At 36.0% G+C, this 63,516-nt stretch overlaps 2 protein-coding genes across 2 annotated transcripts; one reads left to right on the forward strand and one right to left on the reverse strand.

The window, feature by feature from the left end:
* Positions 1-20,757: 20,757 nt before the first annotated feature.
* Positions 20,758-27,968, reverse strand: MS3_00001565 (uncharacterized protein; the record flags this gene model as incomplete). The annotated part of the gene is made up of 4 exons (XM_035730015.1): positions 20,758-21,356; positions 22,891-22,957; positions 24,586-24,681; positions 27,840-27,968. The coding sequence occupies 4 exons, from the start codon at positions 27,966-27,968 to the stop codon at positions 20,758-20,760; spliced, it is 891 nt and encodes a 296-aa protein (XP_035589299.1).
* Positions 27,969-41,679: 13,711 nt separating this feature from the next.
* On the forward strand, positions 41,680-60,461 carry MS3_00010036 (uncharacterized protein; the record flags this gene model as incomplete). Its single annotated transcript, XM_051218373.1, has 5 exons — positions 41,680-41,748; positions 44,383-44,476; positions 48,955-49,109; positions 54,543-55,552; positions 60,356-60,461. 5 exons carry the CDS (start codon positions 41,680-41,682, stop codon positions 60,459-60,461), a joined length of 1,434 nt encoding a protein of 477 aa, XP_051073034.1.
* Between the last annotated feature and the right edge of the window lie 3,055 nt (positions 60,462-63,516).

The following is a 63,516-nucleotide window of genomic DNA, read 5'->3' on the forward strand; positions in this document are numbered from 1 at the left end:
GGTAAAAAGGCTTTAATTGTCTCGTGTTTGCATTAGATTTTCAGATAGTACACACCTGATGGAGTTAGTCAATACACTCATGTAGTATTTCTTCATAAATAGAGAAGTGATGACTTAACCCTCCACAAAGAAAAGTATGCTAATCCATTGAAAGAGCCCACACAAAATGTGATACATAGAAGATAAAACAGGTAAAAATGGAGGAATTTCTAGCAAACTTCCAGAAAAGTGATAGCGACGCGTTTATATTTCTGAAAAGTACTAAAAATAAAAAAGGTGACCTCTTCTGGGGGAATAACGAAGAATTTTAACCCAATTAATTCGAGTAAAACCTATGTTTTTTGATGCTACAAAAGCATCAAAGATACGTTGATTCGAAACGATTCTAAGGGTCAGGATCCTTTTTAAAAAGCGAGCAATCCTGTAGCGGTAAATAAATCCCCAAAATAAATAGCACTAAGTTTTCGACTTTGGATGCTGACCATATGTTTTAGTGGACTCATCTAGCTGAAGTCGCTCGGTCAGGCATCCGCACCAGATCACATGTGGGAACGCCGTGCTCAACATCCACCGCAATCGCTAGCCAGATTAGATCAGACAATGCCGATATATTGGTCATCGCCAAATATACTCTTCCGATCTCCTCGACTCTGTCTTTTGATTTCTCTGGGTGGGAACGAAATACATTAGAAGGTGTTACTGGTAGAAGCGTTGTCAAACACTGAATACCTGTGACATCTTCATTGGTGAGACCATCGTGATCTGGTACACCTAATTGCAACTGTGAGTCTGTTCCTTTTTGGGATTTTTATATATCATTCCCTTATTTTTTTATTTTTTTTAAACATTGTAATTTTTTTTCGTATTTTCTTCTTGGATATATATATATTTTCCCCTCGTTCATTATCATACTTCATCATGACTGAACAGACACCTAAAGTACTCAAGCTTAAGACTTTGTCCCCGCCTTCGTTTCAACTGATGCCTTTCTGGCCCGACAAAACGAAAAACGAATTCGATCACATGATGGACTTAGGAATCATACGACCGTCAAGTAGCCCATATGCATCTCCGTTGCACATGGTCCCTAAAAAGGACAGCAACGATTGGCGTCCAACTGGTGACTATCGGCGATTGAACGCGAAAACCATTCCCGATCGTTACCCGTCGCCTCACATTCACGATTTGACAGCTACCTTGAAAGGTACAACTGTCTTTTCGAAAATCGACTTGGTTAAAGCGTATAACCAAATCCCTATGGCTACTGACGACATACCGAAAACAGCTATCATAACTCCTTTCGGACTCTATGAATTTTTGCGAATGCCTTTCGGTCTAAGAAATGCTGCTCCAACATTCCAAAGATTCATAGACGACGTTTTTCGAGGTCTCAACTTCGTACACGCGTATGTTGACTACTGTCTAATCGCAAGTCCGGACAGAGAAACACATCTCAAGCATCTGGATCTTGTTTTCGAACGACTACAAAAACATGGCATAACTATAAACGTTCAGAAATGCCAATTCGGAACCGACTCGTTAGACTTTCTGGGACACACTATCGATGCTCAAGGCATTCGACCTCTTAGGACCAAAGTGGCGGCCATTCTGGATTACCCAGAACCGACCACCGTCAAGCAATTACGCACGTTCAACGGCCTGGTAAGTTTCTATAGACGTTTCATACCGAAATGCGCATTACTCATGAAACCTCTAACCGACCAACTTCGTGGAAATGCGAAATCCATTAATTTGGACGACACCGCACGAAAAGCATTCTCCACAGTTAAGGAACTGATTGCTAAAGCAACAATGCTCGCACATCAGGACACCCGAGCACCCATTAGCATCGCAGTAGACGCATCCGACTCGGCAATCGGAGGAGTCTTATAACAATGGGTTAACAACTCCTGGCAACCCTTGGCATTTTTCTCTAGAAGGTTGCTAGACACCGAATCGAGGTACAGCACATTCGGTAGGGAACTCCTAGCTATGTATTGTGCTGTACGGCATTTCCAACACTACATCGAAGGTCGTGAATTCACTCTTTTCACGGACCATAAACCGCTCACTTTCTCGTTAAGCTCTCCTTCTGACAAGTACTCTCCCCGTGAGTCTCGACAACTGGACTACATTTCGCAGTTTACTTCAGACATTCAACACATCTCTGGAGCAAACAATGTAGTTGCAGACGCTTTATCTCGTATAACTTCCTTGAACAGTTTCCAAGGAATCGACCTTCTTAAACTCACCGAGCTTCAAAAAGAAGACAGTGATCTTCAGCACGAGTTATCGTCCACAACACTTAAACTACGCATCAAACAGATGGGAACAGGTAAGGAAACCTTACTTTGTGACACATCTACAGGTAGGGATCGCCCAATCGTGCCGAAACATTATCGACGCAATGTCTTCAATACATTGCACAAACTTTCTCATCCAGGTGTTCGTGCAACCATCAAGCTTATAGCAGAACGGTTTTGCTGGCCTGGCATGAATAAAGACGTGAGGAGTGGGCACGCTCCTGTGTAAGCTGCCAAAAATCTAAGGTTATCAGACACAATAAATCCCCCTTAGGCTCGTTTAAAACTCCCGATGCTCGTTTCGACCATGTTCATCTGGATTTGGTAGGACCTTTACCAGATTCAAATGGATACTCTTATCTCTTAACCTGCGTAGACCGTTTCATTCGATGGCCAGAAGCAGTACCTATTAAGGACATCACTGCTGAAACAGTGGCCCGCACATTCGTCGAACGATGGGTAGCAAACTTCGGCTGCCCTTCAACCATCACTACAGACCGCGGACGTCAGTTTGAATCTGATCTTTTCCGTCGTCTGACCACACTTTTAGGAATCACTCGATTCCGAACGACCGCCTACCATCCACAAGCAAACGGGTTGGTAGAACGTTTTCACCGACAACTAAAAGCTTCACTATCAGCTGCAAACGTTTCACAGTGGACCGACGCTCTTCCACTTGTCTTACTAGGTATCCGCAATGCAGTGAAAGCTGACATTGGATACACTGCGGCTCAACTCGTTTATGGAACGACACTTCGACTTCCAGGAGAATTCGTGGATCCTTCGTCCTTTTCAATGAACATGGATCTAACCTCCTGCACGAACAGGCTTACAAACGCAATGCGTTCAGTTAAACCTGCTTCCACTCGACCTCAATCAACTGATGTTTTCGTTCAACCTGACTTACGATATAGTACACACGTTTTCGTTCGTCGAGACTCGCATCGACGACCATTCGAATCAGCATACGAAGGACCCTTCAAAGTTCTTCAACGCGAACCGAAGTACTATATAATCGATAAGAACGGAACAAACGATAGCATCAGCATCGATCGCCTCAAAGCAGCGTATTTAGAAGGAAATCCTATCTACGTCGATTTTCCTTCGTTACAATCGAACGACACGACTCCACTCATAATTTCTCAACCGACAACCAACACTAGCGATGATACTCCGAATGTATCTGAAAATAAATCTAAAACGACGCGTTCTGGAAGAAGAGTAAGATTTCCAGAACATTTAAACGACTACTGCACGTAAAGCAGTACTCGACATTTTATATTATCCCGATCTTTCTTTTTACGATATATAATTTTTTTTAAAAAAAAAATAATTTTAATATGCTTATATATTTATATTTTTTTACTTAAAAAAAACAAAACAAAAAAAACATTTTTAACGCTATTATGTGTGCTTGAGTATATTTTCCATTTTTCGCCGACATTGTGTTTTTACGCACATGCGAGTGTATTTCGACATGCACTTACACTTTCTTTTTTCTTTTCCAGGACGGCTGGAAAAGAACGATGCAGTTTACGAGGAATCGAAATTTTTCGTTGTAACTTTTTCTTTTTTTACTATGTTGTACCTCGGTCCCATATAGTAAGGAAAGACGACCAGACGCTGCTACACTTAGTAAGCTATCAGAAGAGTGTTTACCAACGACAAACTCGTTGGGTTTAAACTTCTGGCTGGCCACGTCTTAGGGTCGTCACTGCCCCACTAGGGGGGGGAGTGATCTGTAGCGGTAAATAAATCCCCAAAATAAATAGCACTAAGTTTTCGACTTTGGATGCTGACCATATGTTTTAGTGGACTCATCTAGCTGAAGTCGCTCGGTCATGCATCCGCACCAGATCATGTGTGGTAACGCTGCGCTCAACATCCACCGCAATCGCTAGCCAGATTAGATCAGACAATGCCGATATATTGGTCATCGCCAAATATACTCTTCCGATCTCCTCGACTCTGTCTTTTGATTTCTCTGGGTGGGAACGAAATACATTAGAAGGTGTTACTGGTAGAAGCGTTGTCAAACACTGAATACCTGTGACATCATCAACACCAAGCATTGTAAGAGTAATCAGGTGTTAAATCCAGAATTCTTGGATTTCCAGTGTACTTGTGTTGTTAAATTTTCACCTGTTAATACCATTAGAGTTCAAATAGATCAGAAGGTAACGTCGGTAAGATTATAATTTATGGAAGAACTTAAAGCGACGCCAAAGTGACCTGGATAGTTTCTACCTACTTACTAGGTCTAAGTGAGGGTTACAAAGCCGTTTAAAGAATAAGGATTATTATTCACAGTTGATGGTTAGAGTTAGGAATTAGATTTACGGTTTTTTTTCCTAAAGAACCGACATCAGCTAAAATACCAAATGGATGGGCGAATTTTGCACCAAAATCCGAAACCTGTTGCCCTAAATTTGGTCGCTTCGTCCTTTAAATTATAGCCTCGCCAAAATTTAAGTGGAAATAAGACTTATTACGGACGAATGATAAAACCCAATTACATAAGTGGGGAAATATTGCAACATGTCAAGAATCAATATTATATTTATTTAAAACCATGTGCCAATCTAAGTTAGTCAACCATTGAAAACCTGAGAGCACTGTGGAATGCTGAGATACCCCGTACTAGGGTTCGACAACTGTTCAGTGCTTCTAGGTTCTCAGTGGTGGTCTAACTTAGATCGGTTTGAAGATGGCACAGGTATTCAGTGTTTGACAACGCTTCTACCAGTAACACCTTCTAATATAACTCGTACCAACCAAGAGGAATCAAAAGACAATCGAGGGGATCGGAAGAGTGTATCTGGCGATAACCAATATATCGGCATTGTCTGATCTAATCTGGCTAACGATTGCGGCAGATGTTGAGCACGGCGTTCCCACACGTGATCTGGTGCGGATGCATGACCGAGCGACTTCAGCTAGGTGAGTCCACTATAACTAATCTGGTCAGCATCCAATGTCGAAAACTTACAGAGCTATTTATTTTGGGGATTTATTTACCGCTACAGGTTCACGATTTTAATGAATTCTAATCATCTCTGCAACCCCATGCTAAAAATAACATACCCAAAGTAATAGAAAAAATTCCTTCAGTTTTCTTTAAAAACGGATGACCAAACATAAAATAATATTTATACAAGAAATCCAACTAATTATCGATTGTCCTAAAGTAAACGTGGAGCAAGACTCAAGTATTAATGACAGAGGACATGGGAAATTCGTTCACATGGTCACAACCAAAGTACAGTATTCTAGTGTGAAGACCGCTAAGGGATAATGTTAAATAAAATGAATATGAAACATTTGTTAATAGACTCGATGACGCAACAGGGTTTGTTACGTTTCAGAATTTGTCAGCAATACAGATAAAATAATTGCAAGTAAACCAAAAACGCAACAAACGTGTGAAAATACTGACAACAATAAAAGAAACGATGCATATATAGGAAAAATGAGTGAATGGTCAAAATGAAAAACACACATGGAAAGATTTTCTCACATATTCTCACAGAGACCCGACAAAATAGATTGTGAAGGTGATTAATGTTTCCACCGTGATTATTAAGGCCATTTGTGACACACAAAATTAAACAATTTTTGTAGATGCTTTAGTGGTTTAAAGAACAGGATACTAGTAAGATTAACCAGAAGGAGTATTGTGAATGTCAGTGATCAAAAGAAATGAAAAGCGGGCGTTGTTGGAAACTAGTCCGTAGTTATCAGGTTTTAGACTAAAAAATTGGAAGCAACTTTGGAATGCTGTCGACTATTTACACAAAAAGGGAATTAGATAAAACTCAGAAAAACATCAAGTACAGCAAGTAACAAATTTAAAAAAACAACTAAATTGTGATGATTTCCTGACAAGTATAAGGTAATACGTTTTCCACGTTGAGTAGTTATGGTGCAGATAGTACATTATCTCATCAAAATACTACCTCAAAAATACTAGAACTTAAAGCATCGATGGTGCATTGGTAAATAGTTAGAAAAATCTTCATACTATTTGGTACCAATTTTCTAGGCCCAGTGGTGGATCCGGTCGAGATCATTAATCATGCTGTTTTTTTAAATAAAATCCACAGTTTTAGTGCACTGCCATCACAGTTATTTTTTACCATCTGCAATCAGCTGTTAAACGTCATAACGTACAATTATGTACAGAACATTTGTATAGATACTATGAGCATATTTTCACCAATAACAAACCAAAACTGTTGTAAAGTTTATCTACTATAATAATAATAATAATAATAATAATAATAATAATTCCACATATCATCATTCTGTCAGAACGCAGAACCTGACCAAATATAAAGAACTACCTTACAGTTCATTTGTGGTTTTATACAACTGAATATCATTTAAAGGAATCTCATAATGTTGCTATTAAAAACTATGGCAATCATTTGAGAAGATATTGTATTGTAAAAATAATTCAGGTTACGAGTGTAACCGAATTTAGTATCAAATGTTTAATTTCAACTTCAAGATCAATGTATTTCATAGTAGAAATAATGGTTGGTCTAATGCAAGAAGGAGTTCAATATATAATCTAGCTCATTGAAGTGAAAACAAGGAAGATTTATTAAAGGGATATTTTCTATTAAACAAAAGTGTATAATCTATTTTACTACTTTATCTTATACGCGAGAGACCGAAGGCCTTGGTTTTGAGTCTCGTGTGCGGGATCATAGATGTGTACCTCTGAGGAGTCCCATGTTAGGGTGAAACGGCCGTCCAGTACTTTCGGGTTTTCAATGGTGGTCAGTTTAGATCGACTCATGAATCCAACTATTATTATATAAGTCCTTTTAGCAGGAATCAGTCAGAATCTCTCATTTGACAGTTCGTACCATATTTATTCGGATATTCATATTTGTCGAACATGAAATGGTAGTGTCCTGAATCTATGTGCCCTATCCCATTATAGTTTAATATGGATAATTAGAGGACAAAACAATAAATGGGAAATTAGGTGATGAAACCTGTTGAAAGTTGGATAAGAATCACACAGAAATAAAATGTATATCATCAACACTTATAAAAGTCACTATACCTGAAATTTCTAGGCACTTACTTTGTTTATGTTAAAAACTTTAATCAAAACCTTTTCACTCATTCACAAATTCGTGATCACTTAACTCATAGATCAAAGCCATAAATTTACTTGCTTCTATAGTCTTTATTTCAGGCAATTGTCATTCTGTTCAACAGTAAGTCTCAAGGTAAATTGTCGTTTACAATACTTGATAGATTTTATCTCTTGTCAGTCGATGAGAATTTCCAATCAAGAACAAGACAATTTAATTATATTTCTTAACTTGGACATTGAACAATGTCAGTATCAAGTCAGAAAATCCATCACAAGTCAATCAGGTCACTGATAATAAGAAACCTTTTTTCTTTTTAGAATAATATGGAATTTATCAGAATGAGATTTGTGAAGTGTAGAGATTCTAATTGTCAAATTCATGAGTCGATCTAAGCTAGATCATCATTCAAAACCTGGGACCATTGGATGGCTGTTTCATTCCCGTATGGGACTCTTCAGAAGCGTGCATTCACGATCCCTCACACTGGATTCAAACCCTGAACCTTTGGTCTCGCACGCGAACGCTTAACTTCTAGACCACTGAACCGGTATCCGACGATGTTAATGTCCAACTTCAATTAATCTATGAATGATTAAGCAATCAATTATTCATTGCCTGAGGTGCACGACCAATCCTTGCGAAATTCGGTCTGTTAATCTCAAAGCTATACGTCTATTGAATCTTTCATGAGGTCCAGCAACACTACTGAAGACCTTCTCTGGTACTGAGACCAGTGTAATGCCTCTGTGGTTCTCATACTTGTTGTGATCTCCTTTCTTTGGTAGATTGATGAGATATCTTTCTTTTCAGTCCGTCGGCACTTATTCTTCCTCCCAAATCTTCCTGAATGCAATGTGAAGCATGTTTGCAGTTACTTCTATGTTTGACTTCAAAGCTTCAGCTGGTGTATTGCCGAATCCTGCTGCTTTCCCACTCTTAGTTTGTCTGATGGACAGCCTGATTTCTTCGATCGTTGATGGAGTGACATCTATAGGAAGGTCTGTGTGTGCTGATTCGATGTCTGGTGGATGAAATGGAGGTGGCCTATTCAAGAGTTCCTCAATGTATTCTACCCATCTGTCCCACTGTTCTTGAGTCTCGGTGATTGTCTTGCCTTCTCTGTCCTTAACTGGTCTCTTCGGTTTACTATAATTCCCTGCCAGTTTTTTCATAGTCATGAGGTCTATAAAAAATGTTAGTTACAATTAAGGATATTACCAATAAACTATTTTCTCTGTAACTGTCCCTTTGTTGAAACATCAGTTCCTGTAAGATAGCACAAAAAATATATTAATGCTTTCCTACCGTTTCTATAATATTAAACCAAGTTTTCTACTTGAACTTGTAACCACATTATAACTTCATGAATAGAATTCAATCACCATCATTCAGTGTAAGTAAATTGTTTTAATATACTCAACCTTTTTAAATGAAATGTTTGCCTATTGAACCAGATTGTCAGGTGAAACGTTGAATTTACTTCAAATTCTTTCGCTAAGATTTTACAAATACAACATTCTTCCTCTTTAATTGTTGGGGATGTTAGATCCCCAAAACTCATATTTTGTAATTTTATCTTTGTGGAGCTTGTATGCAGATGTATGCTTGGGCATTTCTTACCACCCACGCACATAGTCGATCGACGAACTTATCGATTAAATGTTTAAATACTTCCATGGCAATATCGATTATATATATTTTGTATAAATACACCTAATTTGTGTGCTTGATGGACCTGGTATCTTCTGGTTGTCTGTAGAATACACTTTCTACATCTTACCAAGACTTCTGGATCGAGTTATCTTAGTCCAGAACAACGGACCAGTATAGTCTATCGAGTTTCTGAATCCTTGATTCTTCGTTTCGTTCCGAGTAAGACGAATCAGTAGTAGCATTCAAGTTTAACGAACATAACATTAATGTTTCACATCAACTGGACGCCCAATTACTGTGAAACTATTCAATCAAATTTAGACGAAAGTTTTTATTTAACTATGGATACCTACGAAAAACATTTTTTATTTTCCCACTACAAAACATGATACGCGTTTCATGTATGAGATTTGATTCATTGAATAAACTGTATATTACAGTTTCAACAGGACTTGATACACATGGCATTGATCACCACGCAATGATCAATCAATTGTGTATTTTACGGTTACATTCACATGAATCAAATGAATAAATTATGCTTGATTAATCATTTCAGACATAATTCATACACGTGAAAAGATAAGTATTTGATATACTGTCAAAGAAATCATTCAACCATTACCAATTCATTTGTACCAGTCTAGTAAATTACGTATTACGTAATATTCCTAATTGTAAATTCTACTAAGACTAATAAGACTTATCTTATGACTTAAGGTTATATCAAGGCAATCCGCACAGGATGCATATAGGCCAACATGAAACGGATCAATGGCTGTTCTAAATAACAATGAGAAGATATATGTAAAACAATACCAAGTGAATTTCAGAATTATCTTTATTTATGGTTGCTGAACTCTGACCTTTGTTTGTCTCAAATATAGATTGATATTTATCAGCAAACGTTATTAGTATAAAAACAGCAATTACGATTTATCACTCTATTAGAAAGAACGAACACTTATTTATATAAGAAAGATAAGCACGTGTTGATTCACAATATCGTTAATCAAATATAAAGTTATAATCTATTATTTATGGATAAATGTGAATTGTAATTCTTATAAGATCAGAATGGGGTTTATGGAGATTGTAATAATTTCAATGGTTGATTTCATGATTTGATGTAAGCTAGACCACAATTGAAAACTTGAAAACACTGGACAGCCGTTTCGTCCTAGTATTGATGGATTGAAGTTAGACATCAACACCGTTCGATGACGGCTAAATGGTGTAGAGGTTGAGAGTACGTGCAGGGGACCGAAGTTTATGGGTTCGAGTCCCGAATGCGGGGTCATGAATGCGAACTGCTGACGAGTCTCATACTAGGACGAAACGACTATCCAGTTCTTCCAGGTTTTCAGTGGTGATCTAAGATTTTTCATGATCTCAATCAAAAGGTCAAATAGTATGGTTTCCAGACTGAGATATTTGCAATAGTTCTGTATGGTTGATACCAATAAATAATAAGATGTGAACTTATAGCTGAACATATACCATTATTTAACACTTACAACTGATAGAAATACAGTAGTTAACTAGTGATTTAATCAAATGTTTCAGCAAAGAGACAAAAAGTCAGTCAGTCAGTGAGTCAAATACAACGTAGGACCAGGCACATATATGCATCGGTTCAAGTTGCCATACCTCATTAACACGAGAAGAAAAAAAGAGAGACAAACAGAGGTAATGTAAGTTTCATAAATGAAACATCTGTCAATTTGTCCATTCAACTTCTTACTGAGCGTGGGAAAACAATGAATTATATGTTGGAAACAAAAAGATAACGGAACCAGGTGATAAATATGTAGATATTAGAATTCATTGAGAATTTGTATAAAAATTGTATAATCTCTTGAAGTTTCTTCTTTCATACAATCAAAAATGTCAACGGATAAACATGATAAGCATATTTAGTCCCATTTCTTATTTGCAATGCTACTGTTTATAATAAATGATCATGTTGTATTGACACTGTTTTTTACAAAATATAGTTAGCTAAACGTTTTGTTTTAAGATTATACAAACTCACTATTTACTGTTCAGAGTGCCTCCCTTCCAGACAAACAAGTTGATGAAGCCTAATAGACTCTTCTGGAGAAAAACAGCCCACATCGAAGCATGGTATAACTAACAAGGCTAGAATACCTGTTTTTTCCAGTTGGTTGGAGTTTGCCCCGTAGGAAGCAACCCCGTACATTACATACACTGCTTTTGTGAATTTTTTTGTTGATTTTCGATCCACGAGTAATTGTGCTGTGATTCTTCGTAGATTTCTTAATCAGTTTGTGGGTATCGGTCGAGTGAGTGAGTAGCCCAATCTCTACCACCCAGGTTACCGCTCACATTAGTTCATTGGACCAAGTCACACTACCCAAGAGGCACGATGAGGACGTGTGAGTCGAGTTTTGCCTTCCACTAATCAGAGTATCTAGTGAAAATTAATTGATCGATATAGATTCAAAACCAAATACAGGATTTTAATAGACCACCATAAAAAACCTGGGAACACTGGACACCCTTGTCGTCCTAGTACTGGACTACTCAACAGTACGCATCCACGATCTCACTCGCGACATTTGAACCCAGTACCTTCGGTCTCATGCGAGGTTGTTTAACCCACATAGAAAACAAAATTGTAAATCGTGATGAAAAAACTATTGGTCAAATATATATGTGAGAAGAATAAAAGTGTAAGATTGAAAAAAAAACATGAATCATAGGTGTCTTCGAAGCATCGCTCGTATTTTCTGCGACCACCGAGTAAGTAATTCAGTTGTTAGGAAACCGGTACTAGGTGAGGATGGTAAATCAATTGATGAAGTAGTGAAACTTCATCAGTTGAGATGGCTTGGACATGTGTTATGTATACTCAACCACCGAATGCCCTGACGTGTGATGTTTTATGGTGTAGGAGGAGGTTGGAAGAAAGCTAGAGGCGGCCAGACCAAAACATGGCACAAATCCATGAAGTCACTGACAAGTAGACTGAGCCATGTTAGTAGATGCAGACTACCTGGTTGGGATCCGCGAGATGATAGCAACCGATGGTTAGAGACCTTGAATGACATGACTCAAAATCGTTTGCAATGACGCAGGTGCATCCACTATTTGTGTTCTCCCAAAATCTAATCTGAATTCTTCATGTCTCTTCTTTTTCTCTCCAAATTTATTTCACTGTATTATACTCTTTGAATAACATCTTCAAACCTTAATGTTTCCGATTACCGCTTATACTTTAATTACCTCTACCACTATGGGATTTGAACCGAAAATTGTATCTGTGTGCTAATGTGATATGTCAACTCGAACTGATGCACATAGGTTCGTACATACGAAGTTCTATATTGTTGTTGACTGATTGATTATTCTATGTATTCATCAGAATAAATATGATAGAATGAAATACGAACAGTATATTATATGGGTTTGTTTGGTTAGCGTTTTTTTTTAGTGGGTTAGTTTTCCACGGAATGGTGTCACTAACCCCATACCCGACCCTCCTCCTTTATCTGTGATCAGGACCGGCAGTAACCCCAGCGGGGGAGGCTCCAGGCGGAGTTAGTATGATCCAAGTAAATCACAATTCAGAATGATTCATTCCGATAGTCAATTGATTCATCAAATCACTTACCCCCAATAATCTTGAAAGGTGTGAAAACATGAATGATCGTTAAAAAAAAAACTTTATTTATTATAAGCAAAAATGGATAGTGGCTAGCAGTGGAATCCAGGACGCGCGTTTCGTCCTGTTTGGGACTCGTCAGCTGGATTTACCTGCATCCATCTTTGCTTATAATGCTTGTAAATTAAGGCAATATCGAGGCATACGCACAGTATGCACATATGCCAATAAGAGACTGATCAATTTCAGTCCAAAAACATCAATGGGAAGATTCAAGTAAAACAATAGAAAGTGAATAAAACTTTATTTATTGTTTTAAAGATTCATTAAAATGATTATTATATGAATCAGTTAAAGATTGGATCATCCATTATGTTGATCCATTTATGAGTTTACTTTCTTATTTTTATTAAATAAACAATTTAATCTTTGATCCATTTTTTAAAATCTTTTTTCTCTTTTGTTTTCTTTCTCTCTTTTTCTTTTCTTTTTATAGAAAATAAATGAAGTGTGTAAGTGTGATAAATGAAAGAGAGAGAGAGAAAAAAGTTTTCATATCTAATTATGTTTTGTTTATTTTGTGACTACATCAAGACAATCCACACACGATACACAGATGCCAACATAAGACTGATCCATTATAATCCTAAATAACAATAGGATGTTACATTGTAAAAACAACATCGAATGAATTCATCATAGTCATCATAGTTTTGTATAGTAAGTAGATGTGTGTACACATGTGAATAAATGATTGGTTATATTAAAATAAATAGAATTGCACAGCAGGAATTTTAATCTATCGGTACCTGTTCATTGCAGTCTTAAAATCTCAATGGGAAGATACAAGCCAAACAATACCAAGTGAACTGTTCATTTTAATTTATTATTTATTTAAGGTGTATGTATAAGATTGGATAAGATAGATATGAGGTGAATAATGGAATCTAGGATATGGGTTTTATTCTATTTGTGTATGTATGTCTATTAAATTGTAAGTGATTTGTCATGATTAATTGATTCAAAGAACTTGACAATCTCGTGAATTACTAGTATAGAACTAATATTAAATTATCATAGACAATTAGATAGAAATCTTAGTCTTGCTTATTTTACAATAGTCTATAAGGTTTTATGAATTGTTCATTATTTATTAACCTGAAAACTGATTATAAGACACAGTGCTTATTTACTGTACTTTTACTTACGCATGTTACTCCTCGTGAAGGAGAATAGACCGCTCACCAGCATTCTCCATCCAATTCTGTCCCAAGCAATCCTTTATAGCTCTTTCCAGTTGTTATTCATCCTTTTCATAACTGGCTCCATTCTCCGACGTGATGTGTTTTATGGCCTTTCTTTTCTCCACTTCCCTTCAGGATTCCGAGTTAGCGCTTGCCTCATGATGCAGTTTGATGATTTGCGTAGTGTATGTCCTATCCATTTCTATCGTCTTTTCCTAATTTCCTCCTCAGATGGAAGTTGGTTTGTTCTCTCCCACAGAAGGCTATTGCTGATGGTATCCGGCCAATGGATGTTGAGTGTCTTGCGTAGACAACCATTTATAAATAATTATACCTTCTTTATGATGGTTGTGGTAGTTCTTCAAGTTTCAGCTCCGTACAGTAGAACTGCCTTGACGTTCGTATTGAAGATTCTAACTTTGATATTGGTTGAAAGTTGTTTTGAGTTCCACATGTTCTTCAATTGTAGGAATGCGACCCTTGCTTTGCCGATCCTCGCCTTTACGTCTGCATCGGATCCTCCTTGTTCATCGATGATGCTTCCCAGGTATGTGAAGGATTCCACATCTTCCAGAGTTTCGCCATCAAGAGTGATTGGATTGCTGTTCTCCGTTTTGAATTTGAGGACCTTGGTTTTCCCCTTGTGTATGTTGAGACCTACTGATGCAGAGACTGTTGCTAAATTGGCTGTCTTTATATCCATTCGTTTGTGTGTATGCTATAGTATAAGACACAGTGATTAAATTAAAATCTTATCCAAATTAACAGTTGAATTTCATAATTAAACTACGTGGATGATCAATTCATTTGGTATTTTAAGTAAAGATAGATAGTGGCTAGCAGTAGAATCAAGGACGTGAGTTTCATCCTATTTGGGATGCAACAGCTGGACGTACATGTATCTCGGAGTTGATGTTCATTCTGGGACTCGAACCCAGTACCGTTGGCTCCAAACGTCATCGCATTCTCCACTTAGCTACTGAGCGCTACCTGTGAAAATGGAGTGAAGTTTAAATTCACTTGGTTTTATTTTACTTGTATCTCTCCATTGTTAGTTGCAACCGAGGAGTACGGAATGGGACGAAAAGCGTGTTAAATTGGATTTCACTGTTAGCCACTATCCACCTTTGCTTAAAAAGCTTATGATTTAAGGCAATATCGAGGCAATCCGCATAGGAAGCACATATGCCATTGATATTTAGGACTGCAAATCGTTAGTCTCTTAATGGCATATGCAAATCCAGTGTGGAGTGCCTCGATATTGCTTTAAGTCACAAGTATTATAAGCAAAAATGGATGGTGGATAGCAGCGGAATTCAGGACGAGTGGTTCGTCCATCTAACGAGTCACAAGTAGAATTAAATGAGCGTCCCGGATTCCACTACTAGCCACCATCCATCATCAATTGGACGATAATCTAAAAGTCAGTGTTTTCAATCATACTTTAATTTAAACATTTGTTAAACTTGAACAATCACCTCTCTATACCGAATTTTTCCGCTAGACAACACTTTCTCAGATAGCTTAATGATCAAAGAGTTATGTTTACCGGAAATCAAAAGTTTAGGATCCATTTCTCATGGCTGCTTATTTTGCACAGAACTACTAACCGTACAATTAAATGTTTTTTAAATGTTTGTACATCGGACTAGCGAAAACCTGTATTATTATTCTTCAGTCATGCTAATAAAGCACTTATGATTGTTTTCTGTCAGCTTATCCAAAAAAAGAAACGATACTTCTAGTTGTTGTAGAGATGATGTGTTGCAAGTTACATTGAAATCTTTCTTCATCATTCATAAACTCATATTTGGTCTAACAGATAACACTGTCGACGAAGCTATGAGGGTCAGCACGCCGCAGACTCAACATATTGACGGACAATATGGCACAGACTGCAGAACAGAAGAACTGGCATGGCGAGCAGAATCACCGCAAGAATGATTGCTTTAAATGGAGGACAAATGTTGTGTGTGCTACTGATGTCAACAAATATAAATAGTATGGATCATGATTCGGAAGTGAAATACCTGGCGGCAGAAGGTTAAGAAGATTGAGGAAAAGAGAATGAGAACAGAGAATGATTGGTGTGGAAATGATGGAACAATGAAGTCTGAGACAATTGATTGACATTTTGCAAATGAAGAATTTATTGTATGATTTCCACATTTTACTAAAACATTCTGTAATGTTGTATTGAACATGCATTCAATTGTTCCCACTTGTGTTTTCGTTCACTACACTTTATTTATTAATTGTCCATTAGTTTATGTCTTATGTATTGTTAATGAAATGGGATGTAAGTAGGGTCGGGGTAAATAGTGTGATATGGAATCATGCTGTTCAACTTCAAGACAAAATTTGATCATTTAAAAAGAGTTACGTTAGCAACAACATAATAATGCAATCATTTGTTCGACATAAAGCTAAGAAACATAATACAAAGTTTAATGTGTCATCTCGTGAATTTGCAACTCTACCAATTAAGACATGTGTCATTTATTTCAAGGGTTTTGCCACTAAACAGGTTGTTTAATGTATGAAATGTGTAATGATACTTATGAATAAAAAAGCAAATACAGTTCTACTAGACTTTACAAAGAGTAACCATATATGATTCTACGAAACAAACCTTGCAATTAACTAGCTTTGCAAGGAACCAGTGAAAACACAATAGCTTTATGTTAATTGTCAACTAAGGATTAAAGTTAACTCCACCTGGAGCACCTCTTGGGCTACTGCCGGTCCCAAGCCCTGATAAAGGAGGAGGGTTGAGCATGGGGTTATCAACCCCATCCTGTAGAAAACTAACTCGCTAAAAAACGCTAACTAGGTGTGGATTAAAGTTAAGTAAACCAGTTCTGGAATAAAATGTTTGAGTTCGACATCTAGTTCTTATATGTGACTGAGGAGGAATGTGTATAGTAATAGAGTTTCAGAAGAGGTGCTAAGAATAACTATGTCTTAAAACTACCATTCTCTTGATAATAGGTATACATATGCTATCACAATTGTCAGTTTACTGGGGGTAAAATCTATACAAATTTTCTAGGGCTTATGAAAATTTCACTTTATGGCTTAAAATCATATGGTAATATCAATAACAATTAAGTAGCATTAGGCATTTAATTTAGGATTGTTCGTCAATCAATGTAAAGAAGTTCAAAATATCCAACTACTGTCCTCCGTCTATTGGATCATGAATTACTGAAGGCGTTCAGTCTCAGGTTTCAAATAACACCCTTCTATCTATAAATTATTATACTCATTACTTGAAGTTTTTTTATAACCCCTACTATATTATGCAATACTAATTCATTCTCATTGACTCAACACTTGAATAAGTGTGTCTATCTTTGATAAATTTGTAAAATCCCTTCTATTTTATTATGGAATATTACATGTAAAAATTACTTATAAATACCATTGTACAGCTTCAGAAAACGATAGCGTCGATGAATAGTCTTTATTCCAATCACGTTAACTATTTTGGTAGATATCAGAATTAATGCAAATAGTATTAAGCGACGTCAGAATACTGCTATCCTGAAAAATTCAGCGCCACATACCGAGAGAGAGAGAGAGAGAAGGTAACTAGGCTTCAGGATAAATTCTAATCATTTGAATAATCATTCTCCTATTATTCATGTTTACATAAACACTTTCAAAGAATTTGTTTATCTCGTAATCTAACATATTTAGCCAGTAGGTCCTGGGTTCGAATCTCGAGAGGGGGGAGGTCGTGGATGCGCACTGCTGAGGAGTCCCACAATAGGACGAAACGGCCGTCCAGTGCTTCCAGGTTTTCCATGGTGGTCTAGCTTCAACTAGCTCATGATCTTAACCATTGAAATATTTAGCTACTGTTAAACATGAAGCCGTCATTAGTGTAGTTATATAATAATGAATATTTACTAACATCTTTATCTACCTATTGAATTGTAGTGAAGTGTTACAGAATGTGTAGTGTACATAGTATGACCCAGTAAATGTATAAGAATCTATAAATGAACACACTTAAGAAATATACCAATTTACATTTGTCAATTATTATCCCAATGACTCATTACCACAATCAGAAAATTGGTTATATAAAATGTATTATTACATAGTGTAACATGTATCGAACCAGTTGACAAAGGTTGACCGATGTTCTGAATTATGTTAACATCATATTGTCTCATGTTATATTTGTAATCACGTTCAGCGATGATCTTATTGAAACAATGTTTCATTTTGATCAGCATCAGTATAAAGATAATTCAGATAAGACAGATTAAATATTGATAATCATTACTTTTAAAGAGAATGAGTTTGTAGATATTGTTCATTTTGAAGCTAGTTTTCATTATAAATCACTCAGTCAGTCAGCTACAACGTATGCATCGGTCCAAGTTGTCATACCTCATTAACACAACAAGAATAACATCGGATTCATTAAAGTAGTTAATTCAACAGTGGTAAGATATAAAAGAAAGATTGTATATAAGGATATAGTACAGAAAGAAAGAATTAGTTGGTAGAAAGATAAGAAATAATTTTAATCATATAGTTTAAAGGAACACAGGAAGTGTATACACCGACGCCATTGTGATCGATTCTGAGCCATGTCACACACAGTCTCCAACCATTGGTTACGATAGTCACGCGGACTCCCAACAAGTAGTCTGAGTCTACCAACATGGCTCAGACTAGAAGTTAGTGGCTTCAAGCACTGATCTCACGTTTTGGTTTGTCCGCCCCTAACTTTCTTCCGACCATCCCCTACACTAATCATCATTGCGCGTCGTGGTAATCAGCATTCAGGCATACGTAACACGTGACCCTTCCATCTCAGTCGATGAAGATTCACAAACTCGTCAACTGATTGAGGTTGATACAGCAACATTAGGAATTTGGAAGGACTGTGTAAACGTTATTAAGTAGTAACTATTATTCAAGGTAGTTTTTCTAAGTTCTATGGAATGTTTGTAAATGTAAAACAACGTAGAAGTGAATTAGACATATAAAGATGTACATCGTTAATTAATTGGGAATTTAGATTACTGAATAGTAACTTAAATGTTCATCTATTTTATTCCCACCACAAAGTCATACAGTTCTCATTTCGTTCTTATGTGATTTTGTAGTTGCATACTACTGAAAAATAGTAAAGTATGATTAGACAGTTGTCCTATGTTTAATGATATTTACTGGTCTTCCACTTGATATCGATTTGTGACAAAGACTAACTTTAAATTACTATTTCATATAATCTATCTTCAATATTATTATGCAGATATTTTTAATCCTCAATAAAATAGTCTAACATAATACACATAAATGGTCTTATTACTAAATGGTTACTATGATATAATTTATCAATTTGTAGCAAATTCTGTTCAATTGACTCATGGATTGAACTATTAAAATTATTATCATATCCACAAAAACTCTTCTAATATGAATCGACATATGCTTATTAGTGATTGGCTTCAAAAGGTATTTCCTGGAGTTCTAATGAAAAGCAGTGACCATTAACACCATTGGATGTAGGCCGGCTCAGTGGTCTAGTGGATAAGCGCTCGCGCGCGAGACTGTTAGGTCCTGAGTTCGAATCTCGCGAGGCGGGATCGTGGATGTACACTGCTGAGGAGTCCCATACTCGGACGAAACGGTCATCTAGTGCTTCTAGGTTCCCCATCGTGGTCTAGCTCCTATTGAATTATGAATTCAAGTTCGAAATGTTCGCATATGGCCACGTGCTTACAATCACTGTCAAGGAAGTCCTACTCACTGCCGTCTCGCGGCATTATTATTTTTTATGAAATTGAGAGGACGAAAAGCGAATATTTGGCTCTTTAATCGGGTTGATAGATATGGAGAACCTAACGAGGAGAGTTGGAAAACCCTGATTTCAAACTAATGATGTTAATGTACTCCAGTATCCTGAAGGAAAAAATGGAGTATGAACCAATCGTCGGTCACTAGCTGCCATGAGACTACATCTCCTCACGTTACTTCACCGTCTTATGGATTGGACATTTAGGTCGAAGGCTCCGTATGTGGCCCTCTCAGAAACTATCTGCTTCGGTTTAGGCACCCTGGTAGTAACCCAACCCTCCCACAAATCGAATGATTTATATGTTGCATATCTATTTGGTGCCTTCGTATATCAATGTTTGTATGTTTAAATAAATCTTAACATTTCTATGGTATACATACATCGATTGGTAAATCAGTCAATTACAGATCATTTCAATACCTTAAAAGAATACATATCAGCTGAATTTTTCACACTTAACAATGAACACAACCAAACAGATCATCTATAAGATGAATAGTAGATAGAGTGAGAAAGAAATTATTATCCCCATTAATGGGATATAAAAAAAAACACAAAATATTTCATTCAAAGAATCAAGTGATATTTTAAAAAATTAAAAAAAAGTTTACAAATTTGGCGGGAAACATAAAAAAGGAATTCAAATATCCATTTGTTGTTATTAACTCTGTAGGTTATATTGTAATAAACAAGAAAAAAAGCGGGACTACAAAATTACATAATCCTTTAGTAAAATCCAAAAAACAAAATATCCATTAATTGTTCCTTTATTTTCACATCAATCATTCTTTATTCTCATTCTCTTCACTTTTCAATCTTCTTAACCGTCTACTGACAGGTATTTCACTTTAGATTGACGATACATACTACTTATATCTGTTGATATCAGTAGTACACACAATAAATAACATACAGAACAACACTTAACACTCATTACAAAATCGATTTATACTATACAGAAATAGAATTGATTATTGTTTCATTTAATTAATTACCATGGTCTCCATAATACATGATCTTCATCTGTATTATAATTATTCTCTTCTAATGAATTATTATATGATAATGTAGATAATGATAAAGACATTTCATTACTGCAATTATTATGTGAAATTCGATTAGACACTAACTTATCCGTTGTTTTTAATGAAATTAATGAATTAATAAAATCTTGTGATTGTTCAGTATTATAGGAAAGACTATAATTAGGTATAAAGTTTATTGATTCAGATAAATCATTGATTGAAAGTTGTTTCGATGGGAATAATGAGGATGGTGATAATGATGATGATACTGATGATGATGTTGATGCTGGTGATGATGATGATGATGATGATGATGAATGTACAGTGTTTAATATATGTGACATTGTAAACTGTTTGGAATGATACAATTCATTGTTAATATTAATAAGATCATTTTGATTCATTTGATTCATTGTTGAAGATGTTGATTGTTGATGATCAAAATGTTTTTGAATAATACTTTTAAAAGTACTTTCACAAGATAAATATCCATAATAAAACATTCGAATATTTTCAATTTGTTGAGATTCTTGAAATATAGTTTGATATTTATCTAATTGAAAATCTAAAAATGGAAGGTGAAAATAATTTGATCGTAGAACTCATAATGAAATAGAATAATAATTGCATGACAATATAGATTAGTGGAAGGTGGACATTAACATTGTTGGATCTTAACTTACTCATCTAGAAGATAAGCTTTCGTGAGCGAGATCGGAGGTCTTCAGTTTGATTCACGCTTGCGAGATCATCGATACACACTGTTGTGGAGCTCAATACTGGGATGAAACGAGCTTGTAGGTTTTTAATGATAATCTAACATTGATTGGTTTATGATTTCAATAAGATTCAACAAGATAAATTGTCAGTAATGTATTGAATTCTATAGAGTTATTTATACATTTACACATTTTAACTTTGACCTAAGCTTCTCTATTACACTTCGGAAAATCCCAATTCAACTTGACTACTAATTGAATGTCAATAATTCAGTTATTGATTGTTCTGGTAGATGATGTCACTAACTAACAGTTTGAAAAATGAGCGTTGATATGGTATTAGTGATTAGTTTTTATGAAGACTGTGAGGATAGTTACTACACAAATTAGCACAAATCAAAGATGCGTATTTCGACAATATCAATTTCGTTGTCTTCACTTGGTATTGTTTGCTTGTATCTTCTCATTGTTGTTTAGATCTGTAATTGATCAGTCTCTAACTGACATATGTACATCCTGTGCGGATCGCATCGATATTGGCTTGATTCACAAGTTTTATAAACAAAGATGGATAATAGCAATGGAATCCAGGACAAGCAATACGATCTATTTGGGACTTATCAGCTGGATGTACATGTATCTCAGAGTTGATGTTCACTCTGGGACTCCAACCCAATACCGTTCACTTCCATTCAGCTACTGAATCATGATAGCCACCTGCTTGTCTAATAGGGTGAAGTTTAATTTACTTGATGTTGTTTGCTTGTATCTTCCCATTTTTGTTTACGACTGCTGTTATTGTTACTAGACATATACATATATGAACAATTCATAAATAATCACAAGAATTATCTTAGATTTATGATAAACATTATCATATAATCCATTTGTTTTTATTTAAGACTATCAATAACTGCAGGTATGAAAACTAGCAACTAATTTCATTGAACTGACCCTTAATTCTTTTTATCCACCTTCTAGATACCTAATTAATCAAGATGCCTCCGATTTATCCTTATCACCTGTTAGCTCACAACGACTACCACCTACAGAGTACGTTATATATATATTCTTTTAGGTAACCTGTTTCGCAGCAAATTGCTTTGAAGAGTTATCAATGAATCATTTACAAGTTGTCATGATTCTTAAAGTGTTAAGTATAAACTATAAAAATAAATAATTCGATCTTTTTAAACGAAGATGGATAGTGACTAGCAGTGGAATCCATGACGCGCGTTTCGTCCTATTTGGGACTCGTCAGATGGAAGGTACATATAAAACAACACCAAGTGAATCTAATTCGACCTTTTTTTTAAAAAAATGTAAGTATCAAAGTTTTAAAAAATTTACTGAGAAAATAGTTATATTAAAACTACTTACTAGTTGTTAAATCTTTTATGAATTTGACTGTCATATCCAAAATATCCGCTTTTTCTAATTTATTAGACTGTTAGAAAATAAAAGATCATATGAAAGTTGAAGGTATGATAGAACAGTGTAAATGTAAAATAAGCAAACAAATTCTAACAGTTAAATTCATGAGTAGATCTAAGCTAGATCGTCAGTGAAAGTATGAAATCACTGGACGGCCGTTTCGTCCTAGTATTGGACTCACCAAAAGTGCACATCCACCATCTTGCACAAGAGATTCGAACCCATAACTTTCAGTCTCGCGAACTATCGCTTAACCTTTAGACCATTGAGCCGATGTTATTGTATAACTTCAATCGATTCATGATTTTGTGAAACTCTTCACTCATTGTCTGAAGTGGATAACTGTCTCACACTTGACATGAATTTAACTCCTTTCGTCACGGATTTCAATGGTGGTCTAACTTAGATAGACTCATGAATGTAGCTATTAAAATATTTTCTTTTAGTATTGAAATTGAGCTCGGTGTAATGGTTATCCTGATGTTACTTTACATTATAAACCCTTTCCTTAAATTGAATCCAGAAAAAAATCAATACAAATATTTACTTTATTTCGTATACACTATATATATCGAGACGATAGCGACCAATGGTTAGAAACCTTAAATGACATGGCTCAAAATCGTTTACAATGGCGCAGGTTCATCCATTCTTTGTATCCTCTCAAATTCTAATCTTCTGAATTCTTCATGTCCCTTTATTTTTTCGTTCTCCTTGAATAACATCTTCAAACCTTAATCTTTCCAATTACTGCTTATACTTTTACTACCTTTACCACCATGGGATTTGAATCGATAATTGTATCTGTGTGCTAATGTGATATGGTAACTCGAATTGATGTACGTACCTACGAAGTTCTACGTTGTCATTGACTGATATATATATATATATATATATCTCACTAGTTGAAATCATGAGTCAATTGAAGCTAGACCACCATGGAAAACCTGGGAGCACTGGACGGCCGTTCCGTCTTAGTATGGGACTCCTCAGCTGTGCGCATCCACGAACTCTCCCCCCTCGATATTCGAACCCAGGACCTTTTAGTTTCGCGCGTGAGCAATTAACAACTAGACCACTGAGCCGGCCGGCATCCAACGGTGTTAATGTCTAAGTTCAACCAATCCAAGAAGTTGCGCCACCGTACACCATTGTCTTCAGTGAGTCGATATCTCAACCGACCTGGTTGAACTCCACGGGTAACGACTTCCCACTATATATATATATATATATATATATATATATATATATATATATATATATATATATATATATATATATATATATATATATATATAGCCGTTTAGTCATTTAGAAAGTACATTGAAGATGAATTTCATTGCTTAGCCAGTTAATAATACACGACATATGGCACGTTTTTCATTAAGAGTTATTGTTTAACATTATACATTCATAAAAGCATTCAGTATATATACATACAGTTAATTACTGGAAGTGTTAAAAGAATCCGAATAATCCTAACACAGCATGACACTTTTCAAATTCAATAGTAGACATATTGTCTACTTAACTAAACAACTTAATCATGCACCCATTAAATTACAATGACAAAAAGAAACATGAAACAATAATCAGTTAATTAATTAGTAAGTGAAGAAATATGAGAAAAATTAAACTTACATGTTTGATTCTAGGCTCTATAATCAATCTTCTCAATTCATCCAATGCATGATTAATGCGTTGACGTCTACGTTTCTCCACTAATGGTTTATTACGCTAATTTATTAAAGTAATGATGAAAAGAAGTAATAAATTCAATTGTAAACAAATAATATATCATCATTAATATGATACATTTTTAATAAGAAAGAGAAACGGTAGTAACATCATATTATTGATCTATATGAAATATGTGACAAATATCAAGTGTTTCTAAGTGTTCAATGAACATAAGATGTTGGTTGATGGTAGTCAACAGGTAACCCTGAATTCGGGTTTCGCGCTATTTGACACTTATCAACAAGGTATACCTGTAATCTTCAGGGAATTTGTGCTTGCTGACGTATTTGATTTCGTGTTACTCTGCTTCACAGTCAGAGACGTTATCACTGAGATATCCGGGCAGCGACTGACGTTCTGTAGAACTGAAATGTATTTACAATTAATTGATCACTGGGTGGTGATTAATGTCATGTGTGTCAGGTCGTTCTTAGTGAAGATCGATCAATTAACATGTTACAGAATAAAAATAATAAGTCATATATTTCATGAAGAAAAAGTGTATCAAGTTAATCCATAGTTTCTTTGAAAGACCGAAAAATTTGATTTAGCCGGAAAATAGTCCTACTGTTTTCAATATATTTTAAAGCATTATCGTAAGTATTTAAAAGCCCTCAAATGCCCTGGTACGTCCGAGAGTGGAGAGAGTTAGCTCTCTCGCTCGGCCAAGGAAGTCCTACTCACTGTCTTCTCGCGGTATCATTGTTATTTAGAAAATTGAGAGGACGAAAAGCAAATATCCGGTGCTTCAACCGGCTTGGTGGACACGGACGATCCACCTAGGGGAGTTTGAAAACCCTGATTCCCAACCAACGGTTTACATGGGCTCCAGTATCCCGAAGAAAAAATGGAGTATGAACCAATCATCGGTCACTAGCTACCATGAGACTACATCTCCTTACGTTACTTCACTGTCTTATGGATTAGACATTTAGGTCGAAAGCTCCGGATTTGGCCCCCTGAGAAACCACCTGCTTCGATTCGGGCACACGGGCAGTACCCCAGCCCTCTCACAAATCGAATGATTTATATGTAGCATATCTATTTGGTGCCTTCTGGTGCCAATGTTTATGTATTTAAATAAATAAATAAATAAGAAACCATAAGTATGATGTGTCTTCATATCTATCTATCTATCTATCTATCTATCTATCTATCTATCTATCTATCTATCTATCTATCTATCTATCTATCTATCTATCTATCTATCTATCTATCTATCTATCTATCTATCTATCTATCTATCTATCTATCTATCTATCTATCGTTTAGAAAGAATTTAATGAAGCTTAGCAATTACATTGCTTGCAGAATACTTTATAACTTCATTGTTTATTTCTGAAACTATCCCTGAAATAATTATTACATTACTATGTTTAGAAATAAAACAACATATGTGATACTATTTTAAATTCTCTTGGTATTATTTGCTTGTATCTTCCCATTATTGTTTAGGACTGCAATTGATAAGTCTCATGTTAACATACGTACATCCTGTGCAGATTGCCTCGATATTCCCTTAATTCACAAGCATCATACGCAAAGATGGATAGTGGCTAGCAGTGAAATCCAATTTGACGCGCTTTTCATTCCAATTATAACTCCCCAGGTACATTCAGCTGACGAGTCCTAAATAGGATGAAACGCACTTCCTAGATTCCATTACTAGCCACTATCCATCTTTGCTTATGTACTATTTTAGTTAATTCTCATTTAACTATCTTCTTTTTCAAAACGTCTAGATAAGAAGTTAGATGTTTTTTACAAGATGAAAGAAAGTTGTTTAATTGCTAGTACTTTAAATTGTATGATTTATTCATCACTGAGACTAAGTACATTTTGATTAATTAAATATTTAATTCATATTCATCTTGAACATTGATCGTTATAGGAATTCAAAGTAATATATATGTATATACGTTTAAAATATTACGAACACCAGTGAAAGAGTATGAATTTCAACTGATGTAGTTCCCAGTCCCCAGTCAATATAATTGAAGAACTAATGAATTAACTTACAAAGTGTGCTTCCGTTGAAGACATAGTTGTCTATAGTTTCTCTACTTACTTTTTTTTCGCAGAATAGTAATCATATATATATGCATATTCATATCAGAAACATAGTCTACAGTGTCCTTTATCCATTTGTGACGTTCCTCCACTATAAATCCGTCAAAAAACAGCACACTGACTACTCATGCTAAAGTAGAACACAGAGCTCAAACTATACTACAATTAATATGTTGTTTAAAACATTAGAACACAATTTTGCGATTCATACGAGAAAACTACATTTTATAGGTATTGTAGGTAGTCTCAGCAGCAGTAGGTTTCAACATACACAAAGGGAAAAGCAAGATTCTCCGATACAACACAGCATGCACCAATCAAATCACGCTTGACAGAGAAGCTTTGGAAGATGTAAAAACCTTTACATATGTGGGCACCATCATTGATGAACGCGGTGGATTTGATGCAGATGTGAAGGCGCGGATCGGAAAAACAAGAGCAGTATATTTACAACTGATGAACATTTGGAACTCAGAACAACTGTCAACCAACACCAAGGTCAGGATTTTCAATACAAATGTCAAGACAGTTCTACTGTATGGGGCGAAAACCTGGAGAACTACGAAAGCCATCATCAAGAAAATACAGGTGTTTATTAACAATTGTCTACAAAAAATACTTCGAATTCGTTGGTCAGACATTATCAGCAACAACCTACTGTGGGAGAGAACAAACCAGATTTTAGTGGTGGAAGAAATCAGGAAGAAACGCTGAGTGGATAGGGCACATATTGAGAAAAGCACCCAACTGCGTCACAAGGCAAGCCCTCACATGGAATCCTCAAGGTCAAAGGAAAAGATGAAGACCAAAGAGCACATTACGCCGGGAAATAGAGATAGACATGAGAAAAATGAACAAGAATTGGATAGAACTAGAAAGGAAGGCGGCGGACAGAGTGGGTTGGAGAATGCTGATCGGTGACCTATGCTCCACTGGGAGTAACAGGCGTAAGTAAGTAAGTAAGGCATTGTAAGTGTTACTTACCGACTGCTTATATCAACCATACAAATTATGACTATTATTAAAAACAATAATAATAATGATAATAATACAATGGGACAGTATTCCATTTTATATTGACTTACTTTTTTCCAACTTGTTTGAGTTCCATTTAAGTTAGAATTAAATTGAATCTTATTTGAAATATCCATTTCATTAGATATAGTTGAATGTTCTGCTGATCTATGATTTGTATATGGAGTTGATGTATACATTCTATTATAATAATAATAATTAACTTCTATGAATCTTTTTCTTGTTGAATAAAACAGACTAATTATATTATAATTTATTTATGTACTTAACCAATGGTGGGGGTGGTGATGATGTTCTTGTTGTTGTTGTTGTTGCTGCTGCTGCTGGTGGTGGTGGTGGGATCTGTAGTTGACTGTTAATTGATTACTGATTGGCTTCCTTAAAGAATATTGAAAAATCAAAAAACAAAAAAAAAACCCAACACATATTTTGTAACCTGATCCCTTTCTTGTTCTATATTATTGCCACATGTAAGAAATGATTGAAATGCCTAGTCATCATGTCTGCACACATACACATACACACATATATAGGTAGACATTTTCACATAAAATTGTGCCAGTTTATTAATCTCTCAATTTGATTTGTTAAATTAGAAGACAATTTTAATGATTTTAATGGGTTATTAGAATAATGCTGAATGTTACATTTTTTAGGATGAAGTAAAAGGAATTTTTATTAGGTAATTCATTGAAAAGTAGCTCACTAAAGATCATTTTGATTGTGAACTAATAATAACTAGATAATCACTGTGATATAGAGAGGGAAATCAAGCCTTGTATTGATGTTCCATCATTGTTGAAAGTGTTTTTCACTGATTGAAATCATGAGTCAATTGAAGCTAGATCACCATAGAAAACCTGGAAGCATTGGACGGCCGTTTCTTCCTAGTGTGGGACTCCTCAGCAGTGCGCATCCACAATTCCCCACCCCGCGAGATTCGAACCCAGAACATACCAGTCTCGCTCCAGGCGCTTAACCAACTAGACCACTGAGCCGGCCGACATCCAACAGTGTTAATTTTTGGTTTTTGTATGTGTGGAAGCACAACAATAATCGCACATATCATTCAACTTACAACTTTTGATCTCGTTATGAATATGATACATTAGGATCAGTAGTCAATAATTTACTTCTGAGCTTGTGAACTTCAATCATCATTGTTTCATACATTTCGCTAAAGGTCAAAATGAAAACTACTGAAAGGTGTTATGCTGATCAAAGGGCCGGAATTGTCATTAGTTTATAATTGCTATAGAATTATGACCGTTAGCTTTCGTAGTACTTTGAGCAAATATAAAATTGACTATGTCATCCCTCCTTGATTTTCAGCGATTACTCATCTCATAGTAATTCATGGTGAAAATGTACATAAAATTTCTTTGAATCTTTGCACAGAAATTTCTTAAAAAAAGACTTGGAATACTTGATAATTAAAAGGTCACTAAACTTGTAATTCATTCTGTTTTGAATTCTTCAGAAGTGTTTACAACAAACAGTATAAGTAAGAACTTTCGTCTAAATTTGAACGAATAGTTTTTCTTTATGGGTAATTTCATTCAACTAATGATTTTCAATTCAGGATTGAAAATATTTGACTTTGAGTTTAGTCCTGTGATAATGTTATGATTAATTATTATCATGAGAAAGGATCTGTAATGGTTCTTAGCTTAATTGACTTCATACTTCAGAGTTCTCATATGAACCAAAGTGTACTACACAGAAGTCAATAAGTAGTAAACTTGTTTATATTAGAAAAGTGTGAAATTCGGATAACAGTTTCAAACAGATTAAAATAACGAACTTTTCCGTTACATTGATAGATATTCTCTGAATAAGATCATATTGAATGAAAAAGATAAAGAAAGACAATGACATTTCCTTATAAATAATCTGTTAAATAATAAGTATTTCTAATAGTTGAACTCATGAGTCCATTAAAGCTAGACAACCATAGAAAACCTGTAGGTACTAGATCTCGTGAGAGGGATCGTGGATGTGGAGTGGTGAGGAGCTCCACAATAGGACGAGACGGCCATCCGTCTATCAACCAAAGGACGGGTTTACTGCGCAGCAGTTCGTTCCGTCCTACTTTATGGCAGTGAAACATGGACGGTAAGAGTAGAGGATATTAGTAGGTTACTAGTATTCGATCATAGGTGTCTTCGAAATATGTACTCGTATATCGTGGGACCATCGAGTAAGTAATGCAGTTGTTGGGAAACGGGTACTAGGTAAGGATGGCAAATCAATTGATGAAGTAGCGAAACTTCATCGGTTGAGATGACTGGGACACGTGTTACGTATGCCCAACGACCGACTGCCTCGATGTGCGATGTTCACTGGTATGGGAGTAGGTTGGAAGAAAGGTAGGGGCGGCCAGACCAAAACATGGCACAAGTCCATGAAGTCACTGACAGGTGGTCTGAGTCATGTCGTTAGGTGAAGACTACCTGGTTGGGGACCGCGAGATGATAGCAACCAATGGTTAGAGACCCTGAATGACGTGGCTCAAAATCGTTTGCAATGGCGCAGGTGCATACACTCTTTGTGTTCTCCCAAATTTTGATCTCTTTATTCCTCCTTGTCTCTTTTTTTTCTCTCAAATTTATTTCACTGTATTATACTCTTTAAGTAACATCTCCAAACACTAATCTTCCCGATTACTGCTTATACTCTTATTACCTCTACTATTACGGGATTTGAATCGACCACTGCATCTCTATGCTAATGTGGTGTGGCAACTCGAACTGATGTACGTACGTACGAAGTTCTACGTTGTTACTGACTGACTGACTGACTGCCATCCAGTGCTTCCAGATTTTCTATGGTGGTCTAGCTTTAATCGACACATGAATCTAAATATTAAATTTTTACAACCCACTTTTTGATAACAATTAATCAGTGTCGATATATTCGTTAGGTTGTAGTTAGGTTTACTATCCATACTTTGACTAGGAAATATTTTATCAAGATTGTTGGGATACATTGTTACTACTTTACCAATATTCATTCACATAACTGATTAAGTTGAATCAGTGAAGTTCCTTGAAAATTTTAAAAGTTTATTTTTAATCTTTAAGAGTTATCAGTGAACACAATGGTGGTCAATGATATTCAACAATCTCCACAACCTCATACTGAAAATTATCATGTTCTCACTAATGACCAACTTCGAGAGGAAATTTCCGTAGTTCTAGTAAGAAGCCGTGATCAGTGGAACTAATCCGTGTCGGGTGTGAGGTAGTTACTCACCGAAGACAATGAACATATGACAGTTCAATGTCGTGGACTGATTGAAGTTAATCACTAAGATCATTGGACCTCAGTTCATCAGTCTAGAGCTTAGGCATTCGCGTGTGAGACCAAATATCCTGAGTTCAATTTCCAACTACGCGATCGTGGATGCTCACTGTTAAGGAGTTCCATATAAAGACCAAATGACCTACCAGTACTTGGAGATTTTTAATGGTGATTTAACATTGATCGGTTCGCGATTTCAATAAAATTCAACAATCTCTGCAACTCCATACTGAAAATAAATATTTAAATAGATCTGTCAATTGTTTACAACTGTTATACTATCGTGTATCTTGTCAGTATAACAATTAATTTATCGAAATTTTATGAACCTTTCATCATGAACGATTACATTTGATCTTCCTTTTAAGGCAGATTTCATGTTGTAGTCTTCAGTGAATTACTATCTTACAACAGACCCGGTCGAATTCCAGCATTGGATACAGGCTCAGTGGTGTAAAAGTTAGAAGTTCGCACGCGAGACCGATAGGTCCTGAGTTCGAATCTTGCGAGGCGGGATCATGGATGTGCGCTGTTTAGGAGTCCCACACTTGAACGAAATGGCCGTTCAATGCTTCCAGGTTTTCCATGGTGGTCTAGCTTCAATTGACTCGTGATTTCAACTATTGAAATTACTATAATATCCACGAAACCCCTTCTGATACAAACGTATTTCTATCGACAATGAAATTCATGCTTACGAAATTTTTTTAAAACATGACCTCAAAAGTCTTGACTTTAGATAAAAATTCTAAGCCGGGATTATGTTTTAATCATACAAAAGTGAGAAATTTAAGACATGTAGTAACCAAGAAACTATGAACTAAGTAACCAACAGGATTTATTATCTAAATGTAAATATTCTAAGGGGTAAAAGCGGAGAACCGCTCATTGGATAAACTGAAATACGTATTTTACAGGAACTTCCTCATACACACAATGAATTAAAGATAAGTGAGTACTGATATCTAAGTATAAATAGTGAAAATACTCAAAACTGTTGAAATTATACAATGGATAAGCGAAAATTATGTGGCTTATATATTAGATCAAATTTCAACTGTACACTGAAGTATTTACCCTATTTGTCATTGTTTTGTTTAAGATTTATAGACATAGTTTGTAAGAATACTACTGTATTATCTACGAAATTACTCGGCATAGTTAATACAACAATATAACATGGCAAAATAGAATTACGAGAAGTAATAATCTAATCATCCTACTTCTATCACTGAAGTGAGTGAGTAGTGCTAAGTTCAAAAGTAGAATACGAAGTGAATATGATAAATCGATTGATGTGGTTTTGAGTTCTTATTTTATGAAGTGGTTGAAGTTTATGTTATGCTCGGTCATCTACTCTCATCTCAATGAGTTATGTTGATTTGTATACTATTTGATTGAATAAAGGCGGGGATCGAAGAAATCAAAAGTTGGTGCCAGTGCATAAAATCACTGACTGTTGGTTTACTAGTAGAGCAAGAGACAGGTTTACTACAAATGAATTTAAGCCTAATCACTTACTAGGCTTCTGATTTTCAAGTTATTTCGTAAAAATTTATCTCACGATTTCATTACTTACATGAAGATGTTTAGTTGAAAGTTATGTTGAAGACAAATTAGTATGGAATAGCAAGGGTGTAAATAAACATAACAGACCGAATATTGTAAATATATACCTTATGTAAAAGAACAAATCTACAACATTGATTGTAACAAGAGTTTAAAGGGCTAGTAACAAATGATTACGCAATGAACAAACACTGATAAGAGCAAAATGAGTAAAACTCAGTTATTAAAATAAGACTACTATTCTATAAGACGTAATAGTGTAATTAAATGTAAGAGCTTTAAGATGCAACAAAAAATTATTTGTCACTAATGCAGGGAAAGATTAAGAAATCAGATTTTCGACTCCTGATAGCAACGGCGTCAGCAAACTTCAGAAAACTGGAGGTAGGCTGTTTATTAATCATCTTGAAAGATTTCAAGGTATCAACTTGATATCCTGTGTCCAAGGAATGTTTGGTAAATGCACTATTTGGAGTCGTTCTTTTGCTTATTTTAAGGCTTTCTGGAACGTACTCAAAAAACTAAGATATACACTCTTTTCTGTTCAGTCAATGCAGGTGTTCTGGTAGGTACACGTAAACTTACAAACACAGTTGGTGGTAACATTAAATGAGTGCTTGTCAATCTTTGACTAGGTTACTGAACATGTTGTTTTATGTAGAATTAATAGTTTGTCTGTCTGGTAATTTATGGCTAGTGCAGTGTTAATCCTCCTATTGATTGTGTTTGCGACTACATCACTTTTGAAGTTGGGATTTATAGGTACTGGTTTTCTATATTTGTCAACAAATTTTTGTGGGCAGTAGTTGTCTCTTAGGCACTTTTCAACGTTCATCAATTCTTCTTCCACTTTGTCAATGGCACATTTCCTTTCTACCCTATCAAATAGTGTTTGGACGAATGGTTTCTTGTAACTGATTAGACAAAAACTATTGAAATTGAGGTAAGGATCATTCCAAGTACTTTTTCGATAAATCGAGTGTTGAACTGCCCCATCTCCTCTACGTTGTATGGCGATATCAAGAAAGTGGAATATGTCATTCTTTTAGTATTTCTTAGTAAATTGTATGTTGAGATGCGTATTATTGAAGAGTTCTAAAAGGTGGATTGGATGCTTGTTTACTGTTGCAGACAATAAATGTGTTATCAAAATATGTGGAGTATTCGTTTGTTTCGTTAATCGCTCGTTTAAGCACCGTATTTTCAAGATATCCCATAAAAATATCTGCCATAATTGAACCTAATGGACTTTCCATTGCTACACCATCGATTTGACGATATATAGTGTTATGAAACTGGAATTGAACATCTTTTGTGCACATTAGTAACAGTTTCCTGAATTCTGGGATTGGTAAAGGTTGGAGATCAGAATTCTGATAAATTATATCAATAGTTTCATAAAGTGATATATTGGTGAACATTAAAAGAAACCACGAACTAAACGATAATATTCGTACAATTTAATCTATCAGCAAACTGGAATGAATCTCTTAACCTGTATGTTGTAAATCTCTGAAAAACCGGCTCTAGCTTTTCTGCGTGCAATTTTTTTATACGCTGAATTGATCACTAGTAAGAGAGTTTTAAAGGGGAACGTCATATTTGTGAACTTTTTGATAAACCAAACACATGAGGTAGACATGAACCACGTGGTTTTAAATCATTTTAAGTCGAATTAGCAATAATATAGATATGGAGATTAGTAACTTGTACATGTACGTAGTTGTACTAGATCTTTTGTTCTAGATGAAGGATGGAACTAATAACTTTTTATAAGTTAAAGGGTACTTTAGTAATAACTTGTCCTATAGTATAATTGTATAACATATTTTTAACTATTCCCAATATAACAGTTAATACCTCATACTAGGCGTGGGAAAATTTGAGTATACATGGGAAAAATCTGTTCTTAAGTTTAACAAATGAAACATAACTTTCATACGATCAATATTTCATCATAATATAGAACTTTTAACTAAAGTTATTTAACATGTAATGCATCAGTGTAAAATAATAATGATGAACATTCAAATTACACTATGGATATTAGTCATAACAACTAGTCTATTGATTTCTTGTGGAATATAGGCTTGACTTTAAGCTTCAAACTACTAATAGGAATATTGTACATTGACCACTTTTATCATAGATACTAGAAAAACTGACAGAGATTTAGTTACCATCACAATTGATTGATCACTGGGTGGCGATTAATGTCATGCGTGTCTAGTCCTTATTAGTGCAGATCGAATGCTATCGATCATGTTGCAATGTCGCCACCAGTCTAGGTGACTCGACATTGCGTGCACTATATATTGAGATTAGATGGTGGTTGGAGGTAGTCGACAGGAAACCCTGGACCCGAGTTTCGTGTTACTTGGCCCTCGTCAGCAAGGTGTACCTGTAATCTTGAGGGAACTGCTGCTCCCTGGCGGATTCAATCTCGTGTCACTCAGCTTCACAGTCAGAGACGTTACCACTGAGCTATCCGAGTCGCGACTGACCTCCTATAGGACTGAGATGTAATCATCATTGATTGATCACTGAGTGGCGATTAATGTCATGAGTGTCTAGTCCTTATTAGTGCAGATCGAATGCTATCGATCAGTAGTAACGTCTCAGACTGTGAAGCTGGGTGACAAGAGGTCGGATCCGCCAGGGAGCACCAGGTCCCTCAAGATTACAGGTACACCTTGCTGACGAGTGCCAAGTAACACGAAACTCGGGTCCAGGGTTTCCTGTCGACTACCTCCAACCACCATCTAATTTAGTTACCATGTTCTATATTAATAAAAAAAATAAGATAATCTTGATTGTAAGAAAGAATTTATTTGGTCTAATTTGTCGAAATCAATTTCAACAGTAGTCAGGACAACATAGAACATTTTTATACTTAGATAATATATTATGAAAACAAAAGTCGTAAGTTGATTACACAATTTTTGAGTAGAATTGCGTGAGTTTATATTTATCGTCATTCTAATTAATAGTGTATGTAAGTAAGAGAATGATAGGTAGAATAAGAATAAATACTTTCAATTAATGTAATTTAAATAGTTGAGATCATGTATCAATTGAAGCTAGACAACCATGGAAAACCTGGAAGTACTGGACGGTCGTTTCGTCCTATTGTGGGGCTCCTCAACAGTGCATGTCCATGATCCCGCCTTACGGGATTCGAAACCAGGACCTATCGATCTCGCATGTGGACAATTAACCTTTAGATTATTGAGCCTGTATCCAATGGTGGAGTTCGACCGGGTCTATTGTGAGATAGTAACTCACTGAAGACAATGGTTGATGTGTTGCTCAGCAGTCTATAGGTAAAGCGTTAACGCACAAGACTGGTATGTCCTGGGTTCGAATCTCGTGAGGCGGGATCATGGATGCGCACTGTTTAGGAGTCTCACACTTAAACGAAACGTCCGTCCAATGCTTCCAGATTTTCCATAGTGATCTAGCTTCAACTGACTCATGGTTTCAACTATTGAAATGACTATAAAATCCACAAAAACCCCTTCTGATACTAATGTAAGCTATCCTTAAAGTAAAGGTTAATTTAGATGATTTTGAGTAACAGTTTGTATGTATGTGTGTGAGCCAACGTTAGTTCTGATTTGTATAAACTAAAGTTTAGGAAAGACCTCAGGTTGAATTCACTAGTTAAATGTTAAATATTTCAACTTTCAAGTCATGGCTTCAATGTAATAAACAAACATTATTCATTCATCAGTTTATTTTCAAGAGTTTACTGTTTCTTTCTGTAAATGATCATTTGACAGTGAATAATGAATGGTTGTAGATTCAGACATTCTAATAAATACTGATGATAATGACAGTTTACTGATAAATTTTTAGGATTTTCGTTTATGGTATAAATAGCTTATCATATGACAAGTATAAATTTCTATTCAGTAGACTTTTATCAATTCAGTAATAGAATACCAATCTAGATCTATTATCATAGGATTGTTATCTAATCATACTAGTTGAGTTAGTTTCATACCAACCAGTCTATGAATATCCCTTTCTTTACTTATGTGTTATTATTATGTGTCATTATTTTAGTGAATTAACTAGACCATCATGAAACTAGTTATTACTTCAAAAGGGAAACACATAGAATAGCAATACATGGCCTAATTTCGCCCCTGATTGAACAGTTGCTCAACTCTAAATTAAACCTAGGTCGTCATATTTCATAATGACAATGAATATTTTTCATAGAATCTTGAACTATGGAGTAACTAGTGTAAGCTTAGCTCATCTACGATTCAAAATCTGGTTAATATATATAAATACCACTGTGCTAACATCTAAGATTATGAAGCTAGGTGATACCTATTGGAATTCGACATCCACTATTAATCCTCTCAAGATAGCTGTTGATAAAGAGTGTCTACTAATAAGAAACTTAAGTCCAGGGTTTTTTAATGACTGTCTTCAACCATGTAACATTATATTTATTCAAATCTCAGTACTGATTATGGTAATCGAATTTAGTAACTCTGACCTAGTTGGTTTCAGCAAACAACAGTTCTCTAATCGATATCTATTTCAATAAATTAACTTTTTTTCACGAATTCATTATATAGAGTCTAATTCCGTGAAGACATGTTAGTAGTGACTTTACAATGCATCATAATAACATAAATTGAGGTGTTAAGTCATATATTCTAATTGATAATGAAATAAGATTGAGTGACTTCTAAAAGTTGTATAAGATGACTAAACCTATCATGTATTAAGTAAGATGTTTGGTAATAACTAACAGGAAACCCTGAACTCCGCAGAGAAATAGTAGTCCTGGAGTCATTCTCTGCTAGGGTTATGAATGTACACTTTAGGAGAGTTCCATTATAGGATGAAACAGTTATCTAACTCTTCCTGGTTTGAAATCGTTGTCTAATTAAGATCAATTCGTGATGTAAACTATCAAAATGCGAAATAAAACAAACAATTATAAATTTGTAACAAATCTCATTTAATAAGACTCGTCAATATTTGTTATCACTGAGCAAAAATATAACTGTCAATGTAAATAAAAACATGAAATATATTAGTTACCATGGTTATTATTGTGAATGATATCAAAAATGTTTATTTGGATAACTGAATGGGAAACACTGTTAGTGGATAACTGTCCGATTTCATGAAAGGAAAAATTTTTAAAAAAAAGTTTCATTTATACAAATGTAAAGTTTAGTTTGTTTAATTCACAATTGAAACATTGAATACTTCTTCTAATTTTTAGCATAAAATAAATATTTATCGATATAATCAATTTACTATTTTCTTTATCTTTCAACTTGATGTATCCAGGTTATATAAGTGATATTCATAATATTATTACTGTTGTTGCTAAGGGAAGTTACACTAATCACAATTACTTTGTACAAAAATGTATACAAATCATTCATCTTACTTACTTACTTACTTACTTACTTACGCCTGTTACTCCCAGTGGAGCTTAGGTCGCCGATCAGCATTCTCCAACCCACTCTGTCCGCCGCCTTCCTTTCTAGTTCTATCCAATTCTTGTTCATTTTTCTCATGTCTATCTCTATTTTCCGGCGTAATGTGTTCTTTGGTCTTCCTCTTTTCCTTTGACCTTGAGGATTCCATCTGAGGGCTTGTCTTGTGACGCAGTTGGGTGCTTTCCTCAATGTGTGTCCTATCCACTTCCAGCTCTTCTTTCTGATTTCTTCCTCCGCTGGAATCTGGTTTGTTCTTTCCCACAGTAGGTTGTTGCTAATAGTGTCTGTCCAACGGATCCGAAGTATTTTTTGTAGACAATTGTTAATAAACACCTGTATTTTCTGGATGATGGCTTTCGTAGTTCTCCAGGTTTCCGCTCCATACAGTAGAACTGTCTTGACATTTGTATTGAAAATCCTGACCTTGGTGTTGGTTGACAGTTGCTTTGAGTTCCAGATGTCTTTCAGTTGTAAATATACTTCTCTTGCTTTTCCTATCCGCACCTTCACATCTGCATCCGATCCACCATCTTCATCAACGGTTTTTACATCTTCCAAATCTTCTCCGTCACTTGTGACTGGATTGTTGCATGCTGTGTTGTATCGGAGAATCTTGCTTTACCCTTTCCGTATATTGAAACCTACTGCTGCTACACAGGTCGTTTTCTCTTGCATTTGTTGTTGCGATTGTGATAGGAGGGCCAGATCATCTGCGAAGTCTAGATCGTTCAGCTGCATTCCAGATGTCCATGGTATCCCGTGCTTCCTTTCAGATGTTGACAACTTCATGATCCAGTCGATCACCAGGAGAAAGAGAAAGGGTAAGAGTAAGCAATCTTTCCTGACACCAGTCTTTACTTAGAACGAGTCTGTCAATTGTCCTCCATGCAAGATACAAATTATTCATCTTAAATAACTAATATTCAGTTCGAATTCAGTATATTTTTTAAAAGTCAAATTATATGCTGTATGTTGTCCATGAATTGTCTCAGACTTTGTTGTTCCTTCATTTCCAATATCAGTCACTCTTCGATTTTCTCAACCATCTGCCGTCAAGTTATTCCACTTTCAATTGATGATACATACTATTTATATCTCTCGATATCAGTAGCACATACCACACTTTGAACCAACACAATTAGGTCGGAATTAATACCCTTATATCTTACTTCACTTGTTATTATTTGCTTGTATCTTCTCATTGTTGTTTAAGACTGAAATGAATGAGTCCCTTGTTATCATATATGAATCCTGTGTGTACTGACTTGATACTGTCTCAAGCAAAGATGGATGATGGTTATGAATGGAATCTAGGGTCCGCGTTTCGTCCAATTTGACACTTGTCAGCGAGATTTACCTTACTGTTCAGAATAAATGAGTTTTCTCTGGTTTATCATAGTTATCTAAATAATATTAATCTCCATAGTGAAAATGATAGTTTAATTATTATCCATAAGTTGTTTACTAATCAAATCCAAGAATAAATTAAAGTCTGTTTTTCTTTTTATGTTTGTTAACATTCTGAAATATTGATAATAAGAGTTTAGTTCATAGAGATTTTCCACTCAGTTGAATGGATTATATCACATACAATTGTAGATAACCCTTTGAACTATTCATTGAAAGTGTACTAATCTAATATTAGACATACATTTTGTGATATGGTTTAATATTTATTTGATGTTCTTAGGTTAAGAGATGGTGGAGAAGATTTGTAGCTCAGGTGGATGATTTCGATGGAGTTTAGTTCTCTGAACTGGATGGTTTGGTTGTGGAGCCTTCATCATCTATCTGAAGTTTGTGCTGATGATGCCGTTCAGAAGAACGATGAAAGCTTCACTACCAAACTATCCAGCTCAAACAACAAAACTTCACACAAATTCATCCACCTGAGCTACAAATCTGCTTCACCATCTCTAAAACTCTTAATTGTAACCATACATTTATGATAACACAATTTATAGAATGCAACTAGAAGTGTAAAATCTGAAATATCTGATAACATTTGCTAAACTCATTCATTAGCTGTAGACACTTCCGAATAACTATATTATGTCATTTAATCATGTCTACAATGAGATTAATTACTTGTTTATATTCACAAGATATATATACATACATGGTATCCATTAGGTTTGTTAGTTATCTCTGCCAATTTGTTTATCAATGAGCTATGATGATCATACATAGGAATAAATTAATTACTTCAACTTCCAACAGTAGACGTAATTCCATAATTCATCATACTATGTTTCAAATTTTGAACTTCAGTCAACTTTCGATAATAGGAAAATGAAAATTACCAATTAACGGATGTTGAAGTTCCCATTCTTCGTAGCCGAATGCAATGGTCTAAATATGGTGGATGTGTCGTTCACTTTAATGGATTAGTTGAAGTTAAATATTACCACTGTTGGATGCCGGCCGGCCGACCGGTCGACTCAGTGGTCTAGTGGATAGGCGTTCGCGCGCGAGACCGATAGGTCCTGAGTTCGAATCTCGCGAGGTGGGATCTCGAATGCGCACTGCTGAGGAGTTCCACAATGGGACGAAACGACCGTTCAGTGTTTCTGGGTTTTCCATGATGGGATAGTCTAGCTTCGATTGACCCATGATCTCATCTATTGAAATTACTATAATATCTAGGAAAAACCCTTTCGATGTTAATGTGTTTTTACGGCAAATTATCAAGATAATTAAATCGACTGTAGGCAGAATCACTGAGTTATATAACCGATAAGGAATACCGATTATCCCATTCATTTTTACATTTATTTTAATGTTTCCACCTTTTAAAAGAGTTACCTTCTTACTATAGATTCTAATTGTACTCGATAAGGAATTTGATGAGATGCGAGGAAATCACTTATCAACTAGTTACTAGTAGATTCCTTTTATATTGTCTGTTTGAATCTGCCCATTGGCGTTTAAGACTTCAATTAATCAGTCTCTTATTAGCACATGTACATTCTATGCGGATTACTTCGATATTGCCTTAAATCACATAAAGTTTCAAATAAACAATACAAAATGAATTTAAACTTCATCCTATTGCACAAGCTAATGGCTATCTGAACTCATTAGCTAAATGGATAACGTGATGACATGTGCAGTGAACACTACTGGATTCAATGCATGAATTGAAAATCAACTAAGAAATACAAATACATTCGGCTGAGGAGTCCCAATTAGTACGGACGAAACACGCATCCTGCATTCCACTGCTAGCCATCATCCATCTCTACATATTATAGTTACTAGTCAAGTACCAATGAAATATATGTCTGTTATTCTCTAATTTAATATATAGCTATTCTTAAGTATTAATCAAGCTAATAGATTGATTAAATTTTCTTTTTAAAAATGACACACATGACCTAATCAATTGATCTTCATTATTGTGATGAAATTGACTTATATTACTGAAAAAGGAATACAAGAAGACAGACGTTTTATACTACTATTAAAATAGTATCCATTATCATTTGATCCGATCCAATTGATTCAATGTTAAATTGATTCAACTTACTCATCATAATACATGGATTTATTTACCGAGGAAATGTTTTCTACGAACTCGTTAACAAATAACGAAGGTTGTTTAGAAGAAGTAAGTTTCATATTCAATTTGTGGGGATGTTAAAATTTCTTATGAACGGTCATGTCTATGTAATGTGGGACTCCTCAGTAGTGCACATCCACGATCCCAGGACCTATTACTTGTAAGTAGGCAAAATGTTGTAGCAGAAATGGGGTAATTATTCAGTACTGTTGTGAATACGGTAATCTTGAATGCTGTTAGAGGAATGAGGTCGATTATCACTTCCCGGTTGCCCACACCATGGAAGGGTTCTTCTGGAGGAATCTAAAAATGGAATCGGGTTAGAGGTGGTCTTAATGATCTGAGAGTGCGACTGCAGTGTTCAAGGGGCAACTGTGTGAAATAAAGACGAATAGTTTAACAGAAATCGGGCGTCGAGTATAGAGAAGACGTTTTATGTGAAAATTATATTTGAAATAATCTCAGCAATTGAAATTTAAACTAATTCTAACATTTCATCTAACAAACGTTTCTGAAATGCTTCAGGGTAACAATCAAAGTCATCAGAGAAGTGTGTAGTGACTTTAACAGTCGAGATCATCAGTCAATTGAAGCTAGACCACTATGGAAATCCTGGAGGCACTGGACGGCCGTTTCATCCTATTGTGGGATTCCTCAACTTTTCGTATCCACGATCCCGCCTCTCGGGATTCGTGCCCAGGACATATCAACTTTGTGAGGTCGGTCACACATTATTTTCTTGTCAGTAGTCTTCGTGTTTCCTTCATATTGTCGGGACCTTACCGTCAGAGACGGAAATCCATGGGAAAACGTGAAGTGTGCATTTTTAGGGCCGACATTTTCTAACCCCACCCCTCCTTGTGGGAAGGCAGCATCGCTGCAGATGCTGGTTCTCTGAAAGAGACACCTTACAGCTGTCACAATATCGGTACTACTTCGCCCTCAGACCTTGAGTTTGCCGCTTTTAGTCTTACCGCTCTTCGTTCGACCTGTCTGACATGGTAGAATTGTGAGGAATGATTGTTCCAGTCAGTGTGGCTCGATTGGTTCATTACGATAGACAAGCCCGACCACCACTTCAAGGTAGCAGCAGCGGTCGCGGGATAATTATTATATTTTATCATTTTCCATCATGTTTACTAAATAGCATGTTAGTTGGTGATAATACTTTTCGTTGAAATCATGAACTGGTCAGTGATAGACCATCACTGAAAAGTGTGTGAGTCATGAGTCAGTTACTTACCAAACACAAAGGAACTTAGTGGCATGACATCGTGAAATGGTTGAAACTAAACATCAACACCTCTTGATACCAGCTTAGTGGTCTAAAGGTTAAGAGTTCACACAAGATCGAAAGTCCTAGGTTCACATTCTGTGTGCAGGATCGTGAATAAGCACTTTTGAGGAGTCCCATACTGGGATGAAAAGACCGTGCAGTGTTTGGGGGTTCATAGTGATGGTCTATCACTAATAGTTCATGATTTTAATGAAATCTAACAATACCCGAAACTCCAAGCCGAAGGTTATACTTTTAATTACATTTGCAACCTTGAAATTTTACGGAACTGTAAACCAGACTTACACATTTCTAAAAAATCAATAAAGAATGTTGCTTTAAGCGGAAAGAGAACACGATTAATGCAGCATAGAAAGTGGGGTCACAAATATAATTGCCTGTTGTCAAGTTACATTAATAGGATAGTATTTCATGGATGATGCATATAACCGAAGTAGTTTATTGAACAGTATTTATTTAGAGAAGGTTGTCTTCACAGACTGATAGTTTGAGTAAAAGTGAAATACAAAACACATTCAACAATTACTTTTATCCTAGTTTAAGTTTCATCAACAGTAAGCAAACAAAACCTTCACAGTAATGGACTTAATGGTTCCAGATCTCGTGACAAATATGGTATCACTGAAATGATGAATCAGAGTAAAGTGACACAAATATAGACCTTTAGCCAATTCAAGATTTCGTGATAATATAAATTGTTATATTTTAATGGTTGAGGTCATGGGTCAATTGAAACTAGACCACCATGGAAAACCTCGAAGCACTTAACGGTCTTTTCGTCCTATTGTGGGACCCCTTATCAGTGCCCATCCACGACCTCGCCTCGTGAGATTCCAACTCAGGACCTTAGAGTCTTGTGCGCGATGTCTAACTTCAATCAATTCACGGAATTCAGCGACACATCCACCAATGTCTTCAGTGAGTTACTATCTCACAACAGACCCAGTTGAACTCCATTGGTCACTGCTTCTCACTAGAACTCCAGTTGATACCTCTTGAAGCCAGTCACTAGTGAACATATATTGACTAATACCAGAAGGGTTTTTATGGATATCATAGTAATTTCAATGATTGAGACCATGAGTCATTTGAAGCTAGACAACCATGAAAAACCTGGAAGTACTGGACGGCTTTTTTGCTCTATTGTGGGACTCTTCAGCAGTGCGCATCCATGACCTCGTCTTGCGAGATTCGAATGACTTGAATCACTTGAAATTTTCAAACTTCTCGAGAAACCTGAAGGTCACCGTTAAGCCATAAATGGATCTGAGTAATGCACTTCCAGGTGTCACTTCTTGAATGAATTTATCCTCATCTTATTATTACATTTAGAAGTGGTTATTTCTATTAATCTTACATTTTCTCTTTTTCATCACGTTGTAAAGACATCCAATTCAGTTGAAAATATTCAACGAAAATTTTCTGAAACAGCACCACTATCTTTACAGAACCAATTACATCAGTCTTCAGAAAATAAAGGTAGGATATTCCTCAATATTCTGTCAATATAATCCTTATTTTATTGTAAGGAAGAGAGATTCACAAATGTAATTTTAGGTTTTATTGCTGAATATTGACTTGAGAAACTTGTTTATTCATGCAGTACAGAACTAGATGTCTAATTACATATAAAAGAACGGATCTATATATTTAAGATATTTTGACAGAACTAAGCATTTTGAAATATACATATATATATACATTAACTGGTATTTCCTTGGAAAACCTTGGACCAGATTGCCAGGCGAAACGTTCGCTGAGATTTTACAACTACATTCTTCCTCTTTAGATATTTCTGGTATTTATTAACGCATTTAAATATGTAATTACTAATTGGGAGAAAAGAAATGTTGAGAAGTAATGAGCTCCAGAAACTTCAAGTATTAGAAAATTACTAGTATTTGGGAGACTGGAACTAATAGTCTTCTACTGTATCAAGTACTCTGTTTATAACCAGGGCTTTTTTAACACTTGCATATATTATAGTTGAATTCATGAGTCAATTGAAGCTAGATCATCATGGAAAACCTGGAGTTGCAGTATGGGACTCCTCAACTGTACATATCCACGACTTCGCCCGGCGAGATTCGAACCCATGACCTATCAATCTCGCGCTCAAACGCCTAACCTCTAGACGGCACCCAACGGTGTTAATGTCTAACTTGGATATTTGTCAATAAGTTCTACTTACCGTTTACTTACTGTTTCTATACATAAGTAGTATGTTTTGAAACCGTAAAATAATGGTAGTAATTACACGTAGTAAAACCAGTTTGTTGGATATCCATTCCCAATCAATTGATTAAGTTAATTAACTGCGATGTTCATTTCGGTTCACAAATCATTAAACTATCAGATAGATACTTAACTAGACAAATCGACTTCTTATTTTCATTCATCTATTCTACAATAAAATTTTGATGTGGTGAATTTGTGTGGAGTTTTGTTCTCTGAACTGGATGGTTTAGTCGTGGAGCTTTCATTGTTCTTCTGAATGACATTATCAGCACAACCATTAGGTAGACTTCTTCAGGTGACTTCTACCTGATGTTTTGTGCTGATGATGTCGATTAGAGAACACAACTCCATCACAACAAAATATACTTGTTCATTCTTATTAAAGTGTATTTATTGGATCTCTTTCCATCTTCTAAGTTATTTTATTAGTTATCAAACTATGTGAAATTACTTGCTTCCAACTTCTCAGTGTCTTTTTTTTATAGAAGTTCTTATCTAATAGTGACAGTCAGAGTGAAGATAGGAAAACATAAGTATTATGAATAAGAAATCATCATCAGCTGACAACATTCAGAGTCTTTTGGTAGCACTGAGCAACAATACCAGAATGTTTGAAATGCGCTTCCCCCCCTCTATACTGCGCGGCAGTTCGTCCTGTTTTAATTTACGGCTGCGAAACGTGGCCATTAAGTGTAGAAGATATTCGAAAACAACTAGTATTTGACCACAGATGCTTTAGAAATATTGCTCGCATTTGCCGGGATCATCGGGTAAGTAACGGTGAGGTTAAACGCAGGTTATTAGGGAATGATGGTTAATCAATTGATAAGGTCGTGAATCTTCATCAAATGAGATGGAAGGGTCACGTGTTACGTATGCCTGAATACTGATTACCACGACGCGCAATGATGATTAGTGTAGGGGATGGTCGGAAGAAAGTTAGGGGCGGACAAACCAAAACGTGAGATCAGTGCTTGAAGTCACTAACTTCTAGTCTGAGCCATGTTGGTAGACGCAGACGATTTGTTGGGAGTCCGCGTGACTATCGTAACCAATGGTTGGAAACTGGGTGATATGGTTTAGAACAGATCACAATGGTGTAGATGTATACACTGCCTGTCTTCTTTTAAACTATGTGATTAAAATTATTTCTTATCTTTCTTTTTACGAACCAATTCTTTCTTCTTGTACTATATCCTTATATACAATCTTTCTTTTATATCTTACCAATGTTGAATTAACTATTTCTATAAATTTGGTGTTCATCTTGTTGTGATAATGAGGTATGGCAACTTGGACCGAAGCATATATATGCCTGGTCTTACTTTGTACCCTACTTACTTACTTACTTACGCCTGTTACTCCTCTTGAAGGAGCATAGGCCGCTCACCAGCATTCTCCATCCAATTCTGTCCCAAGCAATCCTTTATAGCTCTTTCCAGTTGTTATTCATCCTTTTCATAACTGGCTCCATTCTCCGACGTGATGTGTTTTATGGCCTTTCTTTTCTCCACTTCCCTTCAGGATTCCGAGTTAGCGCTTGCCTCATGATGCAGTTTGATGATTTGCGTAGTGTATGTCCTATCCATTTCTATCGTCTTTTCCTAATTTCCTCCTCAGATGGAAGTTGGTTTGTTCTCTCCCACAGAAGGCTATTGCTGATGGTATCCGGCCAATGGATGTTGAGTGTCTTGCGTAGACAACCATTTATAAATAATTATACCTTCTTTATGATGGTTGTGGTAGTTCTTCAAGTTTCAGCTCCGTACAGTAGAACTGCCTTGACGTTCGTATTGAAGATTCTAACTTTGATATTGGTTGAAAGTTGTTTTGAGTTCCACATGTTCTTCAATTGTAGGAATGCGACCCTTGCTTTGCCGATCCTCGCCTTTACGTCTGTATCGGATCCTCCTTGTTCATCGATGATACTTCCCAGGTATGTGAAGGACTCTACATCTTCCAGAGTTTCGCCATCAAGAGTGATTGGATTGCTGTTCTCCGTTTTAAATTTGAGGACCTTGGTTTTCCCCTTGTGTATACTGAGGCCTACTGATGCAGAGACTGCTGCTACACTGGCTGTCTTCATCTGCATCTGTTCGCGTGTACGCGATAGGAGGGCTAGGTCATCTGCGAAGTCCAAATCGTCGTATTGATTCCGAGCTGTCCATTGTATTCCGTGTTTTCCTTCAGATGCCGAGGTCTTCATAATCCAGTCGACCACCAGAAGAAAGAGGAAGGGAGAGAGTAAACAGCCTTGTCTGACTCCGGTCCTTACTTGGAATTCATCTGTCAGCTGTCCTCCATGCACGACCTTGCACTGTAGTCGTCATATGAGTTCCGGATAATGCTTACAATCTTCTCAGGAACTCCGTAGTGTCGAAGAAGTTTCCATAATGTCCTCCTATCTACACTGTCGAATGCCTTTTCATGATCAATGAAGTTGATGTATAGTGACGAGTTCCACTCAACTGATTGTTCGACGATGATCCGTAGTGCTGCACTTTGGTACTGGACCACTGAGCCGACATCTAACGGTGTAAGTACCTAACATCAACCAATCCACGAAATTGCGTGACCATCTTCCATCGTAATGAGGTAGATACCTGTCTCTACCCAACACCGATTACTTACACTGGCCATGACTTCTCAATAGAACTCCGAGAATTCCCTCACGAAGCTAGTCACTAGTGAGTGTGGTGCGGACTACTTATATTGACATAAGTAATATATAACGCAAGTCGGGAATGTAATGTCTGGCAACAGAAGATTGGGAAGATCAAGAAAGGAAGAATGGAAACAGAAAGCAATTAGTATAGAAATGCAAGAACAATGAAGTCCGAGACAATTATTGAACACTTTGCAAATTAATCATTATAGTATGGTTTTTCTGTTTTGCCAAGTAACTCTGTAATGTTGAGCTAAGTATAATTCGGTTGTTCTCACCTGTGTTCTCCTTCATTACAGTGAGCGCATGTTAATGATCAATATAGGGGTTGTGAAGATTATCAAGTTTTTGATTGAAATCATTAACCGATTGATGTTAGACCACCGTTGGAAACCTGGAAGTACTGGACGGTCTAAGTGGATGATCTAACATCAATCGGTTCATGATCTCAATCAAAAACTTATTAATCTTTACAACCCCAATACTGATATCATCATATTAACAAATACTACTGTTAGACTATTCAGGTGATAATGATTTCTTATAATCATTGAATAAAATGTACTTCAATTACTATGTAGGATTTGAAAACATCATTTCTTCTGTATTGAATAATAATTTCATTAAATTATATTATAATACAAATTCCGTATCTTTTATAAAACTAGTTTTACTAATTAGTCTGAGGTTATTTGTTCCTGATTGGAAAAGTGCTACTTATGAAAAATATAACATAATAATACATAAGTTAGGGGTCCTAATGAATTTGTAAAGAATGATCGAATAAAACTGACATGAATAATATGAGTGATGAAAGTCTTCTGAATGAGAATGACATCTTCATTCATCCCAATTACAGTGATCAGTTTTAAAGCAAGACTACAATATGACAGTTTTTCGTTTTTGTTTCGATAGTCCTAACAACCATTACTTCATGTAACTGAGTGATTATATAACTTAATTGTATATATCATTTTCCCAACAAAATATTCTTTATAATTATGTGATTGTTTCATGAATATGATATGAAAATCATATTTGGATTCCACACTAGAGTACAATTTGAATTTAATCTCCTGTATTACTGAGTCTGATGATAAAGAGAATCAAGAATCTACTGGATCAAGAAGAATGTTGATTCCTTATGAAATTATGAGTAATCATGAATGTTTACCAGAAAGTCAATATGAAAATGATCTGTGTTTTCCAGTAAGTACATTTAAGGTATTTGAATTAGTTTTGATAATTCTTTTTAACTACTTATTAGTATATACATTAATTAAGACTAATTTAATAAGTTCAATAGTTGAGATCATGAGTCGATTGAAGCTAGACCACCATGGAGAACATGTAAGTACTGGATGACCGTTTCATCCTAGTATGGGACTCCCCAACAGCGGGCATCCATAATCCCACGCCACGAGATTCTAACTCAGGACCTATAAGTCTCGCACGCGAACTCTTAACCACTAGACCACTGAACCGGTCGCTATCCAACGGTGTTAATGTCTAATTCCACCTAATCCACGATATTGAGCAACACATCCATCATCGTCTTCAGCGAGTTATTATCCCAAAACAGACCTAGTTGAACTCCAATGTTCACTGTTTCTCACTAGAACTCCAGGAAATATCTCTTGAAGCCAATCACTAATTATTATCTAAATAAGAATATGAATGACAGTGCGAAACGATTGAATTTAGGTATATAGGATATTCAAATTCGACTTTATGAACCATTCTTAATGTCAGTCAGTCAGTCAGTCACAACGTAGAACTTCGTAAGTACGTACGTACATCAGATAGAGTTGCCACACCACATTAGCACAGAGATGCAGTTGTCGATTCAAATCACTTAGTGGTAGAGGTAGTAAGAGTATAAGCAGTAATCGGGAAGATTAGGGTTTGGAGATGTTATTTAAAGAGTATGATACAGTGAAATAAATTTGGAGAGAAAATAAGGGACATGAAGAATTCAGAAGATTAGAATTTGGGAGAACACGAAGAGTGGATGCACCTGCGTCATTGCACACGATTTTGAGCCATGTCATTCAGGGTCTCTAACCATTGGTTGCTATCATCTCGCGGTCCCCAACCACGTCGTCTACACATACCAACATGGCTCAGTCCACTTGTCAGTGACTTCATGAACTTGTGCCATGTTTCGGTCTGGCCAACCCTACCTTTCTTCCAACCTACTCCTATACCACTGAACATCGCACGTCGAGGCAGTCGGTGGTTGGGCATACGTAACACGTGTCCCAGTCATCTCAACTGATGAAGTTTCGCTACTTCATCAATCGATTTGCCATCATTACCTAGTACCCGTTTCCTAACAACTGCATTACTTACTCGATGGTCTCAGGATATACGAGCAACGTTTCGAAGACACCTATGATCGAATACTAGTAACCTACGAATATCCTCTACTCTTGCCGGCCACGTTTCACTGCCATAAAGTAGGACGGAACGAGCTGCTGCGCAGTAAACACGTCCTTTGGTTGGTAAATGGATATATCGCCTACGCCATAAATGACTCAAGTTGGCAAAAGCTAGTCGAGCCTTCTGTATCCGTGCTGAGATTTCGTCACACACCAGATCACAAGGGCTGATGAGACTTCCCAGATAAGTGAACTGGTCGACACGTTCAACGACTTCACTCCCTAGCATTAGTTAGGGTGTCGATGAAACCCAATCCTGAAGTAACATTTTCCATTTCGAGGGAGAGAATCGCATCCCGAACATGCTTGCATTGTTGCTTAGAGTGGTCAGAAGACTGCATTTTATCAGCGTCTTCACCAAATAAAACTATGTCATCGGCATATTCCAAGTCAACAAGTGAATCTCCTGATAGAAGTTCAACCCCTGGAAATTAAGATGAGGAAAGTGTTATCTCTAAAATTACGTCAATGACAAAGTTAAACAAGAATGGAGAGAGTGGGCAGCCCTGACGAACACCACTCGAGGTAATCAATTCTGATGACAGTTCACCATAAGCTCTCACTCTACAAGTTGTGTTCGAGTAGAGAGCCTGTATAAGGTTAATGTACTTCTTTGGTACTCCTTTCAATGACAAACACTGCCATAGAACCTTACGATCAACACAGTCGAATGCCGCCTTAAGGTCGAGAAATACTACGATTGTGGGGCGTCTGAATGTGTGTTTGTGTTCTAGAACCTGACGTAGTGTGAATATCTGATCTATTCAACCACGTCGAGGTCGAAAACCAGCCTGATTTTCTCTAGTCTGTTCTTCACGAGCTTTGGTTAGGCGTCGAAGTATTATTGAAGCTAATATTTGTCAAACTGATTCCTCTGTGATTGTCACAAGAGGACTTTTCTCCTTTCTTATAGACTGGCACAATCAGTGATTGAGACCAGTCAGATGGGTTTGAGTCCAGTCCCCAAATTCTACCTAAGACCTCAGTTAATCTCACTGCTAATATTGAACCACCATCCTTAAAAATCTCAGGAGTAAACCTGTCAGGGCCTGCTGCTCTCCCTCGCTTCAGATTTCCTATAGCTTTTTCAACTTCGTAAAGAGTCGGAGGACCTACAATAACTTGCCATTCAGGTTGACTGGAGATCGTGGGAAACCGAAGTGTGGCTGAACGCCAGTTGAACTGATCTCTAAAGTGTTCTGCCCATCGATCCAATCTCCTGGATTGAGAATGAATAATATGTCCATCTTTCTCTGAGAGTGTTTCGCTAACAGTCGGTTTCTTAATACCAGTTTCCTTAACAAGTCTGAACAATTGTCTGCTATCACCTATTGCCGCTGCCTTTTCCATCTCTCTTGCTTTCGCTACCCACCACTGTTCGCGATCATTGCGTAGGCTTCTTTTCAGTTTGTGCTTAAGCTGACTCCGCTCTTCATTATGTTCAGAGCCAGGTGAAATGAGTCTCCGAGCATCCATCAGTGCGATAGATGCTGCTGAGATCCAGTGTTGCTCCCTAACCTTGTGGTTTACCTTACTAGCAGATATCACTGCTGTTTCCACAGCTTTTCGGATATCATTCCATGCTGCATCGGGGTGGGCATCACATACATGGCTGCCTAACTGTTTTCCTAGTTGTTCCTGAAATATACTCTTAGCTTGACTATCATTAAGTAGGCCCCTAAGAGGTTTCCTTGCAGCATCTTTCCTACGTCCAGTAAGACGCAAGCAAATACGCGCTCGCACTAGAGCATGATCTGAATCTAGGCATGTGCTCCAGAATGAGCGACAGTCTTCTATCGAGCCCCTCCATCGGTGGCTGATAGCGATGTGATCTATTTGGGTCCAACGTTGGGACGAATTAGGGGGTCTCCATGTTAAAAGATGTTTTTCCTTATGTTTAAAGTTAGTATTTGCAAGGAACAGGCGGTTATCTGAGCATAGCTGCAATAGACGGTCGCCATTATCTGTTCTTTGAGCCGCGACACCATAAGATCCACCTAGGTGTCTTTCCCTATCGCTTAGTTTACCTACTTGAGCATTAAAGTCACCGGCCACTATTACTACATCAGAGCGCCTAGCTTTCTGTAAAACTCATCTTTTACATCATCTGCGCTGCAGTCAGTGAGAGAATAGGCAGAGACGACGAGTGTCCCTATCTTTCTGAGTCCTTATTGTTCCGTTTAGTCGGACAGCGCACAAACGACTGTCTCCTGGGATCCAGTCTAAGATAGCCAGTTCTGCCCTAGGACTCGATGCTATACCTACGCCGGAGAGGCTACGCGAAGCAGCATCAAGGCTTCCAGATACACGAAGTGTGAATCAAGTTGGTTCTTTATTTTGATATGGTGAGTTCAAATGAATGACGCTACTCGGATCCTGTATGCGCGTTTCGGAGAGGCAGCAAACATCGATGGTGCGAGATTCTAAAGTCCTAGCTAAGGAAGCCTGTTGTCCTATTTGGTACAGTGTTCGTACGTTAAAAGCTCCTACATGTAGTTTAGAGCGTGGTTTCAGGAGACCAGGAATAACGTTCCACGTACTCGAATCGTTTGCCCTAGCGGTGCGAGGTGATAAAGGGGAGTGAGAAGGGTTGGTCGTGGAGATAAGAGAGGTATTAGGAGGTGTAGGAAGGATTTGAATGTGACGAACTTGGTCTCGTATGCTGTTACGGGTGTGAGGGCTGGTGTCACTTCCCGGCTGCCCACACCGTGGAAGGGCATTTTTTGAGGAGCCTGAAAAGGAATTCGGATTAATGTTGGCCTTAACGCCCCGGGAGTGTGACTGCAGAACCCAGGGGACAACTGCTTGAGGCCGGTCGCGCACGGCCTTTTTGTAGGAGGTTTTTTGACGTGTTAGCTCCGTTCTTCAAAGGGCCTTACCGCCGGAGACGGAAATCCGTGAGGTAAGGTGAGGTGTGACATTTTCAGGGTCGACCTTTTCTAACCCCTTCCTTCCTTGTGAGAAGGCAGAATCGCTGCAGATGCTGGTTGTCCGAGGGAAACACTTTACTGCTGTCACACCCCTCTACAGTCAGCAGTACGACTTCGCCCTCAGACCATGAGTTGTTGCTTTTAGTCCTACCGTTCTCCAATCGACCTGCCTGGCATGGTAGAACCTACAGGAACATATGTTCCAGCCAATATAGTTCGGTTGCATCATCACGATAGGCAAGCCCGACCACCACGCCAAGTTAGCAGCACGGTCGAGATTTTTAATATGAAATTCTTGAATATGATATCTGATTAAGTCATTCATGTACACTGTTAAAATGTTTCAAACTTGGACAAGTATTCAGCGTTACATGATCTTTAACGGTTTTGTGATACAAACCTCTCAGAGAAAAATGATATGAGAAAAAATAATACCTGTATATAAAGAATAAAAAGGTAGAAACAGTAAGAAAAAAAATGGATCAGCCTCGAATACAGTTAACGTTATAACTACAAACTTTTAGTTATCAACTATGTGATCTTCGAATAATGAGATATCTAAAGTCTCACCTAGAAGGTTAAAATTCTTTTTCTAGGGCTCAGTTTATCAATTGGTAATGGTATAATTTACTTTCTACTAGCAATTAGAAGTAATCATCATTTACCACTAACAAACATAAACCTTGCATGTAACTTGGTAACTAGATAATCTATATTTCATAACTTTACACACAGACTCAGTTAGTGCATTTAATATCAATATCAAAACGTTGGTTTATCCCTACTGAGTCCATGTTCAAGTAAACGTTGATTCATCATCTTTGGGTTCACTCTTAAAATCACTTCCGTTATATCTTGAGCTTAGTTTCTTATTATATCACGTACAATTTGAGCAGCCGAAGGCTAAAACCCTCCCAAGTCGCAAATTAGAACATAAAAGACAAGTAAAAGAAATGTTATTTCAAACAGCATCAATTATGGTACAAAAATGTTAGGTATTTACAGTTTCTAGTAAAAATGAAATCATCATTATAGCCCTTAAATGTGCATACAGGGGATTATTAGCATTTGTCCAATAGGGAAACTATACATAGGGATTCTGGAATATTCTTCCAAAAGATGATTGAATGAAATATCTTCAGCTCTTTCTAAGTTTCTTATAGCTTCCTCGAGTTCAACCATGGGTCGTCCTCACAACTTCAAACAGCGATTTCTATCTCACACTGTTTAACCGATAAAAAATGTTTATTTTATCAATTTTTCCCCAACAGAATTCACTTGATCATTATGATTTTTGGACATTGAATAACAGTTTACATTCACCATGGCCATCAATTGAAGTAGACCAACTAGCAAATTGGTTGATTGAGATGAAGTCAATGATTGTAAAAAAATCATCTACTTTTCCAAAGTCAATATGTACATTATCACATTCCTTTTCGTCCAACTCTTCATCATCATCATCATCATCATCATCATCATCATCATCATCATCATCATCATCATCACGTTCTTCGTATTCTTCTTCTTCTTGCTCTTTTTGTTCTTCTTGTTCTTCTTATCCTTCCTCATCATCTTCAGAATTTACTAGACCTAATGAAGAACAATTGAATGGTAAATGTAATAAGAAATCAAAATGTTTACTTGACCTTAGATATAAACATAAACTTCCAAATCAACAAAAGATGATCACTTTATCAAAGTCGAAAATGAATCCTAAACATTTCGTGATTATCGATTGCCGTTATCCATATGAATATAATGCTGGACATATTTATAGTGCTATTAATTTATCAGATTGGCCAAATCTTTATAAATATTTTTTTGGTATAAAACAACAATCTATTGAAACTACTGAAATGGATTTAAGTAACTCATTATATTCAACGGAACAACTGATTATTCCAAAACCATCTCATACTATATTTATATTATATTGTGAATTTTCTACAAAACGTGCACCACAATTATTTTATCTTTTACGCAATCATGACAGACTATTACATTTCACTTCATATCCTGCATTAAAATATCCATTTGTTTATATATTACATGGTGGTTATTCAACTTTCTATAAAAATTATCCTTATTTATGTGAACCTTGTAATTATTTACAAATGCATAGTAGACCAGATCTTTTAAGTATTTGGCATAAACATTGTAAACTGGTTAATAGACAATCAATGAATTCTAATTCACAAGGATATCCTGATAAAAATCATAATGAAATGTTAAGCACACACACACACACATCAATCAATCAACGAATAGAAACATTAAAGTACCATTCAAAAGTATTACCAATCTCTTTCAACAAGAAGAAAAAAATTTATTTCATTGAACCAAAACTTATTAACTTACTGATGTCAGTTACTCCTTATGGAAGAGTATAAGTCACTCGGAAACATTCTCAATCCAACCTTGTCTTGATGAATCTTCTCCAGTTCTTTTCAATTGTTATTCTTTTTTTCCATGTCTGTTTCCAAGTTCCGACATAGTGTATTCTTCGACCGTCTTCTTCTTCTTCTTCTTGTATGTTTCCCTTCACGATTCCATGTTATCACTTGCCTCATGATGTAGTTCGAATCCACTGCAATACTATTTACTTGTTACTTATTTATTTCACAATTATTTTCATCTCATTTCTTCTATTCATAATGATTAATATAAGTAATATCGATTCAATTCATTTTGATTGAAAAGGTTTCTCTCAAACGGAATTGATTAAAATTGCAACCTATTCAAGATTGAATATCTTCCTTTTAATTCAATCATTATTAATATCTTTGTTTAAATATATTTTTCTTTTATTTTCATTGGTTGATTCATTAGAATTAAAAGAGAACAGCTTGATAAATACAACTTAAAAATGAGTTTATATATATCGAGAGAGACCTAAGGCCCTGGGTTGGAATCTCGCGAGCGAGATCGTGGATGCGTACTGCTAAGGAGTCCCATAATATGATGAAGTAGATAGAAGTCACCTGAAGAAGTCTGCCTGAAGTTTGTGCTGATAATGTCACTCAGAAGAATGATGAAAGCCCACGAACAAACCATCCAGCTCAGAAAACAAAACTCCATCAAAAATTAATGCAATTGTTAAGCCTCTTCTGATATACATACATCCTATACGGATTGCCTAGATATTGTCATTAATTTTCAAGCACTTTAAGCAAAGATGAATAGTGGCTAGCAATGGAATCTAGGATGCATGTTTTACCCTACTCGGATTTCATAAGGTCAACTTACCTGTTCAACTACAGTCATAAAACGTAAATAGGAAGATGCAAACAACTAATATATATAATTATAATCAGAGAGGGGTTTTCTGGAGATTGTAGTAGTTTGATGATTGAATGTATGAGTCATTTAAAGTTAGACCATCATGGTAAACCTAGAACTACTGGACGGCCGTTTCATCCTACTACGGGACTCCTCTTCAGGGCACATTCACGATCCCTCCCCGTGAGATTCGAACTCACGACTGGATTGATTGAAGTTAGACATTTCTGAAAAGATTTTTCTCCTTTGTACAACTGAATAAAACGTTTGGTTAATAAATATTTCAATCCCATTTTATGTAAGTCATAGTAACCATAATATTCGGTTACGAAAAGGAGTAAATGTATTCTTCTCTAAATTATCCAAATCATTTGGACCCAATGTTTTAAGATAATTTTAACGTGAATAAATCCAACACTTAAACTAACCAAAAGAATATCAGCTTCAAACTGAATATGATTGGAACGTATATTATCAGACCATTTTATCAAGGATCACATAGTCGAGATGAAATCTACAAAGTATAGTCTTTATCACTTACTTACTTAATTAATTAATAAATTAATTAATTAATTACACCTGTTACTTTTCGTCGAGGAGCATAGGCCGCCTACTAGCACTCTCCTTCCAACCTTGTCCTGGGCAGTCCTTTCCAGCTCTTTCCATTTGTTATTCATCCTTTTCATATCTCCTTCTATTTCCTGACATAATGTGCTATTTGACGTTCCTCTTTTCCGCTTCCCTTAAGGATCCCAAGTTTGGCCTTGCCTCGTGATGCAGTTTGATGATTTGCGTTATGTATGTCCTATCCATTTCCATCATTTTTTCTTAATTCCCTCTTCATTTGGAAGCCGCTTTGTTCTACACCATAGTATGTTGTTGCTCATAGTACCTGTAATTTCTTGATGATGGTTGTAGTAGTTCTCCAAGTTTCAGCTCCGTACAACAGAAATGTCTTGACGTTCGTATTGAAGATTCTCACTTTGATATTGGTTGACACTTGTTTTGAGTTCAATATGTTTAGTCGTAGGAATACCAGACTGACCTTAAGAATCCGTGTCTCCTCATCTACATCAGATCCTCCTTGTTCATCCATAATCCTGCTTAGAGACGTGAAAGAGCTTCTCTGTCAAGTGTGATTGAGTTGGTGTTCTCCGCATTGTAGTTGAGGGTCTTGCTCTTTCCTCTGTGTATGTTGAGGCCTATTGATACAGAAGCTGCTGCTACACTATTTGTCTTCATCTGCAGTTGCTCGTGTGTACGGTATAAAAGAGCTAGGTCATCTGTGAAGTCCAAATCTTCGAATTGATTCTGAGTTGTGCATTGTATTCCGTGATTCTTGCCAGATGTGAAGAACTCCATAATCCAGTTAGGATGAAACATGCGTCCTAGATTCCATTGCTAGCCACTATCCATCTTCGCTTAAAAAGCTTGTGGCTTAAGGCTATATCGAAGCAATCCACATAGGATGCACATATGTCAACATGAGATTGATCAAATGCACTCTTAAAAAACATTGGGAAGATACAAGTAAAACAATGCCAAGTGAATTTGTAATGCTCATTCAATATTTTTTTGGACTCCCATTTGATGATCAATCTCCATCTAATAACAAATGAATTTATTTAAGTTCATCAATATTTTGGGATAGTATAAACTAGATAATAAGTAAACTTCATGTTTGATGCAAAAACCATTAGAGATTTGTATAAGCCCATCATAGTATATAAATTAGAAGTAAACTGTGTTACATTACCTAATTGTAGGATGTGATGATCTAAAATATAAAATCTAGAAACAACACTATGCTCTCGTTTCATTGTGTTTAACGAACCATATTTGAGGTAGACAATAAAGTGGTTTCGATTTGAAATAAATCTTATGCTTTATGTAATAATCCATTTGATGCTGCAACAATTAATTGGTGTTTTCTAAGATTATTTATATATATATGAAGTAAATTCTTATTTCGTAATATGGCGTGTCCATCATTTAATCCCACTAGTGAGTAACTAGTTTATTCATAACTCACTGGTGAAACAGGGCACAAGATTAATTTCGAAGGGAACAAAATGCTTGAGAAATGTTCTAGCACACATAAAGAAAGAGTAACCACAGAAACCCAGCATATACATATATGGGCTGATAAGAACAGTCTGAATAAAAATCGTGGCATTCAACTAGCTACCACGTGGAAAATGTTCATTAACAAGTAATTGGACCCTATCTCTATCCAACCCTGTTTATTTCATATGTATTGTTATTCTGACAGAAATTCATTTGAATAGTTTATTATTGAAGTTATGTATTTTAATAATTGAATTCATGAGTAGTCGATTTAAGCTAGACCATCATCGAAGCATTGAACATGTGAGGGGTCGTGAATGAGCACTGGTAAGGAGTCCCACACTAGAATAAAACAACTGTCCAATGCTTCCAGGTTTTCACCGCTGGTCTAGCTTAAATCGATTTATGAATTCAACTAGTACATTACTACAATCCCCTTAAAACCCCATTCTATGAATTATGAATTTTTATTGTTCTCATTTTCAATTCACACTTTGATTTTTATTTTTAATAAAAACAAATTAACACCTAATATCATCTATTCATAACTTAAACTTACACACACACACACACACAATCATTCATTCGTTCATTTATCCTCACATTGTGAACTTCTCATATAATTCATATCTAACTGATTCATGTTATCCTATTTACTAGAGTCAGCATTTGAATATGAATGAATAAGCACTGAGTATATATTTGATTTGATTGTTAAACACTATATATTGTGACCAGAGAGCTCAACCGGGTGAGTTGTGAGGTAGTAACTCACTGACGACAATGGTGGATGTGTCGCTCAATTTCGTGGATTAATTGAAGTTAGACATTAACACCGTTGGATGTCGGATCGGTGGTCCAGTTGGTTAAGCACCTGATGCGAGACTGATATGTCCTGGGCACGAATCCCGAGAGGCGGGATCGTGGATACGAAAAGTTGAGGAATCCCACAATAGGATGAAACGGCCGTCCAGTGCCTCCAGGATTTCCATAGTGGTCTAGCTTCAATTTACTGATGATCTCGACTGTTAAAGTCACTACACACTTCTCTGATGACTTTGATTGTTACCCTGAAGCATTTCAGAAACGTTTGTTAGATGAAATGTTAGAATTAGTTTAAATTTCAATTGCTGAGATTATTTCAAATATAATTTTCACATAAAACGTCTTCTCTATACTCGACGCCCGATTTCTGTTAAACTATTCGTCTTTATTTCACACAGTTGCCCCTTGAACACTGCAGTCGCACTCTCAGATCATTAAGACCACCTCTAACCCGATTCCATTTTTAGATTCCTCCAGAAGAACCCTTCCATGGTGTGGGCAACCGGGAAGTGATAATCGACCTCATTCCTCTAACAGCATTCAAGATTACCGTATTCACAACAGTACTGAATAATTACCCCATTTCTGCTACAACATTTTGCCTACTTACAAGTAATAGGTCCTGGGATCGTGGATGTGCACTACTGAGGAGTCCCACATTACATAGACATGACCGTTCATAAGAAATTTTAACATCCCCACAAATTGAATATGAAACTTACTTCTTCTAAACAACCTTCGTTATTTGTTAACGAGTTCGTAGAAAACATTTCCTCGGTAAATAAATCCATGTATTATGATGAGTAAGTTGAATCAATTTAACATTGAATCAATTGGATCGGATCAAATGATAATGGATACTATTTTAATAGTAGTATAAAACGTCTGTCTTCTTGTATTCCTTTTTCAGTAATATAAGTCAATTTCATCACAATAATGAAGATCAATTGATTAGGTCATGTGTGTCATTTTTAAAAAGAAAATTTAATCAATCTATTAGCTTGATTAATACTTAAGAATAGCTATATATTAAATTAGAGAATAACAGACATATATTTCATTGGTACTTGACTAGTAACTATAATATGTAGAGATGGATGATGGCTAGCAGTGGAATGCAGGATGCGTGTTTCGTCCGTACTAATTGGGACTCCTCAGCCGAATGTATTTGTATTTCTTAGTTGATTTTCAATTCATGCATTGAATCCAGTAGTGTTCACTGCACATGTCATCACGTTATCCATTTAGCTAATGAGTTCAGATAGCCATTAGCTTGTGCAATAGGATGAAGTTTAAATTCATTTTGTATTGTTTATTTGAAACTTTATGTGATTTAAGGCAATATCGAAGTAATCCGCATAGAATGTACATGTGCTAATAAGAGACTGATTAATTGAAGTCTTAAACGCCAATGGGCAGATTCAAACAGACAATATAAAAGGAATCTACTAGTAACTAGTTGATAAGTGATTTCCTCGCATCTCATCAAATTCCTTATCGAGTACAATTAGAATCTATAGTAAGAAGGTAACTCTTTTAAAAGGTGGAAACATTAAAATAAATGTAAAAATGAATGGGATAATCGGTATTCCTTATCGGTTATATAACTCAGTGATTCTGCCTACAGTCGATTTAATTATCTTGATAATTTGCCGTAAAAACACATTAACATCGAAAGGGGTTTTTGTAGATATTATAGTAATTTCAATAGATGAGATCATGAGTCAATCGAAGCTAGACTATCCCATCATGGAAAACCCAGAAACACTGAACGGTCGTTTCGTCCCATTGTGGAACTCCTCAGCAGTGCGCATTCGAGATCCCACCTCGCGAGATTCGAACTCAGGACCTATCGGTCTCGCGCGCGAACGCCTATCCACTAGACCACTGAGTCGACCGGTCGGCCGGCCGGCATCCAACAGTGGTAATATTTAACTTCAACTAATCCATTAAAGTGAACGACACATCCACCATATTTAGACCATTGCATTCGGCTACGAAGAATGGGAACTTCAACATCCGTTAATTGGTAATTTTCATTTTCCTATTATCGAAAGTTGACTGAAGTTCAAAATTTGAAACATAGTATGATGAATTATGGAATTACGTCTACTGTTGGAAGTTGAAGTAATTAATTTATTCCTATGTATGATCATCATAGCTCATTGATAAACAAATTGGCAGAGATAACTAACAAACCTAATGGATACCATGTATGTATATATATCTTGTGAATATAAACAAGTAATTAATCTCATTGTAGACATGATTAAATGACATAATATAGTTATTTGGAAGTGTCTACAGCTAATGAATGAGTTTAGCAAATGTTATCAGATATTTCAGATTTTACACTTCTAGTTGCATTCTATAAATTGTGTTATCATAAATGTATGGTTACAATTAAGAGTTTTAGAGATGGTGAAGCAGATTTGTAGCTCAGGTGGATGAATTTGTGTGAAGTTTTGTTGTTTGAGCTGGATAGTTTGGTAGTGAAGCTTTCATCGTTCTTCTGAACGATATTATCAAGTAGACTTCTTCAGGTGACTTCTACCTGAAGTTTTGTGCTGAGATTATTTCAAATGTAATTTTCACATAAAATGTCTCCTCTATACTCGACGCCTGATTTCTATTAAACTATTCGTCTATATTTCAATGGTTGAGATCATGAGTCAATTGAAGTTAGACCACCATGGAAAACTTGGAAGCACTGAAAGTCTTTTTCGTCCTATTGTAGGATTCCTCAGCCTTTCAAACCCACGATCCTGTTTCACGAGATTCGAACTCAGGACCTATCAGTCTCTCGCGCTAGCGCTTAACCACTGGACCACTGAACCGACCGACAGCCACCATCGCCGTCAATGAGTTACTATCTCACAACAGACCCGGTTGAACTCCATTGGTCACTGCTTCTCACTAGAACTCCAGGTAATACCTCTTGAAGCCAGTCACTAGTGAACATATATTGATTAATATCAGAAGGGTTTTTATGGATATCATAGTAATTTCAATGATTGAGACCATGAGTCATTTGAAGCTAGACCACCGTGGAAATTCTAGTATTCCCACAATGGGATGAAACAGCCGTCCAGTGCTTCCAGGTTTTCCATGATGATCTAGCTTCAATTGACTCATCATCTCAACCATTGAAATTACTATAATATCCACGAAAAACCCTTTGTGATATTCCTCTATATATTGACAAACATTGGTATAAATTAAAACAGTATACTAATACATGTTAGTTTCCATTGGATCCATCAAGTTGTAATTCACTCTTTTCTAGATTCATGAATCCATATATGTATACTGATGAGTTTTACAAGCATTACGCTGTCTTCATAAATTCAACCGAAATGACTTAATTTACATAAAATAACATTAAAAAATATGACATTACAACAGTGCACATATATATATATATATATATATAATTCCAGCTTTATCCTATAAACAAATTACAGGGAAACATACCAATAGTTCAATGATATACTGATAACTAACCCTTATAAACTAGATATGTATACGAATGTGTATTTTGAATCTGATTATAGGTATATACAAAATGACTAGGTTAATAATCTCGCTTTGAATAAACAAAGAAAGGAGTTATTCGAATAATTTTGGGGCTAATTGATATATAGATATAAGCATAAAATGTAAATAAGATAATCACATTAAAATGAAATAACACTGTCTGTTACCTTGCTGACACGTTGTTACATACCTGCCTACATACCTACATACATACATACATATACATACTAAAAGGTATATACTAAATGTCTACGTTTAGTAATCACCTCTTTATAATTTTAAGGATTAAAGGTGTCATTCGTACAATATTTATTGTTGATCAGTTATTTAAATATTTGGTAACTAAAGCAACTGATATCGCATAAAAATATCATTCGTTATGTTTCATTTAGAATAATCTGGTTTATTTCAAATGATTTATTTTAATATCATAAATTAGAAGATAAATGAGGGTTGGATACAATACTTGTTAACTATTGTAAATATGAAATCTGTTTAATTGCTAGACCTAATAATCTAATCAAATAGATTACT

Source organism: Schistosoma haematobium, chromosome 1 (genome assembly GCF_000699445.3).
Source record: "Schistosoma haematobium chromosome 1, whole genome shotgun sequence".
Taxonomy (NCBI): Eukaryota; Metazoa; Platyhelminthes; class Trematoda; order Strigeidida; family Schistosomatidae; genus Schistosoma; species Schistosoma haematobium.